The sequence below is a fragment of the Molossus molossus genome, unplaced genomic scaffold (assembly GCF_014108415.1).
Source record: "Molossus molossus isolate mMolMol1 unplaced genomic scaffold, mMolMol1.p scaffold_m16_p_1, whole genome shotgun sequence".
NCBI lineage: Eukaryota > Metazoa > Chordata > Mammalia > Chiroptera > Molossidae > Molossus > Molossus molossus.
Genome location: NW_023425344.1, coordinates 31,313,411 through 31,385,499, shown reverse-complemented (window position 1 = coordinate 31,385,499; position 72,089 = coordinate 31,313,411). Strand labels below are relative to the sequence as shown.

The following is a 72,089-nucleotide window of genomic DNA, read 5'->3' as shown; positions in this document are numbered from 1 at the left end:
CGAAATACGTAAAAGCCATCAAGTGGCATTCTAGAGGATGACCGCGGACAGCTGAGACTAGACCCTTGAGAAGTGTTTCCTATTATATCATCCAGGTGGCACTCAACTCATAAAGTTATGATAGTAAAAGTTCGCTTTTTTTTTTTCCAGCACTTTAGTTTCCAATGGTTCTCACATCAAGTCATTAACATGGGATCTGAAAAGCTGATTTTGCAAAATGATCATCCAAATAGCTTCTTAGTGAGATAAAAATTCAGTTTTCAATCAGATGACGATGCTGGCAGCCAAACAGGTCAAATATTCCATCAGTCATTATTTGTAAACTCAGACATTTATTACCTGAAGCATAGCCAGTTCCTCATCTGTTCTATACAGCAAAGCACATTCAAGCTTTAAAAAGTAAAACAAGAGAGCAAGTTTAAAGTTTGACGCCCATAAGATCTATTTTTGTTGCAGGAAAATGGATCAAGATACCAACCTCTCTTGTTCTCCCTGCTTTAGGAAATCTTAAGCAAGTCCACCCCTCCCTTTTCCAATCACCAAATGAGCCCTCATAATTCTTATATGATCACAGAGACGCATGGCCTGAAATAATATTCTAATTGCTTCAGAATCTTTCTAGACAGCATGTGGTCCTCGGGCCATTAGTATCATGCCTCTTGAGAGCATGTCAGAAATGAAGACCTCAGACCCCACCAGAGTCAATGAATCAGAATTCAACTTTTGACAAGATCCCTGTGGGACTCCTATGAACATCAAGGCTTGAGAAGTGCTAGTTTACAACGAGTAAAACAGAATTTTAAAAAGATTTACATAGTATATTCCTTATACCTACACATTACAGAATAAATCCATACCTGCTCAACGTGGATGTTTACTGAACTTCAATTCAAAGACATACCCTTTTTGTAAGCTAGTATAGATGTTCAGGATAAACAATGTGAATTAATCCAATGAGGAGAAGGGAAATAGACTCCTTTACCCTCCTTAACTGCTCCAGAGAGAGAAACAAAATGGTCATTGGACTTTTAGGGTGGCTAATAGTCCCAGTTTACCAGAGAGAGGGGGGTTTCTGGGACCACAGGATTTTGGTACCAAAATGAGGACAATCTGGGCAGTAAGAAACGGAGAGCTGTCTTTAGGAGATCTCTCTAACTATTTACTTCCTTATGAATCATTAGGAATGATTCTTTTAAATTGCTATGCCCATAATCTTTTTATTTTTATTTTACAGGTTATACTCAGTCCTGACATTACCAAAGAACAGAACATCTTATTCTAGAACCAATACCACCACTTATTGGATTTATTTCCAACTGGAGCCCAGGGGCGCATGGAAACAGGACACCCAGCCTCTGGTGGCATGGGACAGCTTGGGAAGAGGAAAGCAGGCCCCATTACTGGGACAGACTGCAAGAATTCCTGAGCGAGTGCAAGCACGCCGGAATGGGGTGGGGGGGCATGAAAACAAACTTTTGAAGCTTCTCGATGTATTTACAGCCAACTACAGTGTCTGTAACAATTTGCCTACCATTCCCTGTCCCCTCCTTAACAGTGTGCACAGAGCCCAGCCCTGGCTCCAGGGGGCCTCTACCCAAGCCTGATGGATCAGCTTGTCCGGGCAACTTCTAACTGGATGCAGTGATTCTCCGTCTGTGCGGGCACTGGAATTCAGGAGCACGCTCAGTGATCATTCCCACCCCGTTCACAGAGGAACTAAGAAACTGTTTGTAAAAGAGGGAAGGGGGAGATGCAGATATCCCGAAGAGAACAGCAGAGTCGGGTCGGAGGGGCAGGAGCAGGACAGAGAGACAGGGAGATATTCCTTGGTTCCTGGTCTCATTCCTATGACTGGTTCTAGTCAATTCGGGAGAATGCGGTTTTCCAGCCTATTTGCTTCCAGACACGTCTTGGGGGAGTTGGGGTTGAAGGAACCTACTGGGAAACGGTGCCAGACTCCTGCTTCCGCGGGCCCCTTCCACATCTGAACACCAGCAATGTCCTCACAGGTCCAATTATCTGGACTCCTGGTGAGTCGATCATTTTGCCCATGTCCCTTTTTAATTTTCAATCCTGCAGTTCCTTCTTAGTGTTCACAAGCTTGGGTGTTAGGGTCTCATCCTCTGGTCCAAATGTCACAGCACTGGGTCAGTGCTCTGAGGGATCGGGGGTTTCATAGGCTTACAAATCCCTCTGCACCACGTGCTCTCGCCTTAAAGCTCTCCAAGGAAAGAACCAATTAATCTACTTGAGACCTGAACCAGCAGGCGGTGAGGGACAGTGGCAGGACCACGGACCCAGGAGCCAACTCAGACATGTAAAGATCAGCTGTGGCCTGGCCAGTGTAGCTCAGTGGTTGAGCGTCAACCTGTGCACCAAGAGGTCACCAGATCAATTCCTGGTCAGGGCACATGCCCAGGTTGTGAGCCTGATCCCCAGTAAGAGACATGCAGGAGGAACCAATCGATGTTCTCTCTCCTCGGTGTCTCTGTCTCTCTTTCCCTTCCTCTCTCTCTAGAATCCTTTAAGAAAAAATATTTTTTTCCACTTTTTTCTTATTGATTTTAGAGAGAGAAAAAGGGAGAGGGAGAGAGAGATAGAAACATCAATGAGAGAGAACATCGATTGGCCGCCTCCTACATGCTCCCCACTGGGGATTTGGCCCACAACCTGGGCATGTGCCTTGAGCAGAAATCAAACTGGTGACTTCTTGGTGCATGGGTCGATGCTCAACCACTGAGCCACACCAGCCAGGCAATAAGAAAAAATTATTTTTTAAAAACTATTTTTTGAAAATAAATAAATAAATATCAGCTCTGAGTCAATGTGTGTGGCTTGGTAAGTTTTTTTAACTTCCCTGAACTATTTCCTTTGCCTGTAAAATATTAGGTCTAACCATATAAAAATGTTATTTCTGTCCATTAAAAGTGATACAGCGTAAGTAACTTCATATGAGTGAAGTTAGTAGTAGTATACCTGTCTCACAGACGAATGAGGATTTGAGTTTTTTCAAGTACCTGGCAAAAGTCCCTCCCAAGAGTAATAGCTATTAATCTTACTGTGTTGTGGCTATTGCCACCCAGCATGGTACCTTTGTGTCCTTCACCCTCAATGATGAGGAAGAGGAAGAGCTGATACAGCCTAAGTGCTCCAACCTCCCCAAGTTGCTGGGCTCCTAGCGTACTCATCCCAGAGCGACATGGTCCCCGAGCTGCACAGACACGTGGAAAGAGATGGCACCAGGAAAGCAGTGGCAAGTTGCTCCATAAACTGACAGCGACAGCAGCAGGGTGAGCCTCCCCAGCTCTTGGAGGACACCTGGAAGTAGAACCTCGAGTGGGGGCAAACGGGGCAACCCTTAAAGAAGGGCAGCAGATTACTCTATAGCTGCCATCAGGCTTCGGTTGAGCCAAGTCTCCAGACAGAAAAGGCTTCTCAAAATCCAGCCACAAACTGAGTGCAGCCCTTCACCAAGCACCCTCCTCACTGCAGCACATCTTCCTGTGGCCGCAGTGTGGAAGAGGCTGCCCGCTGCCTGGAAAAGACCACCGGCCATGTCTCTGCTCCGCACTGACAATCCCCTGTATCAGTGGTCAGGCTCCGACAGGTCGGGTCAGCCAGTCCTCAGACGGTTAGACCTCAAGCTGTCATTCCTAGGAAAGGCAATGTCACAGTGGGGTCCTCTCCTTGTTTTAAATATTCTAAAATTGTAAGTGCCCAGTGCCCTACTCTGAGCGGAAAGGTTCCAGCATCCCTTCTTCCTGGACCACTTTCCCTTAAATAAATACATCACCAGCTCCTCCTTTCCCCCTGGCCTCTGCTCAAATGCCCCTCTAACCGCACGGTACCAGGTTTCTGTCCAGGTTGCCTGGGACAGTCCAGTTGATGTAAGTTATCCCAGAATTACTAAGTATGCTTGTTTTTGTACTCAAAGTATTATCAGTAGACAATAAATTATGTAGTCATCCTACCTTCCAGGAAACACAGATAAAACCTGTCACTGTTTCCCTTACCCTGTGCTGTTATTCTTCATATTTCACATTTATGTGTCTCTTGCAGCCTATTTTCTCTGAGTAGCTGCTAGAGCAGACTTAAATGATTTTGATACATGTTATATCCCAGCATCTAGAACAATGACTTAGAATGCACTCAGAAAGTATTCCAAAAATGTTTATTGAATGAATTGTAAAGTGGAGACAAATATGTTTTCCAAACATTAATATTCATTTTAGTTATTCAGTGAAATAATAATAACGTTAATCAGCAAAGTCCCATGCCCAGTCTTTTCTTTTAATGCTTCAATATTCTAATAAAGCAGTGTGTTTTCACAACTTTGTTGTCTTGCTGTATTTCCACCACCGTCCCGCGGACCCACTGGCCTCCGCGTCCTTGGGAGAGCGCTTCGCCCACAGCATGGAGCAGGTTTCAAAGTGCTTGCCTTTGACAGGCCTCCTCGCAGCGTGGGGACCCCAGCTCCAGCACGTGGGCGGGGCTAAGGCAACCACGTCCATGGCTGGTCCAATCAGCTTACTGGGACTTCCAGCTAGAACAAGGTGGAGAAGTAGCTGTCCTGATTCCTGGGGATTTCTAGCTCTTGGCTCCTGTGGGGCCTGGCACGCTGCCCCGCCACGCGAACCTCTAGTGAGCGCACCTGTTTACTAAGCCTGGTTTGAACACTCTTATGTTGCTTACAGCCAACAACCCCTGCCCGAGTTACTGGGGAAAATTCGCCAAGGGGTTGCTCCTTCTTATTACTACAAAACCCCATCCAGGCATCAACTCCCTGGTGCTCACTTCTCTGGGACCCAAAATTCCAAGTGGGAAAATCTTGAACTCCCCAGCACTGATATGTACATAGACTGGCTTTAGGAAAACGGAGCATTTTAATTAAAAAATATTGATGGTTCAAATCCACTTTGTGACTTTGATTTGTTTCCCCATGCCCACAGGACATTGCCAACAAGGTGTGACTCTGTTACCTAAGCACGTATCTAAAATAGAACCTCATTACTCCTCATCCTCCTTCTTCTAATCATCTCCACTTCTGCCAGCTGCACTCTGAAATGCCGGCTCTCCAGCCTCTCCTTTTCCTTTGACTCCCTCTGCACGGTTACCAAATCCACAGTACCACCTGTACTCCCTTCTAACATGTCTCAGGTACGTCCTTGCTCCTCATCCTCAGAGTCTCCACTTAAGCCCAAGCCCTCTGTGTGAAAAGAAAACTGCACTCATCATCTAGTCGCCTGGGTTCATTCCAAACTTCCCAGTGAACTGCCTTTGGGTCTTATGTTTTTAAATGTAAAAAAAAAAAAAAAAAAAGCCAGAGAATATGAATGGATGGATGAACCATGAGCAGCCAACCCAACTAAAATAATCAGGTAGATTAATGATCATTTCTTTTTTATTTTTTTTTATTTTATTTATTATTATTTTTTTTTATTAATTAATTTTTGTTACAGATGTTTCTCCTTTTTCCCCCACTGATTCCCCCCTCTTCCTCCCTCCCCGCCCTGTCCCCAGCTTTGTTGTCCATGTCCATTGTTCATGCATACATGCATATAAGTTCTGTGGTTTATCTGTCCCCCACCACCCCCTCTTCTGGGGATTGTCAGTCTGTACCCCACTTCCACGTCTCTGGGACTACTCCATTCCTCAGACTGTTATGTTCATTATATTCCACAAATAAGTGAGATAATGATCATTTCTTATGCAATAAATTCACTCCGTTTAATAAAATTCTGTGTGCACTTTACCTCGCCAAAGTGTTTCCATATGGCTAGTTTTCCTTTCCACTCTACCTTTTCATTTACCTCTACCCTATTCCTATTTCCTATTTCTGAAATATCTTGTTTCAGCTTTCCCCACTTCTGACTTTTTCGCCCTGGTACCTGGTGAGCACATGAATAAGTTCCAATTTTAGAACATGGGACTGCTGGGCTTTCATGGGAAATGGAGAAGGACAAAGCCTCCTTTCAACAACCTAGGGAGTTCATCTGGCTTTTTTTTTGACAGTTGCTTTTATGTTTCATTTTTGTAGAGGACTAAATAGCATTCTCCTATCAACAAAGCACCCATGGCCCGCAGTGCAATCCTTGTTGAAAAGCAGATGGAGATAAATAACCTGGTTTGTACATCTCCATATTTTATGAATGGACTCTAGCCTCAGGGAACCATTTCAGACTTCAAGTCAGGGTCATAACTCAGTCAATGACTTCACTGCATATAGCTACTTAAAGGTCCAAGTTTCTTCAACTATATCAATGGTCTCTAACTATAACACATCCCAAATCTCCTTTTGAACCAAATATTTTAATTAGGCCTCTTACTATCTTTTTTTTAATTATTATTCTCACCCGAGGACATCTTTCCATTTTTTGTTCAGATAGAGTGGGAGGGAGAGAGAAACATCGACGTAAAAGGGACACATCGAGTGGTTGCCACCCACATGATCCAACCAGGACCGGGGACAAACTGCAACCGAGGTACATGCCCTTAGCAGGAACCAAACCCGGATCTCTCTGGACCACAGGCCATGCTCTAACCGCTGAGCCAAACCGGCCAGGGCATCTCTTACTATCTTGAAATGAAATGCACAGACACTATTGTTCATCTACACAGAGATAATGCATTTCTTCTCCACAATTCTAAATCCCAATAAACTGAAGTATCACAACTTGTATCAAAGTTTGGCACCAAACCTCACATGGCTACATCCTCTGATATGAACTAATGACAGTGATTTATTCTACTTATCCCATCTATTGTGAGTATTCGTTGCAGCAAAACCAACATGATTGTGGCACTTCCATAATCCACTGAAACTTACATTTTACTAAGTATATATACTTCATTGACTTTCTAAAATCTGAAAAAAACTGAAAACACTTCCAGCTAAGAGATTCAGAAAAGGGCTTTTGGAACTATGTAACCTACCTTCACACACAAAAAAACGCAATGTAACAGCCTAACCCTAGCATGAAGAAAAAAAATAAAAGAAAACCAATTTATAAGAAACCATACATTTCATTATGTAAGCCCTTGAATCTGACATACTAGAAGACATGCTGCAGTGGTCTGATGCTTAAAGCAAGACACAGAACCACCCATCACTGAGTCTTACAAGCACACCTGCAAACTGACACAGCTACATTATATCAACTGTGACCCACATAGTGACATAATTTTCTGAAATAATAAATAACTTTTGATAGATTTCAAAACAAACAAAAAAATACTAGACTCCTCTCAATTTACACATCAGCTATATTTCCTGGAAAATAAACTGTATTAAAACTGTACATCTCATTGTGGTTTCAATTTACATCTCTCTGATGATTAGTGACATTGAGCATTTTTTCATAGGTCTATAGGCCATCTGCATGTCCTCTTTGGAGAGGTGTCTATTCAGGCCCTTTGCCTATTTTTTTATTGGGTTGTTTGTCTTTCTGGTGTTGAGCTGTATACATTTTTTATATATATTGGAAATTAACCCCTTATCAGGAGCACTTAAAACTTCTGTGGTTTTGTGAACTAATGTCAACCCAATAAATTCAATTTAAAAAAATCAAAATAGCTCTGGCCAGTTTCACTCAGTGGTTAGAGCGTCGGCCTGCGGTCCAGAGAGACCCGGGTTTGGTTCCCCCTTAGGGAACGTACCTCGGTGGCAGTTTGTCCCCGGCCCTGGTTGGATTGTGCAGGTGGCGACCACTCGATGTGTTCCTTTCACGTCGATGTCTCTCTCTCTCTCTCTTTCTCTCTCTCTCTCTTTCTCTCTCTCTCTCTCTTTCTTTCCCTCACTCTATCTGAACAAAAAATGGAAAAATGTCCTCGGGTGAGGATAAAAAAAAAATTAAAATAAAACTGTACAAAAAGCACCTTGCATTCACATGTCAGATAAAGTTCGTGTAGAGGCTAAGATAATATATTCATTTGTCATGCAGGACTCTCCTACACTAGCAAGGAATGTAGAATCCCTGGATTCACCTTCATTAAATGATAACAGAGACCCCTACCCAAATATTTAACAACCAAAAAACATACTTCCACAATTTCCAGAATCCTCTTAGGAGCATAATTCCCTTCCTATGAACCCCTGAACTAATTCCTCTTCAGTTTCCTCCCAACCACACTAGACTTAGGAGGACTTGGAAAACAGACTCAATAGGGACTGACTCTTAACTGGGACCACTCTAGTCTTCTCAGATATCTCCATTTCCAGTAAGTCTCATTTACACAGGAGTCCTGATCTTGTGGTTGTTACCCACGTGCCATCTGTGGCCATGCAAATCACCTTTATTCCTTCCACAAGACATTTATTTCATTCCTTTTCAACTGTTCATTCGACCTATGTGATTGAGCATATGTCATGTTAAACAGCAGGGATTCAAAACTCATTAAGCTCCTGCTCTCGAATACCCGCAGTACAGTTTGACAAGCTCTATAATGGAGATAAGTGAAGTACAGAGGAATATAGAGGTAGTAGAAGTGATGCTTAGACTCAGACGTAGAAGGTTAGAGAGAGTGTCCATGAAAAAACTAATAGTAGTTGCTGCTGTTATAATTTCCAAGAATGATGAAGAAAAGACCTTATCCAATAAAGACAAGTAGAAATCAAAATTTTGCCTACACAATTAAAGACAAACAACTTACTCCTTTCTGAGTTTCATTCTCAGTGGAAGGAAAACTGAATAGTAGTCCATTCATTCAAAAACATGATTTTAGAACACCTATAAACACAGGTTTATTGAACATATGTAAGTACCTATAAAGTGTCATATAATTCTAAGTCACTATTTTTATTATTTTTTCCTAAGCTAGGCTGTAGATTACAAAATCTACTGAAGTATTAGAATTCTCAAGAATTCTTAATATTCTGAATATGCTACATGGTTTCCCCCTTTCTTCATAAAAAGGATAATATTTTTATAGCTATAGTTCAGAGCATGTGTATCGAAAAGCACTATTTGTCCAAAGACATGTTTTTACCACTTCTATTGACTGTCTACTTAGTTTATATATAAAACAAAGTGGAGGGCAAATAATAAACCAGTAATGGTGACTTACTGTTCAATACATACAATTAGTTCTTTAAATAAAAATGTTCCTGCAAAAAAATCTTTTTGCTATTTTACAAATATTATCATAACAGCAACATGAAAGTGAGAAATTGCATCTCATACTGAGAAGATATAAAAACATATTCCAACTTCATGGCCTATTAAATAGTTTAGACTGCTGCTTTGAATGCCCATTGATTATTGTATTTTCATTTTATTTTTAAATTATATTTTTCTTAATTTTTTAGAAATCAAAATTTGTGATTTTAAATTATGAAGTCTAATTGAAGCTAAGAACTTAGATATTTGGAGTAAAACTTGAAGTCAGGAATTCACTTTAGCCTGTATTGGTAACTTCCTACTGAATAGTCTCCATCTCAGATGCTTTATAAACAATAAATACATATCTTGTTTTATTACACTTCACTTTATTGCACTTCACAGATATTGCTTTTTTACAAATTGAAGGTAAGACCCTCTACCAACAAAAAGATTGTGACTCACTTTACTTCAATACTCACTTTATTGTGGTGGTCTAGAACTGAACCTGAAATATCTCCTGAAATAATGATAAAAGTAACATTCATTATTTTCTATGTGTCAAAATATGCTGCTCCCCATGTTACCTCTTTTAGCCCTTAAAATAAACCTATGAAATGTGTAATACTGTCCCCATTTTACATATGAGAAAACTGAGGTTCAGAGACACTAAATGCCTACTCAAAGTCCTTATGGAAGACCTGGGATTCAAATGTGGATCTGGTTGAATGTTGCCTTCTACATCATAGACGTCATGGTATCAGGACTGAAAGGCCACTCATGGATGTTCCTCTCCCTCACATATCTGCCATCTCCAGAAAGTGCAAAAGGTTCTTTATTCTATGACCTGTGCTCCCCACAGCCTCTGTGAAGTAAAAAGGTTTCACTCAAATAGCTCATGAACACCTTTTGGAAGCACCAGGTGGGAAAAAATAAAGTTCCGAATGGGGAGCTGGCAAACTCACTTGATACTGGTAGACCTTTCATGAGCTAGAGGTCAAAATGTGATTTTTATAAAATCAGAAATGAAATACTATACTATGACAAATGTTTCTCAATTGATGTAGTTGGCTTCATACACCATCATCTTCCAACAACTATAATTTTTCTTCCATTTCTGGGACATGTATAACTCTAAAGAACATGAAAACAGCAACTGACGAAACCCCTAATGTACGGGCCTAATTGTGAGGATGACCCATGGCAGTGCTCATGAAATGTCAGAACTAGAAAGAAACTGGGAGATAAAATCTAGTTTCACAGGTGACTTGGAGAGTTAGGGATATCGCCTAAACAGACTGGCTTCCAGTGGAGACATTGTTCTATTACCTCTATTCCATGCTACCAAGTCTCAATAATGCCTAAGAGATCACATTTACCCTCGTAGGAGAAGTTTTAAGTTCAATTGTTCATTGCTGAGCTCTGTACGTTGTTGAATATAGAGCCACCTGAGGCTATAAGTATTGTTATGGATCCTCTTTCCTATTAGTTTCCCCTGATAAATGCTGGTCACCTGTTTCACCATTATTTTCCCTTCTATTCAACACCTGTTGGGCTCCACAGCATCTGGCATTACAAACCTACCTGGGCATTGATCTTCCTCCTCTCTCGAATGTCAATGCAAAGCTTTTTATATGCTTTATTTGGAACAACAAGAATGAAAGTGAAGCCTGACGGAGGCCACGGAAAAGGTGAAGGCCAGGGAAGAGTGTCTGCATCCAGGCAGCCTCAAGAATTGGTAGGACCACCTGAGGAGAGGAGGGAGAGGAGAGGGACAAGAGAAGAAACCAGGGATGGACAGCATTAGGGTTGGAGAAAACGAACCGGGAAGAGTCATCAGTATCCAGAAGAGGGGGCAAGCTTATCCTCCATTCCCATGAGCACCTGTGTTCAACATGGGGGCGGGGCACCGTAGCAGAAGGTTCCTGGTAGGCTGGTAGGAGTCTTTTTGTTTTCTTTTTTTAATCCTCATCCAAAGGTATTTTTCCACTGATTTTCTTTTAGAGAGTGGAAGGGAAGGGGGGAGAGAGAGAGAGAGACATTGATGTGAGAGAGATGCATCCTGCCTGACCCCGACTGGGGCTGGGGATCAAACCTGCAACCCAGGTATATGCTCTTGACCAGGAATTGAACCCAAGACCCCTTGGTCCAAGGACCAGTGCTCTAACCGCTGACCCAAACCAGCCAGGGCTCGGGGTCATTTTCAGTGCAAGGCTAAAGTGAGGTGTGGGACAGGACAGGGTCAGGATTCTGAGTCATCATTTTCTGGGAACAGACCCCATCATGTGCCCAGCAAATGGGAGACAGTTTTCATCCATGGTTGGTAAAGAGGGAGCTAGCAAAAGAGTTAGGCCAGAACTAGGCGCTTGCCAGAGACCCACCAGAGCACGTGAGGGTTCAGGATCGAGCTCCATTCCCAGGAGGACCTGGCGCAGTGAACTAGAGACAGGTAGGTGCCCGGCTGCACAGAGGAGGCCGGCAACACAGACATCCAGGGAAGGCTGCGGCTCAGTGCCCAGTGACGGTCAGCACTAGTTTGACAGCTTTTGGCAGCAAAACTAGTCAACTTGTCTCCTACGGCCTGACGGACTAGCGTCTCCTACTTTAGTCTCAACTGTGCCAGGAAGTGAGTAGGACCTCTGTGCCCAACGCTGAGCTAGGGAAGGCTGACCCAGGTCACCCACTGACGTGCCCAGCCGGACACCCTGAGGGAAACCTCCCCAAGCCGTTCACTTTAGAATTACTACCTCCATTTGTGTAAATCTAAGCCCCTAGTCTTTGTTTTAATTTTTCAGTTACAGTTGACTTTCAGTATGATTTTGTATTAGTTTCAGGTATATAGTTTGCAGTGTTCCCCCTGATATTTCCAGTACCCACCTGGCACACCATACACAGTTATTACATCATTAATATTATTATTTTTATTATTGTTGCTAATCTTCACATAGTTATTGCATTATTTTTGTTGTCGTTGTTGCTAATCCTCACCCAAGGATATTTTCCATTGTTTTTTGTTTGTTTGTTTGTTTGTTTGTTTGTGTTTTTAGATAAAATGGAAGAGAGGGAGAAACATCGATGTGAGAGATACATCAATTGTTTGCCTCCAGCACGAACTTGCAAACCAGGTACGTGCCCTTGACTGGGAATTGAACCCGTGACCCTTTGGTCTGTGGGCTGATGCTCCAACCACTGAGCCAAACTGGCCAGGGCCGTACTTATCTCATTATTACTGACTACATCCCCTTGCTGTACTGTCCACCCCGGGACTACTCTGTAACTGCCCGTCTGTACCCGAAGTACCTGCAATGCTCGGCTGCTTCGGAGCGGCAGGCGTCTTACCACATCGGCTGCGGGTCACAAGCAAAGCTAACTTCCAAGTAGTGAGAACACTGTGCACCAGGGTTGTCTTCACTGTATTTCCTCATATTGCATAGATTATAACTTTCCTAAGGAAAAGACATTAATAAAAAATAAAATTAAAAAAGAATTTTATTAAGCTGTGGTACATATACACAATGGAGTACTATGCAGCGGTAAGAAAGAAAGATCTCTTATCCTTTGAGACGACATGGAGGGACCTGGAAAGTATTATCCTAAGTGAAAGAAGCCAAGCAGAAAAAGACAAATACCACATGATCTCACTTATATACAGAATATAATGAACATAACAGTCTGAGGAATACAGTAGGCCCAGACACATGGAAGTAGGGCACAGACTGACATCCCTCAGAAGAGGGGATGGGGGGTGGGGGGGTGGGAAGAGATAAACCACAGAACTTATATGCATGTATGCATGACCAATGGACATGGACAACTAAGCCGGGGACAGGGTGGCGGCAGGGTGGGGTGGGGGGTGCCAATGGGGTAAAAAGGTAAAATATCTGTAACAAAAAAATAAATAAAAATTCATAAAAATAAAAAAAAGAATTTTATTGATTTATTTTCGAGAGAGAGGATGAGAGAGGGAAATATTGATTTGCTGATCCACTTATTTATGCATTCAGTGGTTGATTCTTGTATGTGGCCTGACTGGGGATTGAACCCACAATCTTAGTGTATCGGGTGATGCTCTAACCTACTGAGCTACCCAGCCAAGGGTATGTGTTTGTAAACCTTCTCCCCTTTAAGTGGGGAGGCATGGAAACAAAAGGCAGGTTGCTGTAGTGAAGAAAAAAGGATTATCACTAAAGGATCACATGTACCAGAACTTTAAATAACAAATGCTGAAATTCTGTGTCCTGTGTTTGTTCCAATGTAGCACTGTTTTCCACACATTCTGGGAAGGTGACATTTACAGCTTCTGAGAGAACAGAAACCTTTTCTAACGCTAGTTTCACAAAACCAGTTGAAAACAAACATCATAAGCCATGTAACTGAAAAGATCATCATGTGATCTGGATTTTTTTTTTTTTTTTTCATCTCTCCTGGCTGTTTTGTTGCATGCCCTTCCTGGGAGGGTTATCCGTGAGGTTCTAGTCAGGAAATCCGAAACAAGGCTGCATTTTTCAGACAGGAAGCTTAATTGAGGGAATTGGCTACACAGGTGTTAAATGAGCTAAGACAGGAAACCAGGTGTGAGGAGGTAACTCAGAAATGAATAATTGAGCTGAGCGCTCATTGCTCTATTTTTGCATAACAAAGTACCTCAAACTTTTGTGGCTCAAAACAACAGCAATCGTTTTTTTATTGTTATCATTCTCAGTCCTGAGACTCGGTGGGCTCCGTCAGGTGGCTCTCACTTGGGTTCTCTCCTGCAGTTACGTCCCAGGTGGAGCTTGGAGTCACCTTGAACGCTTACTTGCACAGGAGTGTAATTGATGCTACCGGTCGGCTGGGACCTTAGTAGGGGTCAGAACACCCACACAGAACTTCTCCTTGCGGCCTGACCTTCACACAACACAAGCCTCAGACTTCTTACCTGATGGGTCAGGTTTCAACTGCAAGTAATCCAAGAGAAAAGTTAGAAAATCCAGCTCCCTTTATGACCTACCCAACAACACTTCATGTCACTTCTGCCATATTCTTTCTGTTGGTTGATTAGTTGGTAAGTTTGGTCTAGATACAGGGGAAGCGGACACAGGCCCCACCTCTTAGTGAATTTACAGACATGTTTAAAAGCCACCAGCCAGAGGAAGCACCTACCATTCTTATGTCTGGGATGATAGACATAGGTGATGTTAGAACAAGAACTGTGGGGTTGGAACCCCAAAGGCTGGTGCTGGAGGTATAGAGGAAGCTGTGTGGGAATCACTCGGGCAGATGAAATGAGAATCTGGGTTTTGTCAACCCAAGCCCAAAGATCGCACAAAGGCCGTGCTGGCCACTCCGTCACACACATTGCTCTGTCGTCTGCATCTTATATACAGATGCCTGATTTGACTGTGTACCGACTGTTAACACTAGTAAACAGACAAGTTGATCAATTACTGATTTTTGTTACGATAGTATTTTTCAATGAACAATAGTGGCTGCTTTTTAGAAACTAAGTCTTTAAGATTTTGATATGTAACAGTCTCTTTGATAAATCAGATCATTAAAAAAGCAATTGTTCCAAATAAAAATAACCTAAGAGCCATAATAACCAAATGCAATGTGTGGTCTTGGCTTAGACAAACCAACTGTAAAGGGCATTTCTTTAGCCAGTTGTGGAAATTTGCACATGATCTGGGTATTAGGTGAGATAAAAATGTACTGAACAGATGAGGAAAGATGAGGATCACTGACTAAGAAAAGCAGCTTACAAAACCGGATGCACAATATTACTATGTACTAAGGTATTAATGGTGGTGATCCCTGAGAGAGTGGGAATGTGATGTTTCTTTTTTAATTCTGCTTTTTTGTGTGTGTTCTGATTTTCTACATTACATGTATATTATTTCTGTAACTATAAAAAAAAGTTATTTTAGTAAAACCTTTTTTAAAATTATGACATATAGGTGGACTCACAAGCATACAGAACCTGACCCTCCAATATGCAATTTCAGAAATGCAATTTCAGCTGAGAAAAAATCACTTTAATGAACCTGAATCCAGACAGAAGCTGGAGACAGACATATGACCCTCTGTGGGAATCAACATACTTTCTCTTGGATCCACATAGATATTAATGACTCTAAACAAAGCACTAAAGAAAAGGAAATTGAAGAGTCTTTCTCTAAACTAATTTCTTTTCTCTGATCTCAGCCTATGAAAATGTCCAAGTCTCTCCATCCTAAATTAAACACGATGTCCCCATAGTTCTATCATTGACATTCTTCTTTTTCTTTTCACTTTATATATTCCTATAAAGTAGACAATCATCCACAGTAATGACTCCCAAATTTACTTCATTCCTGATGGTTTCTTTCCTGATAGCTACCCTATGCATGGATAGGTTGCCTGCTAAACATTTTCATCTGAATTTTCATGGGAACCTAGAATTCAACATACCCAGGACTAAATGCATGTTTATTTTTATAAAACATGTTATTATTATATATTTCTTATCTTTACCAGTTATATTGAAGTCAGACACATGATGGTCATCCCGAAGTTCCCTTGTTATCCCGCCACCCACACACATACCTAGTCAGTCACAGATGACCTGTTCATCTATTTATGTAGAAAGTCTATGTAGCTACTAAGTCTAATAAGTGGGTGTTCAAGGTTTCAGGATAAAAGATCAGTGTCCAAAAATCAATAGTATGTCTATATACTAGCAACCATTGGAAATTGTAATTAAAAATATAATTTAGGCCCTTGCCGGCTTGGGCTCAGTGGTAGAGCGTCAGCCTGCGGTCCGGAGAGACCCGGGTTCGGTTCCCGCTAAGGGCATGTACCTCTGTTGCAGTTTGTCCCTGGCCCTGGTTGGTCGTGCGGGTGGCAGCCACTCGATGTGTCCCTTTCATGTCGATGTTTCTCTCTCTCTTCCTCCCACTCTATCTGAACAAAGAAATAGGAAAATGTCCTTGGGTGAAGATAAAAAAATATATATATACATATATATATATATATAATTTAGAATAGCATAAAAATATAAACTACTTACAGATAAATTTGTTAAAATATGTATAAGACCTAACACTGAAAATTACAAAATATTGAAAAGAGAAATTAAAGAAGGTCTAACTAAATGATGATTTATGTCATGTTCATGAATAAGAAGACAATTTTAGTTAAGGTGGAATTTTTCCAAACTGGATGTATAGATTCAAAATAATTGCAATCAAAACCTCAGCAGCTTTTTTGTAGAAGTTGACAAGTGAGTCTAAAAATCACTTGGAAGTGCAAAGGAGCTAAGACAGCCAAAATAACACTCCACAAGGAGAACAAAGTGCTTCCACCTCACTACAGTATCACAAAACTACAGTACTCAAGACACAGTATCAGCTCCCAGACTTTAAAAAATTGACCCATGGAATAGAATAGGAATAGACCAGTACACATACAGCCAATTGATTTTCCACAAAGCTTTAAACACAATTTAGTGGATAGTCTCTTTAACAAATAGATATTCTTTTTAACAAATATATATTTAACAAGTGAACTTTAATTCGTACCTTGTACCGAATACAAATATTAAGTCAGAAATATACTATAGATACACATGTAGAATCTAAAACTATAAAATTTCTGAAACAAAACACGAGACTATCTCTGTGCCTTGTGTTAGGCCAAGATTTCTTAGATAAGATATCAAAGGCACAATCCATAAATAAAAAGTGAACTACATCAAAACAAAAACTTCTGCTCTCCCAAAAAAAATCTGTTAAAAGGACAATAAAAACCAAACCACAGGCTGGGAGAAATTATTTGAAAATCTCATGTCTGATAACGGACCTTTCTGCAAATACATAGAGAACTATTAGAATATAATAAGGGGTGGGGGACAACAACAATAACAAATGGGAAATGATTTAAACACTTTGCCAAGGAAGATTTATGGATGGCAGAAGAGCACATGTTCTACATCACCTATTATTACGGGAAGATAGGTTAGAACCACAATGTGATACTACACACCTATTAAATGTCTAAAATTAAAAAGACTGGCCTACCAAGGATTTGGGGGACATGGACCCACTGGAACTCTGATAGACTGCTAAAAGGGATGTAGATGGGCACCACTGCTTTGAAAAACGTTTGACAGTTTCTTAAATTAAACACCCATTTACTATGTAATCCAGCCATTCCAATCCCAGGTATTTACCCAAAAGAAATGAAAGCATATGTACGTAAAGAGGCGTGTTCGTGGATGTTACAGAAGCATTACGTGTAATAGCCAAAAATGCGAAACGAGCCAATGCCCGTCAACAGGTCCATGGACGTAAAGTTTGTGGTTCACCCGTACAATGTATTAGCGAAGGAATGAACTACTGATACAGCCAACAACTTGGGTGAATCTCATAATTATGCTGTTGAGAACATCTGGATGGTAAACATGAGTGAACCTCATTAAGGTCTCTAAATTTATTTTATTGTGGACACTATTACAGATGTCCCCCATTCCCCACACCCTTTACCCACCTCCACCCAGCCCTGCACCCCCTCCCCTGGCCTTCACCACACTTATCTGTGTCCACGGGCTATGCATGTATGTTCTTTGGATAATCTCCTCACTTTCATCCAGCCCCCCTCCCCACACCCCAGCCCTCTGACCGTTGTCAGTCTGTTCCATGCATCCGTGCCTCTGGTTCTGTTTCAGACATCACTTTATTTTGTTCATTAGATTCTACATATTAGTGAGATCATATGGCTTTTGTCTTTCTCTGACTGGCTTATTTTAGCATAATACTCTCCAGGACCATCCATGCTTTCACAAAAGGTAAGATTTCCTTCTTTTATATAGCCGCATAGTATTCCATTGTGTAAATGTACCATGACTTTTTTTTAATGTTATTGATTTTTTAGAGAGAGAGGAAAGGAGAGATCAAAACATCAATGTGAGAGAAAAACATTGATTGGCTGCCTCTTGCACACCCCCTACTGGGAATCAAGCCCACAACCCAGGCATGTGCCCTGACTGGGAATTGAAGAGGGACCTCTCAGTCCATGGGACGACACTCAATCCACTGAGCCACACTGGCTGGGCTACCACAGCTTTTTTATCCCCTCATCTACTGATGGGCACTTGGGGAGTTTCCAGATCTTGGCTATTAGAAATAATGCTGCTATGAACTGACTGGTGTTTTGGGATTCATAGGATATATTCCCAGAAGTGGGACCGCTGGGTCCAAAGGCAGTTCCATTTTTAATTTTTTGAGGAAACATCAGTCTGCATTCCCACCAACAGTGCACAAGTGTTCCCTTTTCTCCACATCCTCGCCCAGAGGCTAAGAGTAAAGACCCACTCGTCCTGCAGACACCCAGGACAAGCCTCACATGTAAGTTCCCTTGCTTATTAAAACTGCCCACCTACCAATCTGGAGCGTCTGCCTCTTTCTTTGGCCTTACCTTGCCCTCTGTCTACGGGGACCAGTTTCAGATTTCACCCAGGAAGTTCCTGAGGTTTTGAACCAACACATCTAAATAAATATGTCTGCATGGTGATGAGTCATAATTATGGGGTCATTGAGCTGAGGACCCCACCTGCCTCCAAGTCAGTGATAACTGTACTAAACTCTTTGACATCCCAAGCAAAAGAACATTCCAATTCTCATTGTTTGCTATCATTAATTTTCATAGATAAAAGCCTTTTGGGGAATTCTTAATAATATTTATTAGTGAGTAAGCACATTCAAATATGTGAACACAGCCTGTGGCATGTGTTTTGGTGGACAAAGGACTCTAACCCTGGATTTGAGCTCCATCCAGCTCAGCAACTTTTAAGTGTCCAAAATTACTCACAAACAGGATTTTGTCCCATGCAAAAATCTTGTGTGTACGATAAATAAATAAGATGTTAATACAGTGGTTGGCACATGGTAAGCATTTCATAAATGATAGCTGCTACTAGCTATTTTTATACAAACACTCAAATAGTTTTCAAAAGATTTTTTTATGTCCTAGCTCAAATTACAAGAAGTTTGGTTTATTTCTTTCTTGGACTTATAGCAAAATAGTCCTCAGACTGTGCTCTATATAATAATATCCTACTTAGAAGCCTTTATTGACTGCACTGAAATGGTAATTTGGGGCAGCATGTAAAGTCTCCCAAGCGGGTAAAAATATGATCATGATTTTTCTGTGCCATAAGAAAAGTTAAAATACTTTCTCATTTCTGAAATGGGCTGTTTCTTAAAAAAAACATGTGCACTTATAGAAAAAAATATACACATAAAGCATTCAAAAATGAGACTCCAGAAGGAAAAAAAATTTAACTTTTCATTAAAAGTGTTAGAGGTTTCTAAATTAACTTAAAAAGAATGGTTTCCCCTATATTGAGGACTTAACACCCCAGATTTGCTACAACGTATTGTCGGTGTTGTATAGAGGATTTCGTTGTGGATGGAAAGGGACAAGGCTGTACTGTGCTCCCTGGAGGAGGAATTCATGGTGTGGCCTCTTTCCATCTCTCCGGCCGACGCCATCCACCAGCTGATAGATTTACCAGCCTGCTTTTGAGATCTACTTGGAAGCAGGCCAGATTTCCCATGAAAATCAAAATGTCAGAAGTCCAGGTAATTTTCATTCTCGACGCTCCCCTAAAGTTGATTTTCTTTTTTATGATAATACCACAGAGGACATTGTAGGTCAGAAATCAAGCAATATGTCCACATAAAAGTTTTGGAATGACACTAACCTCCTCCTTCTGATTCATATCCATTTACTGCCTCAGGTTCTTTCAGTAAAGATTGCTCCACACGTTCCATTTGCAATCAGAATTTTTCAGATGACTCCTAAGAGGCTAAATAATTTTTTTTAATTCTTCATGGATGAATAATACATATTATATTATAAAATGTATAGCATTTTCTTACAGCTGGTCCAGTCATATTGAAATTTGTAGCCAGAGTTGTCACCATCTGGAAAATGATACCTGACTGGCCCTCACGTGTACACATAGTGTACATAATATCATTATGTTCATTTCTCTTAACTTTTAATTTATCAATTCAGTATTCTTTATTTGCTTTTTAAAAATTCTTCTACTTTGTGTTTGTTTGCTAAGGCTGCCATAACCAAGTACCACAAACTGGGCGGCATAAACAACAGAAATTAATTGTCACGAAGTCCTGGAACTAGAGTCCAAAGTCAAGAGGTCAGCAGAGTGGTTCTTCCTGGGCTGTGAGGGAGAATCCGTTCCATGCCTCTCCTCCAGCTCCCGGTGATTTGCTGGTAACCTCTGAGGGCCCTTGACTTGTATGAGAACCAGCCTGCTCTGTCTTCAGCATCGCATGATGTTCTCCCCTGTGTGTACCTCTGTGTCCACATTTCCCCTTTTTATAAGGACGTTTAAGGTGTGACCCTAATGGTGTTATCAGAGAATAACAGGGCTCCTCTCTCACTTCCCAAAGGGGTAGGACTGGGAGCAGAGCGAAAAGCCAGTGGTCGCCAGATAGCTCTCCCTCTCTCCCTCTCCCCTCCAGTCTGCAAATGTAGAAATCAATCCTGCCTGGGTATTTGTGATCAGAATATACGAGTCCTAACTTCAACCCAGCGTTATTTTTCCCTAGTGTTACGTTGATTAATATGTTTCATTCTACCTATTCCTTTTTCTCCTTTTTGACATATCCCTGTTCCCCACATCTTAGAACACCTGCTGCTACCCTCCGCATCCCTTCTGTCTCCTCATGATTTCATTCTTTCTGTATTTTGAAATGTGTCTCCCACTTGACCCTCCAGGCCACTAATGCTGATATTTATAGTGACTGTCTCCTTAATTCATTTGCTCATTTTTTATTATTACACTACAAATTTTTCTATTCTCTTTCTCTCTCCCTCTCTCTCTCTCTCTCTCCCCCCCCCCTTTTCCCTCCTTCCCTCCTTTCCTCTTCTTCCCTCCTTCCCTCTCATTCTCTTCTTGTTTTATCTCAAGGTGACTATTGAGTCCCCTTAAGATTATAATGATTTCTTTTCATACTTATGAGCTTATTCTCATGTCAAGCTATAGGGTCCCTGGGTGTGATAGGAGCCTACAAGCGGCAGGAAGTACTGCTGCTCACAAACAGGGATGTGAAACCTGGAGACACGTCAGCTCCTTCTGAAAACATCAGCAGAAATCCTGATGGCTGCTCTCTTGATGGAAAGAGGATCACAGTGACCCTCAAGCCTTCACAGTTAGCAGCAAGTCCTGCGTAGAATGGCACGGCTTTTCCTCTGGAACGATGCACAGACCCCAGCCGTACAATCTCTCTTCAGGAACAAAAGAGTTCAGACTCTCACTGCAGGTCAACGGCCCGTCCGAGAACAGAATCATCCTAAACTTCCAGCCCCTGGCAGCTTGGAGTCTCACATACACCCTGCAGCCGGAGCTGGTCTGGGCAAAACCAGTTGCTGGCTGGGTTTGTGATGGAGGTGGGCGTCAGGAGCAGGGACATGTCAGGCCACCATCTCATCAGGATTCTGCTAGCACTGAGGCAGATAGCAAAGATAAAAACCAGAGGAAACAGGCCACACAGACTGAAACAGCCCATATTATTTGTTTTATGCCTTATCACTTCCCACAAAAGATTTAATATGACTTACAGCAGAGCACTTGCAATAAAAAGCAAAATGTAAACAGAGATTAAAAATGAGAACCAAACAAAATATAATTTAGAAGAGGAGATCTGACAAGAAAAAAAAAGTACCTTTTTTATCCAGAGCTTGATTAATGGGCGGTTGCCAGGGACACTGATTCCTAGTGAGTAATAAAGCAGCATTAAGATATGGTCACACTATGTAAATTTGTCCCCTTCCCATTAAGGTAGATGAAATGAATTCCAAAACCCCTTGCTGTACGACTTTATCTTTTGAGTATTTTTTCCCTCCTCACGTATAAATTCAGTGAGTTGGATGTCAGTGAAATGAGCCGAGGTTTTAAAACCAAATTAAGTCAGACATAGGTCTATTTATGGAGCATGAAATATATAATTGTCTTGGAACTCTATAATTCTATAATGTCTGTAAGTTAGAAAATTATAAAAGAAACAGAAATATGAGAACTACATAAAATAGGAAAGAATTTGATAAATATTTTGGATAATATTAATGAATGAATGTGATTCTGTCTGCTTTAACTTCTTAGAAAAATATTTCTCCCTGCCTTCACTATATATTTTTTAAAATTTCCATCTGAAAAAGCATCTTACTAAACCTGCCTATTGAGTTCTATATCTCAGTCTGGCTTTACATGTAGCACATTCAGTAACAAGCCTTGTTAAAGCTAACCCACTTTTACCTTCTCCAAAAACTAGAATCTTAACTACAGTAATTATGGATGATCTACCTAGATCAAGCACCTACCTATGAAAATATCTAGAATAATGTTTAAATTCATATAATTTAAAGAAAAAATGATTTGAGAATTACTAATCACATAGTTGAAATAAAAAATTTATTACATATTAATATACAGTTAACTTGAAGATGATCATAAACAACTTTCTCTAAATAATTCTCCAATTTCATCCTGATATTAACCACAAGTTCCATCACAAGGTGATGCTCAATCCACTAAGCCACATTGGCCTGGCCCAAAAGTTCCTTCTCAACAAAAAAATTAATCTTCCTTATCCAGCTTGGCAAAGAGAATAGACTCTGTTTTGATTCAGTTTTAATATCTCTTCTTCCAAATTTTGCCAGGAATCTTGTTATTTGAGTCTGTGATACATTTTTTAAAAATATGTTTTTATTGATTTTTTTAAAGAGAGAGGAAGGGAGAGAGAGATAGAAACATCAATGTGAGAGAGAAACATCAATCAGCTGCCTCCTGCACACCCCACATTGGGGATCGAGCCTGCCACCCAGGCATGTGCCCCAACTGGGAATCAAACCAGGACCTCTCAGTCCATGGGATGATGCTCAATCCACTGAGCCACACTGGCTGGGTGAGCCTGTGATAATTATAACATATTATTCTGAAACTCTGCAAAAGCACAAGGTTCATAGAAATGACTAAATCTCTATTAATTTCTGTTGGTGGATGATGACTTCTTTCAATGTATTGTGTATTAAAGGTCATTTCTTTCTCCAAACTCAGCTCTAAGCTCTTTGTCTCCTTTGACCATGTAATTATCCTCCTACACCTCTCTTCTCTGCTCTGGATGGAGTCAAAAACTCCTCTGATAAGAGATACCTCTTTATTGGGGTCCAAGCAGGAAACAGCTCACCCAGTAAGCACAAAAATCCTTCAATGTCACTATCTATGAAATATGCTTACGTAGCCCCATGTGCTGCAAGATATCAGAGCTGTTATGATTAAATGATCTAATTCCCCAAAATCACATGGCCACATACAGAGCTGTAGACCAGAACATTATTTCATATTTATAGAATAATATTTAAAGTCCTTTCTCACAGGCTCCCTCATTTGGTGGCTGATAAAATCCTGTGAAGCAGATAAGACATAATTATCCTCATCTTATAGCTGAGGAATCTTAGAATTTTAAATCTGTAAGTCATAGCAAAAGTCATCATCCATGAAGTCAATTTATGTAGGTTCTTCATCTATTTGTCTTAGCTTTCTCCAATCTCATAAATCAGTTATGAGGATTAAATGAGATAATGTATAAAAAATGATGGTATGATACTGGCATTTTACTACTGGATCTCCAATTAATATCATTTATCTTCCTTTTACCCTCTCTCAGAGATCTGAGTCTGACCACTCAGCCAATAAGAAGCAGAATTCAGAAGAGAACCTAATTTCTTAACTTAAGTAGAAAAATATCTGTTCGGGGGGCCACAAGTTTCCTCCATCCTTATACTACACAGCTTGGCCATAAGGTAAACATTTCTCCCACAGCGACATAGGGGCAGATCCGGGTTTAACCCGTGTACAATTTGAAACTTCCCACTTTAAGAAAATAATACCAAACTGAAAATATAAGATTAGGTATAAAAGTGCTACTTATTTAGAATGAGAGAAGTCATAGGTTATAAATGTTAAAAAAAATGGACTAAAAAAGGAAAACATTACGAAGTCCAGAAAAATAATATAACATTTATCAACTACCTGAAAAAATCTCTATAATACATTTTTCTACATTTCATATAATAATTTCGAAATATTTTCCAAATAAAGACACGAGCAGAATAAGCCAGTCTTTTCTTTAGCATAGTTGACTGTTTCACTTTATTGAAGGCCATTTTACCTGCCAGTTGCTTGCAGCTGCCTCACTTCAGGAAGGCAGGGTGTACCAGATGCTCAGACGTGCCATCTGCTGTATGAGAAGCCATAAAATAGGCAATTTCACCGATTTGTCCTGTTGCTACAGATTTGTGTCCTATAAACACAGGAACTCTGATAAATTCTATTTCATGTAATTCTCTCCAAAGAATGCAGTGTTGCTGACTAGTAAAAATCTATGCTTTAAATAGGTATCAATATGAACTGAAACTTTCACTTATAATTATACATGTCTGAGTGTTGGGAAAGTTTTCCACCGACTAGCTCCTTACAGTCCAAGCTTTGTTTCATCCCTTTTCCTACCAACATACTTCTGGAGCTGCTTTATGTTGTTGAGGAGAAAAAACTTTTCCTCTAACCCTCTAGGTTCTTCTGGCTAGTCTAATAATTCAATTGATACAAGTCAAATTCACAGGAGAAAAAAAACAAATTTAATTTGTCTATACAGAGGCCTCATAGACATGGGACCTAAAGAAATGACCAAATAAGGCAGCTTTTATACTTCTTACATAAACAAACAATAAATTTGTAAAGACTGACAAGACCTTAGTGAAGAAAGTAAGCAGTGTTTGTTTACCCAGCCTTCTGGGCCCTGAATGTCCTATCTCTAGCGATAAGGATGTCTCCCTACCCCCCAGTTCAGGGAGGGTAACTTTCTATTTTGTTTTTTGTTTTTTATCCTCACCCAAGGACATTTTCCATTTTTTGTTCAGATAGAGTGGGGGGGGGGGTAGAGAGAGAGAGAGAGAGAGAAACATCGACGGGAAAGGGACACATCGAGTGGCCTCCACCCACGCAACCCAAACAGTGCCAGGGACAAACTGCAACCAAGGTACATGCCCTTAGCGGGAACTGAACCCAGGTCTTTCTGGACCTCAGGCCGATGCTCTAACCACTGAGCCAAACTGGCCAGGGCCAGGGAGGGTAACTTTCAAGTGAGAGATTTATTTCCTGCTTTATGGGAGACAGAGAGGAAGGCCACAGTGTCCTTGTACAGGCTGTTTCTCAAGTAACTTTGCTCCCCTACAAAATCATGGTACTGCACCTTTAGGTGAAGATTCTGGATGAGCATGTAGTGGGCAGAGGAGTGCTCCTGTAAGCTACATGTACACTAGAATAATTAGCAACAACTTAGGTATATACTGAAGTGACGAAAACTACACAAGTTATCTCATAAATCCCTAAGCCAGATCCCAAAAACCCTCCAGTGCCACATACCACGAGACGAAGCATGTCAAAGGAAAATCTGGAGTGGAGAAAGTGGTCTTCACTGATTGCTATTAAAATATCTTTTTTGCCCTGGCCGGTTTGGCTCAGCGGTTAGAGCGTTGGCCTGCGGTCCGGTGAGACCCGGGTTCGGTTCCCGCTAAGGGCATGTACTTCGGTTGCAGTTTGTCCCCGGCCCTGGTTGGTCATGTGGGTGTCAGCCACTCGATGTGTCCCTTTCATGTCGATGTTTCTCTCTCTCTCTCTCTCCCTCTCTCTCCTTCCCACTCTATCTGTACAAAAATTGGAAAAATGTCCTCGGGTGAGGATAAAAAAAAATCTTTTTTTTTTCAAATTTTATGAAACATATGATCATATGAACTCATTGTGAGGACTCCCGGGACCTGAGGTGGGGCTAGTGCAAGGGGGAGGCCCGAAGCATCCGCTTCTTTAGCTTCGCAGGAAACCCAGCTCTGGAGACACGCATCCCACAGCGGTGGCAGGGAGCCAATTTCGTCTGATGCCTCAGTTCTTGTTTGCAAGGAAGAAAATACGTTTGGGATTCTCAAGAAATTTAAATGGATAGTTAATTCCTTACAAAGACTTGTTTTTACTCTACTTTCAATTTAATTCTTTTCTTTAACCAGTCTTGTTGCTTTGAAGAAGGAGGAGCATCTAGGCTCTTAAAGAAAAGCAAAGGATTTATAACTTGGATGAAAAAAATGTCTGTATATTGGTTGTTTATTCTATGATATTGTGACATTTAAGAATATTTTTTTAACATTTTAGCCATACCCCCAACTTTGATTTTCCCATGTGGCATGACCGTTTCAGATATGCTTTAAGCCTGAAAACAATACAAGTTAAAGGCTTTTGTAGCAACTAGCTACAGATTTGTTTCTATTCTGTCTTGTTTGGGTTTCACCATGGATCTAAGCACGCACTGAGCTCATTCAATGCTTAGGCCCATTAATCTTCAGATCAAAGGAGAGGCCATCCTCTCCCTAATGGGTTTGCAGAGCAGGGGCAGTATCATAAAACAACTTGTGCTGCTCACAGATCAGTGTGTGCCATTTCCCTGACCCCTGGCCTAGTGTGGATGGCTCCTTAAATGCCCAAGGGAAGGGAAGGGAGAGGAGGCAAAGCATCTGCTTGTCATCTCCTCACTGTTGGTCATTAACGCTAACAGGCCTGGCCTTGGAGCGCTGTGAAATGAACCGGGCTTGTTTTTGGAATTCCCATGTCTTCCACTCCGTGTCTTGGGCTTGACCACTCAATTTCCTTTAGAGTCCAGAGTTCTCTTTCTGTATTGTCCTTCTCCCTTCTAATAGCCTGTTTTGCAAGAAGATATCTGATTTCAAAGAAAACAAAAGCAAAATGCCCACACTCTGGTGCAAATGAATGTGTCTTAGTGTCCCATTAACACAGTTGTTTACCAACACTGGCTGCACATTCAAATTACCCAGGGCCTTTTTTAAAAATGCCAATACCTGGGCCATAATCCAGGTTAACGAAAGCAGACATTCTGGAAGTTGGGCACAAGGATGGGGATTTTTCTAATATCTCCCCAGGTGAATCTATTTTGTTATTATATTTTCACAGAAAAAGGAAACAAAGAAAAAATCTGAAGCTCCATTTGTGGGCTCTCAGGCCACCGGAAGCAAGGGAGTTATTTTAGGGACCAGGTAACAGCTTTCCCTGCAGCCTTAAAATCCCTTCAGCATGATGGATATTTTCCACTGATAGACAGAGCCTGCTCTAAAAATGCTTCACCTTAGCAATCAAAATAGAATAAAACAAACCAATGGAAGTGCCAATATGTGACAACAGTTCAGTCCCACAACATCTATAAGAAATTGCTTTCGTATTTCATCTGCAGATTTTGTCAACTGTATTTTCTGCATGTCACAAATAGTGACAGTAAATGTCATTATAGGACAGAAATGTTATTTCTCTGTTCATGATGTTTATTAACAAACACTACGTGAGCACCCCTTGCGGACACCATGTACTGGGAACCATTAGGAGATTAGAAAATAATGACAGAGATAATCTCCCCTTAGCTATAAAATCCTATGATTCTAAGATAAATCTCTGCTTGGAATGCAGAACACTCGAGAAAGGGGATTTTGGAGAGGGGATTTTGCATGCATGAAGGACCAAACTGTCTCTTTTATGATCTGCCTGAAATTCTCATTTCTTCTAGCTGCGTCAGTGTAAGTTTCATGAACTTAACTTGAAAAGGGTGACGTTATACTAGAGCACTGGCTGCACCCTTGGCATATACTGTCACCAGTGCACCTAGAACAGATTTATCAGGGTTTAGGACTCTGAGGAGGAGTTCTGTAAGGGAAGAAGGGACCAGAGAAATCCAAGGTTCTCAAGGTAATAATGTGAACCCTGAGGACCAGGAAAGGACACAGACGCCAACAGAAAAGAGAAGAGCCGCAGGAGGATGCCGCCAGAGGGCAGGAGACTGGGGTCAGAAGAACATGGACATCACACCCTCCGCCTTCTTCCCCGGAGTCACCTTGAACAGGCCCAGCCCCCTCCCCCTTCCCGTGTATTCAGGATAATCACTGCTGGTTTGGACCCTTGGGCCTTAATTTAACCTTGACTGTTCATCAGTTTACACCTGGCTTCTTGCAGCCTGGCTCCCCCTGCTGCCTGCTCCTAGTTCCCGCCTACTTCGGCCTTTTACCAGCTGTCCCACCATGGCCTGACCCCAAATATAGGGTAAGATAATGCCCTTTTAAAAGAAAGTCGAAAAGAGTGAACCGTGGGTCACTAGGAGGCAAAGAAGTGAGATATGTGTAGGTAATAGTTGTAAGGAATCGGGGGCGTCCCCGAATAAAACAGAGAAGAGACTGGAGAGCCAATCAGCCGAATAAACAGGGATCAGGCTTTATTGGGTGCACTCCGGGCGGGTTCACAGACTCCGGGGGTCTAGTCCTAGAAGCCGCGCTCAATGTAGGGGCTCGTGTCTTTTATATCTGCCTGTTGTAGCTGGGATTTGTCCCTTAGGGTTTGGCCCTGCGGGGGCTATGCATGGAGCCTCTGGAATGTGAATCGATAAGAGCAAGATGGGAGTTAATCTATAGGCTTGAGGCAGGCCGTTCAGGGGGGGAGACAAGGCTGAGCAAGGAGACAATGGTCGAGCACTTTGCCTGGCGCCAGTCCCCAGGCCATCGGACAATAGTAATAGCAATAGCAATAGCAATAGCAATAGCAATAGCAATAGCAATAGCAATAGCAATAGTCGTACTAAGACACTGCATGTTTACTAGTGAATAGTAATAATGATAACGGTGATCACAAAGTGCTCCCATTTCCAGGAACATACTCTTCCCTCTCCCCTTCCCTTCCAAGGGATATTTCTATACTATTTTGTCTAGAAAGAGAGTTTTTAGAGCACATGTTAAAACCTCACATTAACCTCCTGTCTGGATTGAAAAGATTTGAGTAAGAGCTTCCTGCTATTAAGTGGGTGATACCGGAATCCAAAATAATACTTTTATCATGTTTATGTAGAAATTCAGACATTAATATAATCTGTAGAATTATGGAATACCTATATATCAGGTAATTTTATGATATTGCTTTTACCCGCTACCTCCGCCAATAAAAATGAGCATTTGTTAGAACCAATGCTTTCATATCTTGTGATATCATTATAATTAAACATTAAAAACCCTACTTATGTTCTGAAATATTCTCTACCCCAAACCAAAGCATTAAATCATGTCTGCTTTTAGTTCACTACATTTAATCTATATAAAATAAAATACTTAGAATGTTGCAAAGTAGGCCTGGATTGGTGAAACGAGCTGAAATTCCAGAATTTCCCAATCAGTGGTAAATTCTGCTGAGAGAGATTCTAAAATGAGGAATTGAACAATATACCCTGGATATTATGAAGGTGAAAATAAATACATCTCAAATGAGTCAAGCCCAAATTATTGGCTCTAATTTTCAAATCGAATCATAAATAGAAATGATTTTGTGACAATGTAATTGAGATTCAAGGTTGTTCTAGCTTTTGAAAATTATACCATAAATATCTTAGCTTTGTCTGCAGCAGTAGCTTGCTAAAATTAGTAACTAAATAAGAAGGTTTAAGCTTTTGAGGAAAAATGAATGGTGTGATCTTTCTTTTTTAATAGTTATTTGAATTAGCCATGGAAGATATTGAGACAGTAAGAATTTATTATGCGCAGGCAGCAAAGAAAATCAGCATGTATTGAAAAGTAATGCCTAGCATATCGTTCAAATAAATGTAGAACAGTAAAACCAAGTCCCAGATGTTTTAGTGCTGGTCTACTTACATGAACTTTCTATAAGTTAATTTAAATCATTAATTAAGACCAAAGGTATTCTATTATTTTTGTTTAAATATGGAGAAACTCAGTAAAATGGTAAGCCAAAAAGCAGTCCCTATGGTGCTCTCTATGACAGGATTTGACAAAAAATAACACACAGGATTAAGACAAGTTAATGAAGGTGGCTTTCAATCAGGCATAGGATTTGGTCCAGGAAAGAGAGTTGAAGGAAGAACATCAGAAGAGCTCATCTCATTCACTCATTCATTCATTCGCTCGCTCATTCGTTCACTCATTCATTCATTCACTCGCTCATTCATTCAGTGAATGGGCTTGAGTGCTTGTTATGATCCCAGCACAATGCTGAGTTCAGAAGACACAGTGGCGGCCACGACAGGCTTCACAGGCCTTGCCGTCGAGAGCGGAATCGTCAGCCTGGTGCACCGTAGCCCTGAGAGTGCCGGACAGCTTTTCAGTGGGTACATGGACATGGGTGGTCATAATATCAATTTCCAAATGTGCTACATACATACAATGAAATACTATTCAGCCTTTTTAAAAGAAGGAAATTCTACAGTGTACAACAACATGGATGGACCTTGAGGACATTATGCTAAGTGAACTCAACCAGACACAGAAATACAAGTATTAGGTGATTTCACTCAAAGTATCCAAAATAATCAGATTCAAAAAACCAAAGACTGGAATGGTGGCTCCCAGGGACTGTGGGGAGGGAAAATGGCGAGTTATTAACCAGTAGACATAAAGTTTCAGTTCAGTGAGATGAATAAGCTAGAGACCTGCTGTGCAACATTGTACCTACAGTCAACAACAATGTACACTTGAAATTTGTTAGGAGAATAGATGTCATGTTAATTGTTCTCGTCACAATAAAATTTAAAGTAGTAATAATAAGATAATATTAATTTCCAGATTCTAAACCCCCACATGCCTCCACATGTGCTCTACTAGAGCTGCTGAGAACATGACTGGGCCCGGCCATCGGGGTGGCTCTCCCCCACTTCCTACTTCCTAACCATCCCTCCCCCACCATCCAGAGACGGGTGTAACTTCCATCTCAAAGTGTACTATGTGGGAAGATTGTTAAGAGAACTGTGGGATATAACATATGAAGGGATGCAAATTCATTCACTTCTTTCTTTATTTTTTTTTACCAAACATTTAGGGAGTTCTTGTTATGTACCAGGCACTGTGCTAAGCACTAGGAAAGTACAATAGAATGCATTTACTCCCCTTGAAGAAAAGGCAATCTATGAGGACAGATAGATGCGTTACATTTATTAAAAGAAAATGCATGTGGCAAAAACAGAAAAATATTATTAGAGGCACTTCATAACGACAAGGAAATCACTGCGAATTCCTTGTTACATCTCCCAGGCATTACATTTTAGCAGAAATTGCAATGCTCTGTATCTCTACCACTGGATTTTGGTTTTAAGAAAGTAGTCGAGACATCTGGACTCCAGCATCTTCATTGCCTTCTGTCAGTTCATTTATATAATTAGATTCCCCAGCTAAGTGGAAGATATCATCAAATCAAATTAAGTCTATGAGGATAATCTCCCCCTTCTACTTCCCTCTCCCTCTCAGGATGACATATAAAAAAATTTCACTCAGTAGCTAATAAATATCAGAGCCTTCTACAGAGTTGCCTATTATACATTGGCTCTACTCACTTCTGCATCTGGGAGACACTACAGACGAATAAAAGATAAAGAAGTGGAGATCATGTCTACTGTCCTTAATGCAACCATCTTTATGCCTAGATGCCTGAAGCCCCAAAAAAACAACTCTTAATTCATTCAATGAATGTACACTAAATGTTTACTATATACCTGGCACTATTCTTGGCTCTAAAGATATAGAAGTGAAGCAAATAGATAAGAAGTCCTGGAGCATACATCCCATGGGGAAAGGTTAAACGCATATGTCCACATTAAATAGTAGAGAGATGAGTACTGTGGAGAAAGATTGGGAAAGGAGATGCTGGAGCTTTGAGGTAAGAGGAGAAAGGACATATTTGAAATCAAGGAAACTGGAGATGTGGATAAGAACTGCCAGGTGCTTAGTCCATTTGGGTCGCTCTAGCAAAACGTCATGGAGTGGGTGGCTTATCAACAACAACCATCTGTCTCTGCAGTCTGGAGACTGAAAACCCAAGGTCAAGGCACTGGCAGATTGTGTCTGCTGAGGGTCTTCTTTCTGGTTCTTAGACAGCTGCCCATGTGGAAGAGGCAAGAGAGTGTTCTGGGGTCTCTTATAAGGACACTAATCTCATTCATGAGAATTCTACTCTCCACCCGAGCCATCTCCCAAGGACCCCACTTCCTAATACCATCACATTGGGGTTAGGTTTCAATATATGAATTGGGGGGTGGGAATGCAAACATTCCTATATGCACTGAGTAACACAAAGGGGCCACCAGAGGGTCAGGATCACGAGTCTTCAGGGACATCAGTTCCTGGCTGCGTGCTTTTCTCCAGCAAGACCCAGTTCTTCAGGTAAAGACACAGCAGAGGCAGAGCTGGGTTTAACCAGGGCTGCAGGTTGACCAATAAATTAAATATAAAAAAGATAATAATAATAACTGGAGAGAGAAAAGGAATGAGGAGTGTGTGAAAGAGAGTGATTTTAATAATTACCATAGCACCGGGCTTGACATGGAGAGACATGATGACCTGAGGTGGGTGAGAGACGGTAAAAACTGTTAGTGTAGATGAGTCTGCTGTCCGACAGTGGCCACAGTGACTATGTCCAACTCCAGAAACACAATTTAGAAACTTAGGCCCACTTAAAAATTTCTATTTTAAAATACTTACTGTCTCACAGGAAGTTGCAAAAATAGCCCTGTGTCACCCAGCTTCTAGCAATGGTGACATCATTTATAACTATATTATAATATCTGTGAGCATCCGCAGGGTATCAGGTACCTCGGGATTAGATCACGTTCAGTGACACAGAGGAGAAGGCGTGGAAAGCGCAGCACGCAGGCAGTGGTGTTCCAAACGTGCCCTCTCCTCCCTGTGCACCCAGTGCCCAGTCCAAAGCCCGTGAAGAGACTTTGGGACAGACACACTCAGATTCAAGTCTAAGCTCCTTTCCTCGTTGGCTTTGGCATCTTGAGCAGGTTATATTGTGACATGAGGCCAAAAATTAAGGCTCAAAATTATGTGCTGCTTTTTTAAATGTATGTATCTGATAAAAATAGGCAGGCTTTCCAAAGGCTGGACAGCAAGTTCTCTTCCCCGTTCTGTTCCTGTGCATAAGGTCTCCCAGCTGAACAACCCTCCTTATCGAAGGGACGAGGCATGATCCCTGTTATTCCCGTTTGCCAGCTTAAGTTCCCTGCAAATTGTCAGATTATTCAAACCAGCCAAGTCACATCTTCCCATGGGAACAGGGGTCACGCCACCCTCCTGAGAGTACAAAGGCTGCCTCCCAATAGCTCCTGACTGTTTGTTCCGTTCCTAAGTGCAAACCTGTGTGTCCCTGCAAAGTGTACAGTGTCCTCCTCCCCTGGCTGTGAATACATGTGACAAATGAACTGCTGTTGATCTCCTCTGTTCACTGGCAGGTGTCCTGTGTTCAGCTGTCTCTGTAACTCTAGGGCAGGAACCCCTCCCTCACCGACGAGGTCGAGAGAGGTGGTCAAAATATATGCATTGTCTCTCTTATCTCTTAATCTGTAAATTGGGAATCAAAAGACAAATAAACTATCTTGCATAGTCTCTGGTCAACAAATGTTCCTTCTTCTCTGATGCAGTTCAGAAATGGAACCACCTTCTTCATACTGACTTACTTCTCCTTTCTCTGAACTCTTACAGCATTTATAATGCTATGACTCTAACGATACACGCATTATCTTTTCACGTGTATGGTCTTCACCGGCACTGCCCCGTAAGGGCAAAGGGTTATCTCGGACCTCTTTTCTATGCCTCAAAACACTGGACGTAGTTTTGTGACCAAAGTAGATGCTTGATAAATAAAAATGATAGCTAACTGAGTCAGGTCCTGAGCCAAGAGGCTTACAGTAACCATCACAATGTATGAGACATTGTTGTACTTACCCAAACATGATGGCTTACACCAACAATACTTGTTATTACGTTTCACTATTTTGTGGGTCAGAAATTCATGCAGGACCTGGCTGGCTGGGTAAAATTTCTAGATGATGTAGATGAAGGTCACTCGATGGTATTTGGCTGGCAGGTGAGCTGGGCTGAGGGGCCTAAGAAGGCCTCACTTTCATGTCTAGCACCTTGGTGCAGATGGTGTGAAGACTGGGCGCATCTGAGACTCTCAGCCACAGTCCTCAGTGCATCCAGGGTAATAAGACGTTTTACATGGAGGCACAGTGCTCCTAGAGCAAGTGTTCCTATGAGCAAGGTGACAGCTACATGATCTTTACTGACCTAGCCTTGGAAGTCACCTACTGTCACTTCATTGTAGTCTATGGGTCAAGTACTCACAAGTCCACCCATTTCAAGGAGAGGGGACATAGACGCAACATGCTGATGGGAGGTATGTCAGAAACATTGGCAGGTTTAAAGCCACGGCAGATACTACCCTACTCTAAAAAGAAGTAAACTTGGCCTGGCCAGTGTGGCTCAGCAGTTGGGCATTGACCCATGCACCAAGAGGTTGTCGGTTTGATTCCCAGTCTGGGCATGTGCCCAGAGTGTGGGCCCAATCCCCAGTGGGGGGCATGCAGGAGGTGGCCAAGTGATGTTCTCATTGATGTTTCTATCTCTCTCTCCCTCTCCCTCCATTTCTCTCTAAAACCAGTAAAGAAAAAAATTTTAATAAAATAAATAGAAATAAACTTGGACTTACAGAAGGATTGAGGAACTTTCCCTATGTTGTGCATTGGGGCAACTAGAGAGGATGTCCACTAATTCCACTCCAAAGTAGGGACCCTAGGGTATCTGCACGACTTGTTTAACTACGATACTCTGTTTTGAACTCTTCTAACGCTCCTCAGCACACTCGCAGTATGTAAAGAGAGAGCCGCCTCCTGTAGCCCATGTATTCCTGAGGGAGTCAGGCAAGGCTGAGCAGATACTTCGCAGTAGAGGGGAGACTGATCACTTTGCCCACACTAGCATATGGTTATGACACATTTATGGGAGTGGGTGTCATCACTCACTCACTTGGGAAGATGTATCCAAACTGTGTCACACCACCAGAGACTGTGAGGCATCCTAAAGGAAGACAGATTTAAAGGCACTGTGGCTGATGCAGTCACAGTTGAAAATTGCTTTGAATTTGCATATATGTGCCTTGTTGCAAAAGCAACTACTTTTCCCAAAACTGCTTAATTAACAAGTTGAATAGTAGTTCATTTGATGCACATCCCTATGGCCAAAGTGCGTGTGCATGTGTGTGCGTGCGTGCGTGTGCGTGCGTGTGTGTGTGCGTGTGTATGTGTGTGTGTGCATGTGTGTGTGTGTGTGTGTTTCTGGTGAGGGGTGAAGGTAGGAGCTGTTACAGAGAGTACTAGCACATGACGCTGAACATATTACTTTGTACAAAAATGATCTCATCTGTGGGGGATTCTGGCAACAGAAGTGACTCAGATGGAGAGCAGCGGCACAGCAGCGGCGAAGAATGGGGAAGACGGTGGCACCGGGACTTCCGCACGCAGGAGGAATGGACTGAAGAACTGAGGGCACAGCAACCAGGCCGTGTGATGTGGAAATGAGGCAGCAGAATGTCTTGCAGGCTGAGGCTGAAATCCCAGATCAGACACGTCACCGCTGATTGAAATTTGAACCAAATGGCAAATGTTTCCTTACATGGCAGGTGGAGACTCTAACACCAAAGCAAGGCGTTGCTGCAAAAATTATAGACGTCACAGAAAGTGCCTAGAAATGGGTCTGTTCTGTCTAGATACTTCATAAATGCTGTTTGATGATGATGACTATTAGGAGATTGTAATTCTCCTCTGATCAACTCTAAGTTCCATGAATGACAGAAACATGTATCAAATTCCATTCTATAAAGTATATCTAGCACAAGGGATAGCACATATTAAGAATTCCCTATCTATTAGACATATAATGCACATATGCCTGAGTAAATAATTGGGAGAGATGTGGACAAGAGCAAACAATAATGAGGCTAGAGAAAGCTGAGGCAGCATTTCCCAGTGGATAGGAGTATGGGCTTTGGAAAGAGACGTGCCTTTGAGTGGCAGCCGAGTCTCTCAGCAGCTGTGGGCCGCTGTGAAGACTGTAATACCCCAAATGGGTCGCTGTGACTCAGAGAAGCACATACAGTGCTCTGCACGGTGCATGCCCAGAATACACACTCCAGCACTGACCTGTTAGTTTAGTTAGTAATCTAGGTTAGTGGGCCCTTCCCCATTCCTTGGGTTTCACTAACTTTGAGTTCAGTGCATTTGTGCACACACCCAATTAGAAGAAGAGTTTTGGGAGCCTGTTAGCTCTCAGATCTACAAATCTCCTCCCCACACACACACACCCCACACACCCCCACCGCTGCTTTACAAGTTGTGGCTCTAGGCTCACGCTAATTCTATTGATTACTTTCAGGCCACAGCTAATGTTTCTTTAAGTCGGGGAGGATGCTTAGCACCACAGTAGAATGGATACAAAGCCTCAGCGACAATTATCAGAGCATGCTATTTTAATCCAAATAGAATGATTCACACTTTCCCGCCTCCCTCCGCAGTTGACATGTAAGCTTATTTGATTTAATTTTATGTTGTGTATCTCTGTAATGGCTTGTCTCTGTTAATTAAACCCTAAGTGCATTTCCCCCCAAACTAGTAACCAGCTGCAGCATTTCGGTTTTTCATCACAAAATGTTAGAGTCATAACTGATTCTGCAATTCAAAGAAATGGTTGCTTAGTCCTCTGAACTGTGAAATGAAATGTGTTTGTTGTATTTCTTATTACACTAAATGTGACTTTCCATTATCTTTCTCTCTTTAAAAAAAAATTTATTTTATTTTAATTTTTAAAATGTGCTTTTACTGACTTTAGAGAGAGGATGGGAGAGGGAGAGTGACAAATATTGATTGGTTGCCTTCCACTCAGGAAACCAGCAACCTGGGTGTGTGTCCTGCCTGGGAATCAAACTAGTGACCTTTTGGTGCACAGGACGATGCTCAACCAACTGAGTCACACAGGCCAGGACCGTGATCTTTCTTTCTATTTATTTATTTATTTAGTTTGTTAGTTAGTTTGTTTTTAATCCTTACCCGAGGACATTTCTCCACTTTTTGTTCAGATGGAATGGGAGGGAGAGAAAGGAAAAGAGAGAGAGAAACATCGACGTGACAGGGACGCATCGAGTGGCTGCCTCCCGCATGACCCAACCAGGGCCGGGGACAAACTGCAACCGAGGTACGTGCCCTTAGCGGGAACCGAACCCGGCTCCCTCTGGACCACAGGCCGACGCTCTAACCGCTGAGCCAAACCGGCCAGGGCTTATCTTTCTTTTTAGATTACAAAAGCAATGCATGCTCTGTGTACACATTGACTGCTGAGCAAAGCGAGACATTCTCTCAAAGGACTGTATTTCTTCAGTGCACTCTATAGATTTTAAGCGTTTCATTCAAATGTTAAGTCTGATTCAATCAATACTCATAGTGAAGAGAAATGTTTCCTCCCATAATGAAAGAAAAAAACCCACAATTATCTTAAAGGAATATTGTAGAAAAACTCCTGTTTAAGAATTTTCTTAGAGTAAGTACATGAATAGGAAACTTACAAAAGACAAATGCAAGAAAAACCCTACAAGAGACAACGTCCACCTTTTACTGCGGTGCTGTGGTGGGGGAGGGGAGATCCCTTCTCCTGCTCCCCCTGGTTCTCGCGCTGGGGGTCCCCAAGTGCGCTGGCAGCAGTAGATTAACAGGGGAAGAGCATACAAATTTATTTATTATAAATTTTGTGTGACAAGGGAAACTTCATTAGGAAATGAAGACGCAAAGAAATGGTTAACCTGAATTTTTTACACTGGGTTTGATGATGAAAGTTGTGGGAAAATGTGACGGGACAAAGGGGTACGAACCAAGGTAATAAATGGGGAGAAACTGAGCGAGGCTGCCGTTCAGATTCCTATGAGTGTCCCTCGCCCTCGGAGACCAGGATGTCCACTTTCTCTTGTACAGGGAGGGCACCTCTCACAAGAGGGCCTTCTAGCCTGCTCAGGGACAAGGGGGATGTCACACAGTCCTTCCAGAACCTTTAGTTTTCTCAAATTCCTTCAGCCTAAATATCAGTATGCTATATTTTGGGATAGCATATCAAACCTTGTCACTACCAAATAAATACCAAGAATATGACCACCATCTAGCTAGTGCCTGCTGTATACAAGTTCTGTTCTAGGAGACTTGTGTATATTCATTCACTTAATTCTCACAACCGTCCTACAAATAGATACCAGTGGGATTCAAACACAGGTAAACTAGAGACCATGCTACAGTCTAAAAGCACTGCACTCAGAAGAAATGCAAATGAAGCAACATGAAATACTATATTTCATCTATCAGATTGACCAAACGTTCTTGCCTATGATGTTACTCAAGGTTGATAAAAAATGTAAAACAAGCCCTGGCCGGTTTGGCTCAGCGGTTAGAGCGTTGGCCTGCGGTCCAGAGAGACCCGGGTTCGGTTCCCGCTAAAGGCACGTACCTCGGTTGCAGTTTGTCCCCGGCCCTGGCCGGTTGTGCGGGTGGCAGCCACTCGATGTGTTCCTTTCACATCGATGTCTCTCTCTCTCTCTCTCTCTCTCTCTCTCTCTCTCTGTTCCTCTCTCTCCTCCCACTCTGCCTGAACAAAAAATGGAAAAATGTCCTCGGGTGAGAATAAAAAAAAAAAAAAATGTAAAACAAGCTTCTCCACAAAGTGACGTGAACATGCCAATTGGCACATCAGTTCTATAAACTAATTAAGAGCCTCAATAAATTCAGACCCTTTAATCCATATACTGCACTTCTAGATATCTATCCTTAAGAAAATTGTAAGAGATGAACTGAAAATTCTGTGGTGATCCTGGAGGGCGTGGAGTCAGACCACTGAGATCGAATTCTCATCCTACCGGCTGCCAGGTACGTGGTCCCAGGAAGTTAGCTGGCTTCTCTGTGCCACAATTTCCTCGGCTATAGAATGAACATCATAATAGTACCAAAGGCCTGCTGGAAAGTTTCATATCCTTTATATACGTAAAGTGGCTGGAAAAGTGTCTGGCACACGATTCGTCCTCCACAAATGCTAGCTCGTATGAACCAAGGTATGTACTGCAGAATTATTTGTAACAACAACAAAAATTAGGTGAGCACCTAAATGCCCTGAAATGTATAAATAGTTAAATATGCTAGCTTATTTTTAAATGTTATATTCTATACGATGCAGTACTATATAGCCCTTTAAAAAATATTTCTATTTACTGATTAATAAGAAAATGCTTATAAAATAGTGTTACATGCAAAAAGAAGAAACATAATTTTATACAGAGTAAATTTTCAATTACATACAGAGATATGTTTGTGTATGGATATACACCAAAAAAATTGGGAAAAAAAATACAGCACAACTTTTAAATACTGGAGATGCGCTGTGGTGAAACATGGATAAAGGCCTGTTTCTGTCTTCTTCCATAGGTCCACCAATATTCTTGATGCTGTGCACGCAATCAAGAGCTCATTTCTCCACCTACAAGTCATGAAGTGAGTTCACACACACCTTTGAGCTAAACTCAAACTCTCCACCACAGACCTGGTCTTCAGCGTCTCCGCGGGGCACCCTCCTCTTCACCGAAGGGATGGAGAAGCTGGGCATTGCCTTTGAGGGAGGCAGGGCGATGGGGCATTTTACACGGAGCCAGCTTCTAAACCCCTCGAGCAACCATTTCACCTTGAGAATGATTCAGGCACAGAATCTGGGTGAGAGGGGAGAGCACCATTCCCTGTGTGGTTTGGGAAGCCATTAGGTTTGTACCACAAACAAAAAGAGGGGAAAGAGCAGAAAAATGACCAAAATTGGCACTGCATTGATAAGGAAAGACAGGCAATGTGTTACTGGAGCTCGATTTAACTTAAAACCAAGTAAAGCCAAAAGACAGATGTCCGTGAGGGGCAGCGTCATTCACAAACATCCACTTTATAACCCAGATTTCAGGACACGTCATGGAATTTTACTATCTTCCTATGACACACGCACTTGACTTTTGACAGTATTGCAGCATTGATCACGAGAAGGTTGTCATTCCCTGGCTGAAATACTTACTAAGTTGTAAACTTTCTCTTCAATCTTTTGCAGATATTTTGGCTCCAACCCAGCCACCTGTGTTTTATAATATAACAGCATTTTGTAAATATCTCCCACAGTTGTATAAGACGGCGGCAGAATGCAAATGTGAAAAGGCAGAGAAGCCTGCAGCATGTAACTAGGTCGTCAGGAACAACAACAAAAAACTGTTGGCAAGTTGTAGAAGAAATCCATTTTGCAATCAATCTGGATCTTATCTAGGTTTCGCTTGCTGTACAAATACGAATGAAATAGAAACCAAAGAGGTGGCTGGGGTTGTTTGCTCAGTAATCAATCACCGGAGGCTTTGTGGGTGAGCATGTGGTATTGGCCCCGACTTACTAGAAAAGGAACTCCAATAAGTCAACACACATGCCTTTTTTATCTACAGATGACAAAAAAAGAAAATAGTGCTCTCATTTACTTAATGTACCGGTCGATCCAATACCAAATAAATAGTTGGGCAGTTGGGTCCTCTTGGTCTTCAGAGAGACAAAGACATGAAGGCTGATTTCTCAGTCTTGTCCACCGGGATGGAGAAAAGACATTCCTGACAGAGAAGGAAGCCCTGTGTGGGTTTGGTGAACACAGAGAAAGGCAAGGGATGTCTCCTCACCCAGACCTACAGCTGAAGCTAGAATGGATGACCAAAGGAAGGGGACAGCTGCCCACATGGCCAAGTAGTTGGTGGCAAAGTGATCCTGTATTACCTTGGTAAATCCATCTCCACCCACCATCTGCGCACCAGCTCTGTGGACTAAAAAACCTGATTTTTAAAAAATATCACATACAAGGTTTTCTTTCAATAACAGTGATATGTTAAAGAAAATAAAATTAACTGTAATTTCCAACACAGAGAAAAACTCTACTCCCTGCTTGGCTTTGTCTGTGTACAAGTCTTTTACAGACAACACACAACCTCACCGGGCTAGGAAGCCTCCCGGCTTATCCCACAAAGTCAGTGACACTTCAGCATGGTCCTTTGACACTTAAGGGTCTGGCCTTTGGAATGAGACAAACCCTGGATTAAAATCTAGTTGTTGGAGCAAAATTCTTAAACTCTTCTTGGTTTACTTTTCTCAATGATAAAATGTAGAAAATAAGATCTTCTCAGAGCTCAAGATTCTGTGGAGATTTGGTGCAACAATGTATTTACAGCACTACATTGGGAATAGATCATATATTAAGCTCTAAATTAATAAGTTATTTTTATTTCCTATGTGTTTTAAAGTGAGCGATGTATACAACATGAGTGTTAATTTGTGCCAAGTTAATGCTGGGAAACTTGGATTCTGGTACTTCCCGTGTATGTCCATCCTGACCAAGGTCTGCAGACACATATTCCTCAGCATTTCCAGGCCCATTAGTTGACAAATAGAGAAAAATCAGTCCGAAATCAGTTGCGACTATTGGAAACTAATTTACAAACAATGCATCATTTTACATAGAGATGCCTAACAAACGCATCTTTATTTGCAGACGCCCTATTTAGAATGACCTCTGGAGAGGCAGGGTGCATAGATGACCAGAGTACCTGGGTTTGTGCACCAGTCTACATCCTACCAGCTCTGTGTCCCTAGGCCAATCACTTAACTTCACCTGGTCTCGGTTTACTAATCTGTGAAATTATAGGTAAAGCTTCAAACACGGTCTAGCACTAGGTAATCTGTACGTAAGGTCAGAATCATACATAGTACTGGGGGTTGATACTCAGAGAAGCATAATTTAAAGATTGTCCTGGTGCCCCCATGAGACTGAGATCCAGGTCCCCAGCGATGGCTTTCCATAATCCCACTCCGCCCCCCAGAGCCTGTCCACGATCGTCCCTCTCTGATGGCTACGCAAGCGACGGCAGCAATTCCAGATAGCAAACAGATGTGATGATATTTGGTGAAGGACGGGGGCACTTCTTCTCGTGAGTATATTTTCATGAGCCAAAAAAACCTTTGCGAAAAACCCTCAACCAACTGCCCCTCAGCTACCATTGGCCAGGGCGAGTTCACATGCCTGTGCCTAACCTTGTCATTGGCAAAAGGGATGGCACCACCAGGAGTGGCCTAGACTAATAAAGGCTCATCCTCGGGCACATGGGGGAGTGGAAAACTTGAACGATTTGGGGTGTCAGTGTCTTTCAAGAAAAAGAAGTAGGGGTTGGGGTAAGGAGGCAAGGAGAATGGCTACGATAGGCAGCCCACCAAATCTGACAGCAGATTATTTCTCAGGAACACCTACCACATGTGTCGCAGACAATTCACTCCAGTCCGGGTTTGTCCCCCTCACTCCTATGCAAATGCTCTTGCTTTGAGTCACGCTCTATCCTCATACCGACCGCTCAGTCGCAACAGACTCAATGAAACGCTCTTGCCCTGATCCGTCACAAGGCTAGCACCCTTTTCTCATCGGGTCACCTCACCTCCTGTCTCATGAAGGGCTACCCCGACCAGCCAGGGCATTCTTACCACGTCTTCCCGTTGTGTAACCTAAATAACATTTAAGACGCTCAGAAATGGTTTATTGAATTATTTATTGTCTGTCTTTCCCAGCTGGAGGGCAAGCTTCATAGGGACAGACTTTGTGTACCTTATTCAACACTGTGTCCTGACATCTAGAATAGTGCCCAGCACATAGTAGCTACTCAATATTTCTGGAGTGAAAAGTAAATGATACACTAAAAGATAAATATTTTTACCCCCAACACACAGATGTTAAAAATGAGAATCAAAAAGATTTTTTAAATGTTGCCCAAGGTCACTGAGCTTACTGCAGGCAAATCCATATTTTAAGACCATGAGTGTTGAATTTAGACAGTGTTCTGCACCACTGAGACTTTAAAGAACTTGTTTAGAACCAATACCAACATTTTTTCTAACCACTATATCGTTTTTCATTTTATTTTATTTTTCTTTATTGATTTTAGAGAGAGAAGAAAGGAGAGGGAGAGATAGAAACATCGATGAGAGAGAACATTCATCGGCTGCCTCCTGCATGCCCCCACTGGGAATCGTGCCCACATCCTGGGCATGTGCCCTGACTGGGAATTGAACCGGTGACCTCTTGGTGCATGGGTCGGCGCTCAACTACTGAGCCACACTGGCCAGGCTAATTACTATATCGTTTTTTAATGTGACTGAAGTTTGAATATTGCTCAGTTGGTAGCAATGGTTAATTCTATAACCAGATCAGAGTTAGGCAATGGAATGTTAAGGTTCATGAACCTGCTGGGATGAGAATTCCAGGACTTGTGACTTCAATCCTACATTGTCACTGAGCAAATAGAGATTAAATGGAATAGTATTCTATGTTAAGGATCACATATGTGAAAATGTATAAAAACAATATAAAAGCACCATGAAAGTTTAGTATGCTTTTTAAACAGAAGTTCCAGCTTAAACCCAAATTATTAGAATGTGTTTCTTTTTTTATGCTTGTCTTTTTTATAAATCATATTTATTTTTAAAAGCATATTCTTTATTGCCGTATGTCAATAAGGCTTCTTTCCATTGCTGGAGGGCTAGTTACAAAAGTCTACTCCATCAAAACACATATTTACTGAGCACAGTTACTTCAGCTGAGGTCTGGGGCCAAAAAGCCTGCTCTAATTTATGATTCTTTAAAGTCTTAAAAAGAAACTCCAGTTGAACTCAGTACAAATCTGAGCATCTAGAAGCTCATCCAGTGCTGCCTCCAAGATCAGAAAGAACCTCTGGGAAAACTATAATTCACTAGCAGCCCTGACATGTCAGAAGGAAGCTAATGTCAGGACATCCTGCTAATCAACGGTCCTCTGGGTTTCCTTGGATCATTTTTTAAAATATTACTGTCAGTCAGTCAGCTGGGCCCCAGAGAGCCACATTACTGAACTGGCACCGCTCCCAGTTATTGATTCAAATGTGGGTTTCACGGACAGCAAAAGGCTTAGGATGCTGTGAAGGTCTAGTTCAAAAGGAAAGGAAGATCAACATATTATTTGCTACAGTGCTTTATTCATTGTCCCTGGGGTATCTCTAAACATTTGACATGGTAGATCTGAGTTTTCTAAAAAATTATATCTCCTCTTGTGTGCCATCAGGTTCTAATCAATACCTAAAAGAAAAATGCTTTCCCCTGGGACAGTTTGCAGGCTATTAGCTGCAGTTCTCATAAATGGCCACTCGGGGGCAAGCTGCTGTACCTGGGTCCTGGGAATGCTTTTGAAAGCAAAGCCCTGTGATCGGATCATTTCCCTTCACTATGAAAAAACAAATCTAGAAATGTAACTGCAATGTTTAAGGCGGTGTATATGTACATATACATGTATATTTATACATAGGAGCCTTTCAGCTAGCAGAATTCCCCCATGGTCCTCCTACCCCATAGGTTTCAAATACTTCTCTCGTTTGACTTGCCTTTTCTTCTGATCCAGAAACTAGAGTGATTCCAGGGAGCTCAAAACAAAGGAAGAGCCCACCTCTGGAAGCCCATGGCTACAGTTTACACGTGTATGGAGTCAGGAACGTTCAAAGGCTGGGATCTTTCAGGACGTCGGGTTGGAAAAGATATTAGTGACTCAAGAACTCCTTCACACCCAATATTTCAGCCATGTGATTGTTTCTTCAAGTTTGCTTTGAAGCATGTTTTCATTTTCCTTTTGTTGTTAACATTAAACGGGAAATGTCTGGCACATCTGGATAAACTGCACAATACAGCTCCCACTCCGACTCTCTCCAGGCCCCTGCCTCCCTCTGAAATTACCTTGACATGGGAACCTCTTCATTCTTGCCATTAGAGGCAGTTAAAGTAGAAATGCTCATTTATTTTTGTCGTCACTCTGAAAATTGAAAAAGGAACCAAATTACCCAAGGAACATTGTAAGATAAAAAGGCACAGCATAAATTTTCCTGTCCAGATAAAACTTTGAACTGCTTTTTTTCACTTGCCTTCAGAAAACTGGCCAAAGGTTATACTTTGTCACAACAGGTCATGGGTGCCAGAAAGGCACCCTTGAACCATAAACACAACCACACACACACACACACAAACACACGTTATTAGCGGGGTGGCTTCTGCATCCCCACCTGTTACCGGTGGAAATGGAGTCCTTACAATGTCACAAGGAAAGGAATTTCCTGAGACTCACATGGGAGGATGAGGGATCTTTATGTCCATGGAATTAAACCCTGAGTTTCCAATGTCCCACTGCCCTTCATTCCACCATGGACAAAGTCTTGCCTTCAGCAGGGCTAGGATTAAGGCCACTGCCCAGAGTCTCCAGTCCATATGAAGGCACAGTCCAGTCCCGCCTCCTGCGTGTGGAGTAAGGCCACATGGCAGGGAGTTCCGGTCACAGCACAAGAGAACAAGAGTGAAGCCAGAGCAAGCACACTCTTTGGGGATTATAAGCAGGAGCTTAACCAATTACCCCTCTGGGATTCCACACGCTTGCAGTGGCTCTACCCCCCTAGCCAATTGTATTTTTCCCAGGTTAGACTGACAGGCAAGTGTCTTCCCTAGAGCATCCTGACTTCACTGTGCACACACCCATCCCCCCTTTGTTTGATCTCTTTCCCCAGAGATTTGCAGGGAATGGACCGGTGGTGCCCTGGGGAGCGTGGAGCTTTGGTTCCTGGTGAAGCTGCCCAGATGACCAGGCTTATACTGTCTGGTCTCCCCTTTGCTCTTTTCCTGTTATTAATATTAATAAACTAGCAAGTTATAATGATCACACACACACACACACGAATGTCATTCATGGAAAGCTTAAGAAGAAAACCAAAAGCCAGTATAGCTCAGGCCCTGGTTGATACCATGGTCTTATAACAGGGATCATCAGAATCATCACTAGAATTTGGAGACTAGGCTCGCATTATAAACGAAAGGTCCATGGTCAGGCAAGCCGATGGCATTTTCTTCTGGGCCAGTCACCAGCCAGTTTCAGAGGCGCTGTGAACAGCCACTGGAAGTTGTAACATTGTAACAAGCATTCACAGCTGGTCTGGAAAGAAGGGCCTACACTCCCCCCACCCCCCACCCCCCTAACCCCCCGTCAGGAAACACATTTGCTCCTGGTCCAGAAAAGGATACTTGAGGAGAGAAACCAGTGTAAGAACTTGGTAGCTCTTTCTTCACCAAGATCAGTCTGTCCTGTCTGAGCCCAGACAAGCTCCCTTGTTAGTCTACAAGATTTCCTTAAAATGCATATAATAAAATAAAATAAATAAAAGACAAAACCAGTCACCCCTGCAGGATAGTGTCAACTCTAGGGAACCAAGGAGAATTTCACCGTGAGAGGGAACCTTCATTCACGCCAAGCTGGTCCTAAAACTTGACGGTAGTAGCCAAGAACTCGCAGCTTTTACACAACTCTTCGGGAGGTTAATTAGCACAATTCCTTTCTCTGCTGCTGTTAAAAGCTTAGGCTCTGGAGTAAGATGGTTTAACAGGAGCTGTAGAATGAGATCTATTGCATTCTAAACTTTGCCACTTGACCTGTGACTTAACCTGTCTAATGTTTCTCATCTCAGATGGAAACAACAACAGTTTTTACTTCACAGGTTTGCTGGGAGGATTAAATAAGATAAACTGTGTCAGAGGCCTGGCACACAAAAAGCCCTCAGTAAATGTCATCTATGACGATCATTATCATCATCATTAATAATATTATCATTCTCTCTGTTACAATGAAGTAACACTCCATAGTAAAGGTCAGTATAGTGTCCCATGTACATGAGGACTTCAGTGAATGTTGGTGTATTTCTCTCCTTTATCTTCAGCCTCTCTCCTATGAACTGGCTTTTCCAGCAGCATGTAATCATGTTATATTATGTGCTTTGTTTTACAAAGGCCCCTCATTTCACACCTTTTAGTTAAGTGCTTTTTCCCTCCTTGTATGAAAAATGTCTTGAAATAGTTGTCGGCACATGTCATCCAACTTCCAAATTCCATTCTCATTTCAACCAACCTCACCATGGCTCTGGCCTTTCAAATTACCTCTATTTTTGCCAACTTCATTGGACACTTTTTAATCCTCATATAACTAGTACATTTAGCCACAGTCAATTTAGTTTACTACCTACTTATTGAAGCATGCTGGGTTTGGTTGTTTTCTCACCTTTATATGACATATACCACTGTGTGTGTGTGTGTGTGTGTGTGTGTGTGTGTGTGTGTGTGTATTAGATTTCCTTTCTGTTTAATCCCAGGCTTCTTTGGTTCTCATTTGCATTCTCACCTTCAGTGATCATGTTTCATCCGTGGCTCTGCATATCTCCAACTAAAATCTCTTGGTGTATATAAGTAACAATCTCCTTGACTTCGCCCCTTGATGCTTTCCAGGCATCTACAGTCACCATATCTATAATGAAATCCTCCTATTTATGTACAAGCACCCAAATATTCTGCCCCTCGAGTCACTGCGGTTCCAGAGATCATACCTCCACCTACTCGCTTAGTTAAGTGAGTGTCATTTGAGATACCTCTCATTGTCCAATCCTATGAATCGTCCCTCTAAAATAGTGGTTCTCAACTAGGTGAGATTTTACCCCACAACACATATTTAACAAGGAATACCTGCTTCATCTGAGGACATCTTTTGTTTTCACGATGCAGGGATGTGGGAGCAGGGAGTACTACTAGCTGAGGAACAGGCCAGAGATGCTGCTAAATATCCTACAATAAACAGGAAAGCCACCTGGCTGGTGTGGCTGAGTTGGCTGAGCGTCATCCCATGCACCAAGAGGTCGCTGGTTCCATTCCCAGTCCGGGCACATGCCTGGGATGCGGGCTCGATCCCCAGTAGGGGGCATGCATGAGGCAGCCGATCGACATTTCTCTCTCATCAATGATTCTAACTCTCCCTCTCCCTTCCTCTCTCTATAAAATACAAGAAAAAAAAAGGAGGAAAGCCCACAACAAAGAATTATCTAGCCCAAACTATCAACAGTTAAGGTTAAAAACTCTGCTCTTAAACATGCTGTGCAAGTGTTCAATTCTCTCATCCTCCGGTTGCCTGCATCTTGCTCCAGCTCATGACCCTCTCTGGCTTATACCGCCGGCGCCTCCGTGCGTGGTCTGTCACCTCCTGCGCTTTGCCCCACCCTCTCATCTTTCTCTCCACAAAGTGGCCAGAGTGATCTTTGTAAAATGTAGATCTGATCCCTATTGAGTCCCTCCCACCACCATAATGCCTTTCCGTGGTTTCCCCTCAGCCCCACTTCTAATCACGTCCTGGGCCCTTGCCACCTTTCCAAGTTCACCTCTCACATCACTGTCCCCTCACTGAGTCTGTCTGAAGCAGACTGTGCCTCCTTTTCTTCCTCAACACACCAGGTTCTCTGCTCCCTTGGGGCCTTGGCCTAGAATTTTCTGCGTCCTGTTCTTTGCCTGTCCAAGCCCTACTCAACTTTCACATGCTCATATAAATATCATTTTACTTTTTTTATATATGTTTTTATTGGTTTTTTTTTTTTTTTTTTAGAAAAAAAGGGAGAGAGACCGAAACATCGATGTGAGAGAGAAATATCGATCGGCTGCTTCCTGCGTGCCCCACACAGGAGATGGAGCCTGCAGCCCAGGCACGTGCCCTGACTAGGAATTGAACCAGGACCTCTCAGTCCATGGGAGGAGATCAATCCACTGAGCCACACCACCTGGGCTATATCACTTCACTTTAAAAGCTCTGATTCTTTCTGATGGCATTCTTTCTTTCCATTCATCATACTTGAGACAATTTGTAATTTTGTGTGTGTGTGTCTTTATTGCTTAGTGTCTTTCTCCCCAAATAGACTGTAAGTGCATTAAGGTCAAGAAGCAGGAGAGTGAGAGGCAATATAAAAACTCTAGGAAACAAGGACATGTGGTCTGAATAATTCAACCAGAGAATGGAGGGATTAAAGTAATCTTCACTTATGTCCTTCACACTTTTGTTTAGGGTTCATGCTATTTTCAGAGAGTCCCTAAGCTTCAGCCTGGGCAAGTGGAACATATTCCAGTGACTTATGACAGAGGAGGTTCAAGGGGTGTGTCTGACGTCACCCACATCTTTCACCTCATTTTAAGGAGCCTTAGCTTCACTCTCCTACCACAGTGAGGGGTACCTGTAGGGTGATAGTGATATGACGTGTTCAAGCACATAAAAACAGTTCTGTTGCTTTCCCTTTAAATGAAATACCATGAAATATTAATTTGTATACTTTTCCAAAAGTACATTGTATGTGAATTTTTATGGAGATAGTGATAGGAATGCTTACAACCTTGAGAAGAGTTAAAATTGTGTAATAGGAAAGCAAAGAGAAAGAAAGGTTTAAGGGTTTTATTGGGGGAAAATTGTTGAACTTCAAAAATAGGCTCTTGAAATCCTCATCAGAAGCACTAGTTTTGAAAGTCAAAGATGTTGATTTGCAAGGGTATTATTTTGTTGAGACAAAAAATAAAAGACTCTTGAGCTTCCAAAGGGAAGACCTTGGGGGAAGTGACGTATAGTTGATGCCATAACAATATACTATCCTGGAAAGATTTCAAATCACCCAACCTCTGGGAAGACTGAATGAGTCTTTCCAGACTGAGAAAGGATTGAAAGACCCCAGTAGAGGCCAGTAGTCTTTAAACCTGACCAGACCTGGGGAACCGGGTAGAGAAAAATAGTCTCTATGGAGACAGAACCGAGCCTAATTGATCTCCAGCCCCGGGAGCTGCTTGAGAAAACAAAGAAGCCATCCATAACGGTGGCCGCTGGGCACATGTGGCTACTTAAATTTAAATTCGTTAAAATTAAATAAAAGTCAGAGTTCGTGTCCTCAGTCTCACCAGCTACAGGTCAAGGACTCAGTAGCCACATGGAGCTAGGGGCCACCGAAGTGGGCAGCACAGAAACACTTGCATGATTGCACAAATTCGTACTGGACCACACCGTCTCATATCCATTGTCATGCCTGGTGCTCTCTTAACATGTAACATCAGTGACAAGAGCAGGCACATACCTCATGTCTAAATATTTAGAATGTATGTAGGTCAAGCTAACAGATTGTTCAAGTTCTGTTTTATCTTCTTTTTTGACACATATAATTACTTGGAAGTCCAAGTGCAAATTTAGCATTCTCAAACTCCAGGTTCTACAAGGATTGAAATGTGATGGCAAAGAGATAGCCAGGCCCTGGCCCTCAGCCACAGCCCAGTGGCATACAGCTATGAGGAGTCTTCCACATACTCATGAACATCCTAGCCTGCAAGCAGGAGCCCAGGGGTGCAGACACCCCTGCAGCATAACCCATTGAAAGGAGGGAGAATTCAGAAAAGAGTCCTACATGAGCCCTGGAAGCAGGATAAGGGTCCTTTGGATCCCAGGACCCCAAGTACACAGAATATAATCTACACAGAAGAGGTGAGGATCAGGCTCCTGGTGGTCATGTCCCCACGAACCCTTTATTCCATGAAGGGTCGCAGACAGAAAGGGCCAGAACAGAGCTTTCTACAGGATGAGACCCAAGACAAGTTCCCCTCTTCTCTCAATTAATAGTACTTCTAGCGATGTCAGATGATCCCACTCACAAGTCAATACCCGTGGGACATATATACAATGGAATACTACTCAGCCATAAGAAAAGTCGAATTACTGCCATTTGGGACAACATGGATGGAACTCGAGAATATTATACTACATGAAATAAGTCAGGCAGAAAAGCTATAAACCATATGATTTCACTCATATGTGGGATATAAAACTGAAACTCGTAAACACAAACTGCTAATTAAACTTCTAAACCTATTACATTCCCCTAATACAATTACTCCCTCTTTTTCCAAATTCCGAAACATTATCCCCCTCCTCATTCTCAGCTTGCCTCATATTTCACTGAGAATGTAGATACCACATAAGGCAAATTTCATTAAAATTTCCAACAAATCTACCTGTTACCTGTATCTCTACCACTCTGTCCTGTCTTTTGTTATAGTAAACAAACTCTTCTTGCCAAAGCCAAGGCCATTATTCTGACTCTCATGCTTCCTTGCCTTCTCAAAAACCCTGTTCCTATAATTACTACCTCTTTCTGCTGGGTCATTTGCAAACACGCTTTAGGTTAAAGGAAAGTATCCCCCTTCCTTTAAAAGGGGCAGGGGGCACCCTCACCTAAACTTATATTTCTCTTATAGCAAAATGTTCATGACATTTCTCAACAGTTGTTATCACCTCTTTCTCACATTCCATCTCTCTTCCACTGACTCTTATAAAAATTCACAATGTTCTTCATCTTACTAAATCCAATGGCTACCTCTAGGCTTTTAGGTGTTTGAATTCTCAGGAGTACTTGGCACAGTTGATTCTCTTATTCTTAAAGTATGTTCCTCTTTTAAGGTCTAGATCATCACATTCTTCTGGTTTCCTCATCTCCCTGGATGCCCTTCTCAGTTTCTTCTGCAAGATCCTCCTCCTCTGCTCAACTTCTAAATGTTGGAAGGATTTTGTTCCCAAGCTGTCTTCTCCAATCTATCTACAGTCTTCCTTCCACCTGAGATGTTGTCTCCAAAGCTTTGTATATCATTCTGGTGTCACCCCAGATGTCTTCTCACAACAAGGTTTTCCTTAACTACCCAAGCTAAAGTCATTCCTTAGTTACTCTCTAATAACTCACCCTGTTAGTGTGTTTATAGAGCTCATTACAACTTCATACTTTGTTCATTTTTGTCTCATTAACAATGAGAATTGAACTTGATTGTTCTTGTTCTCTGCAATATCTCCTTTAAGTCCCAAAAAGTGCCTGGCACTAGTAGATGCTAAATAAACATTTGTTGCACTATTAAATTAGAAAGTTTAAGAGAATATTTTCTTGCTAATGGCCGGTTTGGCTCAGCGGTTGGAGCATTGACCTGCAGACCAGAGAGTCCTGGGTTTGGTTCCCGCTAGGGGTACATACCAAAAAAAAAGAGAGAGAGAGAATATTTTAATGTCATCTTTGTTGAAAAGCCCTTTAGTGGTCCTTCTTGTCATCTGGTAAGGGTGTTCACTGGTAAGGATAGTCATTGAACAATTGCAGGCATACCCCTCATGGAATACCTGGCAGAAGTGATGTCCACCTGTAGCTGAGACTTTGCTAAACTTAATCTCAACTGCCTCAGGTGAACACACTCCCCTTTGCAATGACCCAAGAGAATAATAAAGCACCCAAAATAGGAAATGGAGTCCTTGATATCAAAAACAATGGTGATGATATGAAAGAAAAAAACTCTAACATCTATACTTGGAGAGATTAGGCCAAGGCAAATGTGACTACATCATGCCTGCTGCTTTACACTTCTATACACATCCCAACTCAAGATCTAATACCCTGTGAAATATGTTAGTTTCATTTGATAACTGCCAGTGACTATGTATATTTTATACATATCCATCGGGTCTAAACCAACTATAACAGAATAAAAGAAAGTCAGAAGGATGTTTTAATAAAATTTAGAGACTGATTACATTAGAGTCTCCTTATATAAGTAATATTATAATTAATGGTAGCTTAGTGGATACATTTGAGTTGTGTGAAGAATTTAGTAAGCTTTTCTCTAGGATTGGAAATACATTTAAAACATCAGTTTTTCTTTTGTCGAGTGTGTGGAGAGAGCCCTGAACAACCCAAAGTACTTTGTGTTCTCTGTCAAGGAAAAGGACAAGGATATCCTGCTTCCTGAAGCACAACTTCTCAAATGCCAATGTGAAAATCTTCTAAAACTTCGAGGCTAGTGCATGACAAGGCCCCCAGCCAAAGCCCAGCAAAGCAATCAGCTATGACTGTGCCCTTTGTCACAGCATTGAGAATGTGCCAAATATGGAAAGTTCCTCTCTGAGAATAAATTCTCCCAGGGCATGTCAGTACTACAAATTCAAAAGAGTACGTTACCAAATGAAAGTGCAATCATAGTCTCCTAGATGCAGAACCAAATGCAAAATAGAGGCTACTGTGTCCCTCAACCCAACCCTAGAGGAACACAGAAGCAAGGGGAGCATGGGTTATAGGAATGAATGCACACCTGAGACACATTCTCATAAGAAAATCCTGGGAGACCAAAAGCTTTTTCTAACTGGAGTAGGTATAGGAGAAAGATGACTGACTATGGCCTTAGGACAAAAGCTTAAACCAGCGATAGAAGAAGAAAACATTCTAGGTTGGCTCTTGCCTCTCCCCACATTAGTCTGGTATGGGCACAGCCTAGCCTTTCACTATAGAAATGGGCAACATGAGTACAGCATATTTATTTGATACATTTTACAATATAAAAATGTATCAAGAGATCTCCAAGACCAGCATAAATCGAAGGCAAGACCCTCCACAAGCAATAAGAATATGACTTGCTTTATTGTGACACTTTATTATGATGGTCTAAAACCAAATTCACAATATCTCTGAGATTCCTGGACCCTTCACAGACTTCTTATGGTCAAGAAGAAAACCAAGAAAAGGCAGGGGCCTGGTATCTTATTGATTTTCAAGATTCCAAAATGATGACTGAGTGAATGGAAGCTACACAGACCATCTCCCAGGACCAAACTGGAATTACAACAAAAATAAAGAAAATTGTCAGGAAAAAAACAACAGAAAAGCAGCTGGAGAGGACCCGTATAATGAGGGACAGTAAAAGGACACTGAATCAAGCCTCGTAGGAATTGCAGAGGTATAAGAGGGCGGGCTAGGAGCCCATGAACAACAGCTATTTTAGCTGTAAGCAACTCTCTCTTGTTTAAAATCCCAAGCCAGCTCCACAGCACAGAGGGCTGGGACAGAGTACTAAATTAGCTACAGCCACTCACCTTGGGCTCCAGCAGAGGGAAGCCAGACTAGACTGGAACTGTGTGGAGACTCAGGAGCTTAGAGAGCTGGGAGAGCTGGGAGGGCAATGGGAGTTTTGTGCTGAATCACCTCCTAACAGGACAGTAGGCATATTATTCAAAGAGCCCCTTATCAGAGCTCCAGGAAGAACCAATAGCCCCTCCCTCAGGAATTTAACACCACTCAGCCAGGTCAGAGAAATACAAATTGAGGCTCATTAAAAGCCAGCAAAGATCTGCCCCACCTGCTGGAAATCCTCTGATCCTGAATACCTGAGGGAGTTTTTCATTAAGTTGAGGGCTACAACCCGAGGCTCATCAAGGAACTGAGACAGCCTCCAGGCAAAAAGCTAGAGGATAACTGAACCTTTCCTGGGCTTGCAAATCTACCCAGGAAAGTAAGACTTGACATTGGTGTTTAAAATGGTTTCTCCCACATTCATCCAAACCCAGTAAAGGGAGCCACAACCAGTGGAACACCAACAACAACAGGAAAAATTTGGCACGCTCAAAACCAACTGAGACAGCCAAAATGGTAAAACAAAGAAACAAATCCCAAATAATAGAAAAAGAAAACTCTACTAAAGAAGAGATAAATGAAATGCAGTTAAGCAAGTTATCAAGACTTGGAGTTCAGAGTGATGATAATGAGGAAGTTCAACAGCATGAGTAAAGATATAGAAACATTGAAAACCAAATAATTGGAAATGAAGAATGACATAGCAGATATAAAGAACACATTAGCCCTGACCAGATTGGTTCAGCTGTTAGAATGCCGGCTTGTGGTCTAGAGAGACCTAGGTTAGGTTCCCGCTAAGGGCATGTACCTTGGTTGCAGTTTGTCCCCAGCCCTGGTTGGGTCATGTGGGAGGCAGCCACTCGATGTGTCCCTTTCACATTGATGTTTCTCTCTCTCTCGCTCTCTCTCTCTCTCTTTCTCTTCCTCTCTCTTTCTCCCACTCTATCTGAACAAAAAAATGGAAAAAATGTCCTTGGGTGAGGATAAAAAAAAAAAGAAAAAGGAAAAGAATACATTAGAAAAAATAACAATCAGAGTAGAGAAAACCAAGGAATGGATCAGTGAATTACAAGACAGGCGTAGTAAAAACCACCCAATCCGAGAACCAAAAAGAAAAAAAATAAAATAAAAAACAGAAAGACAGCTTAAGAGAACTGTGGTACAATATGAAACATAACAACATCCACATCATAGGAGTTCCAGAAGAAGAAGAAAATGAGCAATGGTTAGAGAATGTATTTGAAGAAATAGTGACAGAATACTTCCCTAACTTGGTGAAGGAAAAAGGCATACAAGTTGAAGAAGCACAGAGAGCCCAAAGTAAGAATAACCCAAACAGGTTCACACCAAGACACATAATGATTAAAATGCCAAAAATTAAAGACAAAGAGAGAATCCTAAACTCAGCAAGAAAAAGCCATAGGTTACCCTCAAAGGAACCCCCTAAGGCTATCAGCTGACTTCTCAACAGAAACACTGTAGGCCAGAAGGGAATGGCATGAAGTAATCAAGGTCATGAAAACAAGGATCTGAATCAGGACTACTCTATCCAGCAAGGCTATCATTCAAAACAGAAGGTGAAATAGAGAGCTTCCCAGATTAGGGAATATATTAGCACCAAACCAGCACTGCAAGAAATGTTAAAAGAACTACTGTAATTAGTAAAAGAAATAAGAAGAAAAATATAAAGGCAATAAATAAGTACATATCAATAATCACCTTAAATGTAAATGGATTGAATGCTCCAATCAAAAGACAGAGTAACTGATTGGATAAGAAACATGACTCATATATGTGCTTTGCAAAAGACCACCTCATAGAAAAAGGCTCACATAGGTTGAAGGTAAAAGGATGGAAAAAATTATTCCAGCAACTGGAAAGGAAAAAAGGTCTGGGGTAGCACTACTCATATCTGATAAAACAGAGTTCAAAATGAAGTCCATGCCCTGGCAAGTTTGGCTCAGCAGTTAGAATGTCAGCCTGCAGTCCACAGATACCCAGGTTCAGTTCCCACTAAGGGCATGTACCTTGGCTGCAGTTTGTCCCTGGTCCTGGTTGGGTCATGTTTGTGGCAGTCACTTGATGTGTCCCTTTCACATCGATGTTTCTCTCTCTTCCTCTCTCTCCTTCCCACTCTATCTGAATAACAAATGGAAAATGTCCTCGGGTGAGGATTAAAAAAAAAAAAAATGAAGTCCATAACTAGAGACAAAGAAGGCCACTACTAATATTGAAAGGATCTATATAACAGAAAAATATAACCTTGGTAAACACATATGCAAGCAATATAGGAGCATCAAAATGTATTTTAAAACTTCTGGAGCACTTCAAATGTGAAACAGACAGCAATACAATCATAGCAGGGGACTTCAACACTTCACTGTCATCACTGGATAGATCCTCTAGACAAAACATTAACAAGGAAACAGAAACTCTAAATGATGCACTACAGCAAACGGATTTAATAGATGTCTACAGGGAATTACACCCCAAAACTGCAGAATTCACATTCTTCTCAGGTGTACATGAGACATTCTGAAAGATAGACCACATGTTAGGACACAAACTAAGTCTCCACAAGTTCAAGATTGAAATCATATCAAGCATCTTCTCAGATCACTATGGCAGGAAATTAGAAATCAATTACAACAAAAACATGCAGAAACATTTAAACACATGGAGGCTAACTAGCACATTATTAATCAATGAATGGGTTACCAAGGAGATCAAGGAGGAAATTAAAACCTTCCTGAAAACCAATGAAAATGAACACACAACAAGACAAAATCTATGGGACACAGAGAAAGCAGTCCTGAGAGGTAAATTCATAGCACTACAGGCCTACCTCAAGAAACAAGAAAAATTTCTAATTGACTATCTAACCTCACAACTTAAAGAACTAGAAAGCAAACAGAAAGAAAAACCCAGAATAAGTAGAAGGAAAGAAATAGTAAATGTCAGAGCAGAAATAAATGACATATAAACTAAAAAAAAATTCTAAATATCAATGAAACAAAGAGCTGGTTCTTTGAAAAGATAAACAAGATTGATGGACCATCACAGACTCACCAAGAAACAAAGATAGAGGACCTAAAAGAACAAAATCAGAAACAAAAGGGAGAAGTAACAACTGACACCACAGAAATACAAAGGATTGTTAACAAATACTATGAACAATTATACAGCAATAAATTGCACAGTCTAGGTGAAATGGACAAATTTCTAGAAACACATAGTCTCCCAAAACTGAACCGGGAAGAGATAGAAAACTTGAACAGACCAATAACATCTAAGGAAATTGAAGATGTAGTCAAGACTCTTCCAGCAAACAAAAGTCTGGGCCCAGACAGATTCATGGAGGAGTTTTACCAAACATTCAAAGAAGAACTAACACTCTCCTCAAACTATTGCAAAAAATTCAAGAACAAGGAGGACTTCCAAACTTGATTTATGTGGCCAGCATAAGTCTAATTCCAAAACCAGATAAAGACACTACAAAGAAAGAAAACTGTAAGACAATATCCCTGATGAATATTTATACAAAATTCTTAACAAAATATTAGCAATATTAAAAAATGTATTCACCATGACCAATTGGAATTCATCCCAGGGATGCAAAGATGATACAATATTCACAAATCAATAAACGTGATATACCATACAAACAAAATGAAAGATAAAAACCATATGATCATATCAATAGACACTGAAAAAGCATTCGACAAAATCCAGCACCCATATTTGATGAAAATGCTCAGCCATTTGGGAATAGAGGGATCATATCTCGACATAATAAAGGCTATATATGAAAAACCTATAGCCAACATCACACTCAATGGGCAAAAACTAAAAGCATTTTCCTTAAGAACAGGAACCAGACAGGGATGCCCATTTTTGCCACTCTTATTTAACACACTACTGGAAGTCTTAGCCACAGCAATTAGACATGAAGAATAAATAAAAAGGATTCAAATTGGAAAGGAGGAAGTGAAACTGTCATTATTCACAGATGACAAGATATTATACATAGTAAACCCTAAAGACTCCATAAAAAACCTACTAGATTTAATAAATGAATTTGGCAAAGTAGCAGGATACAAAACTAACATCTAGAAAATGATGGCATTCTTATACACCAATAACGAACTCACAGAAAGAGAAACAAACAAACAAAAAAATCCCATTTACCATTGCAACAAACAAATTAAGATACTTAGGAATAAACTAAACCAAAAAAGTAAAGGACCTATTTGCAGAAAACTACAGAACATTGAAAAAAGAAATAGAGGAAGATATAAAAACTAGAAGCATGTACCTTGTTCATGGACTGGAAGAATTAACATCATTAAAATGTCCATACTACCCAAAGCAATTTGTAGATTGAATGCAATCCCCATCAAAATACCAATGTCATATTTCACAAAACTAGAACAAATACTTCAAAAGTTTATATGGAACCAAAAGAGACCTCGAATAGTCACAGCAATCTTGAAAAAGAAGAACAAAGTAATAGGGATCACAATACCGGATATCAGGTTATACTACAAAGCCACTGTAATCAATAGAGCCTGGTACTGTCACAAGAACAGGCATATAGACCAATCGAAGAGAACAGAGAACCCAGAAATCGACCCAAGACATTATGCTCAATTAATATCTGACAAAGGTGGCAAGAGCATACAATGAAGTAAAGACAGACTCTTTAATAAATAGTGTTGGAAAAATTGGACAGCTTATATGCAAAAAAATGAAGCTAGATCACCAACTTACACCATACACAAGAATAAACTCAAAATGGATAAAATACTTAAATGTGACTCGTGAATCCATAAAAATCCTAGAAGAAAATGTAGGCAACAAAATTTCAGACATTACATGCAGCAGAATTTTCACTAATACAACTCCTAAGGCAAGAGAAACAAAGGAAAAAATTAATACGTAGGACTACATCAAACTAAAAAGCTTCTGCACAGCAAAAGAAACAAGCATCGCAATGGAAAGGAAATCCACTATATGGGAGAGCATAATTGCCAATGATACATCAGATAAGAGGTTAATTTCCAAAATATATAGAGTATTCATACAACTCATCAAAAGGAAGACAAAGAACCCAATTAAAAATGGGCAGATGAACTAAATACACACCTCTCCAAACAGGACATACAAATGGCTAAGAGACATATGAAGAAATGCTCACCATCACTAATCATCAGAGAGATGCAAATTAAAACAACAATGAGGTATCACCTCACACCTGTCAGAATGGCCACCATCAACAAATCATCAAACAACAAGTGTTGGCGAGGGTGTGGAGAAAAGGGGACTCTAGTACACTGCTGGTAGGAACGCAAACTAGTGCAGCCACTATGGAAAACAATATGGTGTTACCTCAAAAAATTAAAAATTGAACTTCCATTTGACCCAGTGATCCCACTTCTAAGAATATATCCAAAGAAGCCTGAAATACCAATCAGAAAGAATATGTGTACCCCCATGTTCGTAGCAGCACTATTTACAGTAGCTAAGATCTGGAAACAGCCCAAGTGTCCATCAGTAGATGAGTGGATAAAAAAGCAGTGGTACATATACACAATGGAGTACTATGCAGCTGTAAGAAAGAAAGACGACATGGAGAGTATTATGTTAAGCAAAATAAGCCAGTCAGAGGAAGATAAATACCACATGATCTCACTTACCTATGTAATATATTGAACAAAATAAGCTGATGAACAAAATAGACCCAGAGGCAAAAAAAGAGTATGGTTCAGACTCACAAACCTCAGAGGAAGGGGATGGGGAGTAGGAATGAGATAAACCAAAGAACTTATGTGCATATATGTGTAACCAATGGACATAGACATAGACAACAATGCTGGGGGGCAGGGGGCAGGATTGGGAGGAGGATGTCTGGGGGGGAAGGAGAAACATTTGTAACAAAAATAAATAAATAAAATAAAATAAAATAAAATAAAATAAAATAAAATAAGAAAACAAAAAATATATCAAGTAAACATGTTGTACGTCTTAAATTAACAGAATGTAATATGTTAAGTATATTTCAACAAAAATATATATTTAATTTAAAACATTTTGAAAATTGATAAAGAGAAGCAGCTGTGGGCGAACGCATGTCTTTAGATTGGAGTCAGCCCTCGAGGAGCTTGGGGGAAAGGAGGTTGGAGAGCTTGGGGTACAGCTTTGGCCAGGTAGCTCACGTATTTTCATCTACACTTCACCCTGGCAGAGATTTTGCAATGCCTTCATCAGGGTATCTTGAACTAAAGTCATAGGTTATTAAACAGGAGAGAGAAGAAAAAATCCGCACCGAAGTACATTATTACTAAAATGTAGGGTATCAGCCCTGGCCAGCATGGCTTAGTGGTTGGAGTGTCATACTGTACCCTGAAAGGTGGCAGTCTTGCTTACAGGTCAGGGCACATAACCAGGTTGTGGATTTGATTCCTGTTTGGGGCATGTTTGGGAGGAGACTGATTAAAGTTTTTCTTTCACATCAATGTCTCTCTCTCTGTCTCTCATATTAATTTTTTTTAAAAATTTAAGTAAGATATTGAAGTCATAGTAAAAGAAAATAATATAGCCCGGCCAGTGCGGCTCAGTGGTTGACCCGTGTACCTAGAGGTCACAGTTCAATTCCCAGTCAGGGCACATGCCCAGGTTGTGGGCCTGATCCCCAGGGGGGGCCATGCAGGAGGTGGCCAATTGATAATCTCTCTCCTCGATGTTTCTATTTCTTTTTTCCTTCCTCTCTCTCTAAAATAAATAAAGAAAACATATTTTTTAAAGAAACCTTTTTAAAAAAGAAAAGAATATAAACTTGCAAAGAGAAAGAATGGGTCCCCTACCATCTTATTTTTCAACCACAATACAATGCAAAAGTCAGTGCAATCATATATATTGAAGATAATAAAGGAAATAATTTTCCACTTGGGCCCTGGCCGGTTTATCTCAGTGGTTAGAGTGTCGGCCTATGGACTGGAGAGTCCTGAGTTCAGTTTCCTCTAAGGGCATGTACCTTGGTAGCAGTTTGTCTCTGGCCCTGTTTGGGGTCACGTGTGTGGCAACCACTCAGTGTGTCTCTCTCACATCGAAGTTTCTCCCTCTCCCCGCCCGCCTTGGGTGAGCATAAAAAATAATAACAATAATAATAATAATTTTCCACTTGGAATTTTCTATCCAACCAAATTATAAATCAAACCTGAGAGCATAATGAAGATATTCTTGGGCACTGAAGGCTTCAGATGGGTTACTACATTCAGACCTGCAGGAGAAACGCTCTTGAAGGAAATGAACTTGAGGGAAAATCCCAGGATATGCTGCTTCAGGGAATACAGAAAAAGGTTATAGAAATCTTCTGGTAATTATCTAAGAGTAATAGTCTTCCCCCAAAATTCATGTCCACCCAGAAACTCACAATCTGATGTTATTTGGAAATAGGATCCTTGCAGGTATAAACAGTTAATATGAGAATAGTCACACTGGAATAGAGTAAACCTTAAATCCAACATCACAGCTAAAATCCAAAGAATGCCAAAGACTACCATCAACCACCAGAAGCTGGGAGACAGGCAAGGGAGGGCTGTTTACTCGAGCCTTCAGAGAGAGCATGGCCCTGATGACATCTTGATTTCAGACTTCTGGCCTCTTCAACTGTGAAAGAATATACTTCTATTGTATTAAAAGACCCAGATTGTGGTAATTTGTTGCAACAACCTTGGGAAACTAATAGAGTAATATTTGTCTTGAAAAGCAAAAAAAAAATTGTCGCTCCAAGATGGTTAGCATTTTGTTTACTTAAATATGTTTGCTTTGAAAAAGCCCAAAGGAACCCAGCTCACTTTGGAAGTTAGTATAACTTTGCTACCAAAATCAGATAGTACAGAAGAAAAGAACATTAGGTTCAATCAACATATTGCAAAGAGTTTTATATCATAGTAATAAGTATTGACATAAGTTTTATCATGCTTCAGGCACTCAACTAAGCTTTGAGTGGATATAATTCTAAGACAACTCTTTGACTATTATCTTCATTTTACTTATGTGGGTGACGTGTCTTAATCAAGTTCATACAGCTAGCAAACTGAATGCAAAAGTTCACATTATGCTCAGATGAAGTTAATCACAGAAATGCAAAGATAATATGCATCATCAAACTCATCAATGCCACTTATCTCATTAGTAGAGCGAAGGGGAAAAAAAACATTGTATTATTTAAGTGATTCAAAGAAAATTTAACAAAGGTCAAGACCTTTATAGTTTTTCAAAAATGTTAGCAAACTAACATAAAGGGGAGCTTCCTTGTATCAGTAAACATTATATATCAAAACCTTGCAGCAAACACTCTACTTCGTGGTAAAACATAGATGGCACGTACTTCAAAATGTAAACAATATTCAGTATCATTATGACAAGTCACATGGTACTAGAAGACTTACCAAAACTAAAAGGAAAGAGAAAACACAAGTCAAAGAGAAAAATGATAATTATTTGCACATGAAATGATGATCTCTTAATAAAAACACGAAATTACCACCTAGTGAGTTCATTAGAAATAAGAAAGTTCAGAAATTTAAATGAACATTAACAACTAAAAAAAAATCAATAGCATTGATTTACCCCAGCAATAACTGACTAAAAAATTAATTTGAAAAATAAAAACAACTATAAAATATCTAAAATTTAACCCAGAACACAGAGTAATTCTGTGGAAAAAACATAACTCTGATAAAGGTCATGCTAGATGATGTATAAAATTAAATAGATATTTTATACTCTTAGATAGATGATGTAACATTACTGAGATAGTCTTTTTCCCTAATTATTCTATATATTCATTGTAATATCAATCACATTTCCAGTTAAATTTTTTAAATAATTATTTAAATTTATTCTATTAATTAACTGAAGGAAGCCAATCATAAAAATGATGAAGAAAAATAAGGGCAAGCTGCCAGTTATTAATACATATGTGTCCCAAGAACAGTCACACAGACCAATGGAACACACTAGAGAGCTTAAGGATAAACCATGTACATGGGGCACTTTTATGTAGGATAAAGGTAGCATCACAAATACATGGGGAAACAATGAATTATTTAGTACAATGGTTTGGGAAAAGTGAATCCCTGTTTAACCCTATATACCACAGTAGACTACAAAAGGATAACATTATAAGGTTAGTAGAATAAAATGTAGATCAGGTACAGACCTAAGGAGGAAGAAGGACTGTTTTAAGAAAATTCCAAAAGCACCAACAAGGAGTAAAAATAATTAAGTTGTTTATATAAAAATGAAGAATTTCTGGTCAATAAAAGATATTATTTTTTATAAATAAGTTAATACATAAATAAAGTTATTATACAGCTGACAGAACAGAAGGAGGTATTTGCCAAGTACAAAAACAACAGAGGGTTAATGTTTAGAATATAAAAGAGACTCTTACAAAGCTATAATGAAAGACAAGCTAACTAGAAAAAGGAGCAAAAAATATGAATAGCCAAAGAAGAAATCCTAGATGCTAACAGATGATAAGTCAGAACAACTTCTAATTTCAGAAATGCAAATTAAAACAAGTTATTATAGATTGCAAAAATTAGAAAGCTAAAGAATTCAAACCATTGGCAGATAAATTGGTAGATATAAATCTTTGTCCATTGCTGGTGAAAATATAGACTAGTGCAGCCTTTCTTGAGAGCAATTTGGCACTAATCAAAATAAATATATGTACGCATGATCCAGAAATTCTGCAGCTGGTGGTAGATCTAATGAAGCTCTCACAAGGTTCCTGAAGACCTGAACAGAGTTGTTTGTCAAAGCCCTAGCAATGATGCCAATTTCCTATAGGTCTTGCGGTCAACAGGGAAGACAGCTGGGTTTGAGCAGCTTTGGCAGAACCCTACGCAAAGCTTGATTCACCCAGGACGGAAGCCCAGCCATCACAAAAGATGGCTTGTTTGGGCCAGGGCAGAACAGGTATGAAAGGAAAAGAGCCAGAGATAGACCTCATACAGCACTGAAATTACAACGTCATCACTCAAGCCCTCCCCAAAACTTATACGTATGTCCCACAAAGAGTCAGTTTTTGGTCACCTTCTATAAAGAGAGTGTTTACTATAAGTTACTGCTAGATAGGCAGCAAAAGAAGGGCATCTGACCAGTTAAGGTGAGAGATAATTTTCTCTTTCCCCCCCCCTCCTTCTACCCCAATGGAGCAGAAGAACTGAACTTTGAAGGGAACTAGAGAGTAAATAACTCAGAGCTATGTCATACCCACCACCCTCTAAGCAATGAGAGCCAAGAGTAAATCCTTTCTAGGGAGGGAAGAAAATGAAGCAGCTGAAAGTGTCTTTATAGTGCTTTTCAGTTCAACATTGTCCTTTCTCTATAGACCCTGCTATGGTCTGAACATTGTGTACACCCCCCCGCCCCCAAAAAATTAATATGCTAAAGTCCTAACCCCACAGGTAACGGCAGTAGGAAGTGAGGCCTTTGGAAGGTGATTAGGTCACCAGGTCCGAACCTCATGAATACAATCAGTGCTTTTATAAAAGAGGCCCCTGGGAGCTAGCTTGTCCCTTCTGCCATGTGAAGATACAACTAAAAGTCTGGCCCTACCTAACCATGCTTGCACCCTGATTTTAGTGTCCAGAAGTGTGAAAAATAAATTCTTGTTGTTTATAAGCTACCCAGTCTGTAGTACTGTGTTATAGCAGCAAAAAAAGACTAAGGCAGACCCCAAAGGAAAAAGGAAGTCAGGGCCAAAAGATAAGTTGAAGTCGGCTCACCAGATGCTAGAAATAGCCAGAGAAGCAGAACAGAAACTATTTAATGTTGTTTTTCCTTCTGACCAACATTTCTAATGACACTCCTCACCCTGCAACCTGAGGATCAGCGTCATTGTGTAGCAGGTGCCTACCAAAGTCGGCCTGTCCAATAATGTGTCCAACCATAGCAGCAGAAGATGGGAATGAAGATGCCTCACCAGAACACAGAATTCAGCGTTAACTCATGTCATGCTGATTGCTGAAAGGACTAAAGGACTAGCAAGAAGAGGAAAATTACAAGTATGACTATAAGGTTCTCAAATGTCTTCCACTTGCCAAGTCCAAGAAGACACAATTATTGATCCCCAGAGCTTGAATTAGAAATCAATGATTTCAAAATGATAGAGAAAATAAGGGAGTTTTAAAAAAATAAGAAAAAAAAAAAAAAAAAAAAACCTTTCCCAAAAGTACAAGTAATTAAATAATTTTAAAATGTGTATTTTCATTATCTCTATGTGGTCAAAGACAAAATGAATTGTGACCAAATAGGGTCAGTCTTATTTCTTCAGAACAGTCTTAACATTTCACCAAAGCCATGAGTCATTGTTTTGAAGTTGTTTTGTTTAATTAATTATTTGGATCCAGCTGGTGTGGCTCAGTGGTTGAGTGTCGACCCATGCACCAAGAGGTAACTGGTTCGATTCCCATTCAGGGCACATGCCCAGGTTGTGGGCCAAACCCCAGTGGAGGGCATGCAGGAGGCCACCAATCAATGTTCTCTCTCATTGATGTTTCTGGCTCTCTCCTTCTCCCTTCTTCTCTCTCTAAAATCAATAAAGAAACACAAAAGTTTAATAAATAAAATAAAGAATTATTTTGACAACTAGACTGTGGCAAAATTGAACAGAATGTATATTTTAACCCTAATTTGTTCTTGGTTGTAGAGATCCAGCCATGGGCTGTCAAATAGCTTGATTTGAGACCTGCTCTTAAAATATCACTTCCTATTACCTTAACTGTATGTTAAATGTTCCAGCTTAGATGCCCTTGGGAACTGATTACTAATGTAGCTATTACTGAAGGCAATAGAACACCCTAATATCTTCAAATGTTAAGTTTTTCCCTAAAGTAAGACAAGCACATGCAAAGGTCATGATCTGGGTCTGAGGCATTAGACACAGTAGATAGAGAAGTGGGGAGAGATGTCCTGGATATGCACAGTGAATAGTTCATCAGTTCATGGTGCAGTTGCTTCTCCTGTGAACAATGAAGATTGGACAATGGAACAGCAAGCATCAGGGCAGTTTACTCCTTTTGCCTTCAGTATCCTACACACAAGGGAAATTCTTCTTTTTAAAGTCTAAGTCCTCAAAAGCAGGACTGGTTGTAAAATTCTATTTCACTTCTTAGTCTTACTAACGAAGTGGTTGTCATTTTATTTATCACACTGATTCACAGGTTTTTATTGGGAAAAGAAAATGACATTTAAGAGATTAATTGAGTTCAGGGCGAAAGCTATCTTACATGTGATGTTTTCGAAAGTCTAAATATAAATTAAAATGTCTGTCAAAGCATGTTTCTGAATTTTTATAAGACTCTAATTATACACATATTTAATAACCCCATTAGTCAGGATGCTTTAGAAAACATTGAAGACTTAGATTATTATGATTAGCATAGTAATTAAGTCATTCATCAGGGAAAACGATGAATAATTCATTCTAATTAAGTAACTGATAGAGCAGTAAATCACCCATCAGTGCCACAGACAGTAAGTTATGGACTGTAGTAAATCATCAGGAAAACTAACTTCTGGGTACAAGATAATAAATTAAATATTATGAAATATTTGTTTCATTAATAGAAAAATCAAAAATTCTTTCTTGGACTTTGCATTTTCGACAGTGGATTTGCCCCAAGTGTGTGACACACTTCACTGCTGTTGCCTAACTTGAAAACTAGAAAAAGGACATGATACGGGATACGCGATACGGGAGGATGAGGTGCCTCTCTTTTAGGTGATAAATGTTGCCATTGTGGTGCTTTTCTCTGGCTATGCCAGGTGATTGCACAGGGAAGAAACAGCTCATGGAGAAAACAGGTGGATCAAACCAACTCCCGCAGCCCACTAATGCTGATGTAAATGATTCTTTGAAAGAACAAAAGATCCTGTCCCCACACCTGTTTGACACTAGGTACGATGAATGCCAGTCTTCCCAGGGAAAATGCAGAGCCAGCTAACAAAGCCTGTTGAGATCCTGGCCTCAGGACAATCTATTATTAAATATTCTTCGGCTTCTTCTGGTTTAGCCAGAAGGAAAGCAGCCCAAGAGCTACGTTTATTTTCCAGAAGAGAGATGAAGATCAATTGAAATGATCAATATTACAATATAAGGAAAATCTAGTAAATGAAACCCTATCTGATTTATGAAAGTATTAATTTGAAGTTTAAGATGAAATAGCCTTTAAATCAAAGTGTGCTTCTCTTTTTTTTTCGTGTTATCTGTAAGATTAGAGATAGCTAAGTAGACGCCAGGATTTGGAAAGACCAAGAAGAGCCTGATTTTAGTGTGCAAATAACTAAACATCAAATATTAGGGACTATACAGAAATTCAACTGAGCATGAGAACTTTGAAATTGTTTTTTGAGCAGAATAGAGGACACTCTGAATAAGAACGCATTTTACTCTAATACAAACTGCCTGACTGACCCTCAAATTAACTCTCTGGTTATATATATCCCTGACTTCAGAAATGCTACTGTAGAAACACTGACTGGGTTTCAGAGTAGCAATGATTGCTGACTAGTAATCCCCAGGAGATTCGCGCATTAGTCAAGAAAACAATCAGAAATTTCTACACCGCCATTCTTCAGGACAGACCACAGACCTAGGCGCCACTCCGAGTATTTCCGCCCACCCCCCTGCCTTCCTGGCCCCCTGGCACCATGGATTCCATCTGCGAACATCTTCCCACACTGTCTACACTCAGGATCCTCACTGACATTCCTTTGGTTCATGCACTAATCGTGGCTCACCTGATTGACAAAAGTCTCTGGGTTTTGTGCTCTCCTAAAATGCCCCACTCCAACACAAATCTACTCATAACAATCTATTCTTGAAAACACTTCAGTAATTCCTCATGTCTTTGCTACATTTGGTACCTATGAGCTTTTCCAGCATCTGCCTTACCAACCCCGTAACCGACCACAATCCTTGCAGACCTCAGAATGTATCAAGCTCTCCTTTCACCTCTATAGCTTCTATTCCAAGGCCAATGGCATTGGATTATAAATTCATACTTTAAAAAGGTCACAAGAAACCATGGTACCAGGTCTGCCTGGTTCTGTTTGCCCATTCTCCTAATTTCCTGTTATTTCCAGTGCTATTTATTAACAGGACTGAGTATCATCCCTCTGGTTAAAGGTAAGAAAACAGCATCTACCCAGACCTGCCCAGAACCCAAACCAGAGTAGGATAAGACACGTAGCAGTAAGGGCAAACCATAGGGGCAGACCGCAGCAGTCAGGGTGGCCGTAGCAGTAAGGGCGGACCATAGGGCAGACCGCAGCAGTCAGGGTGGCCGTAGCAGTAAGGGCGGACCATAGAGGGATCCCTGAAACCAGCAGCTAGAACTCTCTAGAAATAACTGAACAATTGTCATGAAGAAAAAGCCAATACTTTTTATTATTTTATTCTGGAACAAAATTAAGAACCCACAGGACTTTCATTTCTTACATTTTTGTAATTTATTAGGGTATTTAGGAGAGACCTTTCCCTAACCTATTAATAAATACCCAGAGAAGAGGAAGCTAGCATTATTGTCTCCAACCCCCACAAAAAGAAATTTTTAACCAAGGACTTTAGATACTGAATAGTTCTATTTCTGCATTAGAGTGATTTAAGTGATATATTTCCCAGAAATAGGCCTGCAACATTGGCCTAGCTTGTTCAAAAGGGAGCATCAATATTAAGGAAGTAATGTTAATGTGTGTGTATGTGCGTGTGTGATAACACTATCGTGTTTATTCATCAAAAAGAGTCTTTATGTGTTACAGATACCACTGAAGTGCTTACAGATAAAAGTGTAGATGCCTGGGGTTGACGTGAAACTACTAGAATGGAGGAGGGGTAAACATCAGTATAACAAGGTTGGCCATGAGCTGGACTATTGTTAAACCAAATGATTAGTACATGAGACTTAATTATATAATTCTCTCTTCTTTTGTACGTGTTTTTAAAATCAAAACAAAAACTTTCTTCAAAAGAAAGCATGTTTATAGCTTGTGGATCCCACTTGCTACTGTAAACAGGGAAGAACTACAAAGAACACCCGGGGTTTCAGGCCTCTCGGGGAGATCATCCTGGGGGTTCCAGTAGCATCACTCTGCTTTCTCTACTTGCGGTCATCTCCTCTCCTCCCCTCCCCCTCCCTAATTCCTATTTATTTCTCAAGTCTTAGTTTAGTCATGCCCCTCCTTAGAAAGCCTTATCCTAATGACTTCTTCCTCCCCAAATCAGAGTAAAGGTCCCCATTATAGGCTCTCAGAACACCCCATGTTTCCTTTATTAGGGCTCTGAAATGGATGCATTTGCTTCCTTGTCTGTCTGCTCCACTAGAGTCTACAATAGAATCCAAGCTTTTTGAAGATAAGAAACACGATTTATTTATCTTAAGAAAATGTCTTATAACACACACATTGGCTTCAGCTATAGACCATGTCAAAAAATCCTGACAGTTTGCGTTTAATCTTTGGCCCGATGACCTTGCTTACTTTGGCCAAGTGGAGAGGCCAAGAATGAAAAAGTCTTCTTTCAAATCCAGCAAATCCTTCATCCTCAAGGTGTCCTTTAAATTATGCTGGAAAACGGAGCTGTTCCTTTTTAAACTCGCTCTCTTGGAATCTGGGAATAGGCAGTGATATGCAGAAAGGAGGAACTGTCAGCGTTCTGCCTGAAAAGCTCAGCTCGGTCCCTGGGCCCACCAGACATTTTTCCTATGTTCCATACCACTGCAGGAAGAGTGCTGATAAACTGTCTTCTCTTACACAACGAGGGTGTCTTCTCTTCAGCTTCCAATGACACTTCTTACTCGAATCCTTTACCGCTAGGCTACTGAAGGACCTTCCAGCAATTGCTAACATGATCCTCACAGCCCCTTGAAAGTTTCATTAACATCTCCTCGAGTCTACCCACCATCCAGTCCATATGTTTTACCACTGTTTGATGGTATCACCCCATTTTCAAATACCAAAGTCTGTTCTTGTTCTCTAGTATGCCATAACAACTCATCCCAAAACCCGGTGGCTTCAACAATCATTTTCTATCATCTCGTGGTTTCTTGAAGTCAGGAATTAGAGAAAGGCTTAACCGGGCAGTTCTGGTTCAAGATATCTCAAGTGATTTCAGCCAAATGATGGCTGGAGCTGGAACAGTAAGAGGATGGAGCATCTGGGGGCTGGCCAGACATCTCTCTCAGGGCCTTGCTGTGTGTTCTCTCTGCATGGGAGAGTCTGGGCTTCTGCGTCACTGGTGGTCTCGGAGCAGCCTAACTGTTCACGCGGTGACTGGAAGCTCTAGGAGCAAGCGTTGGAGCAGCTGCGGGGGAGGCAGCACTGCCTTCAGTGACCCATCTGCGAAGTGGAGTCCTTGTCACTTCCTTGCATTCCATCGGTCCTTCCCTCACCACACTGCGGGGAGACACCAATTCCTACTGAGGAAGAGCAACACGCCCGAATAAAAAAGAACAAATACTTTCATAATAAGATTGAGAAATAGTGTATTTTTCTTTTGAGCCAATGATTGTTTGGGGGGGGGTGTTTTTTTCCTAATGTAGGTAAGTTTAAGCATTTTAGTTTGACAGACACTTTCCAGAGACTTCCATATTTGCTCCCTAGCTCATCTCTCCAAACTCATCTCCTGCATTATCATTTGCATCTTGGCAACATTCCCAAACCAGCCATGCTGCTTCATACATCAGCATTTTTTATTTTCACTGGGACTTCTATCTGGAATGTGTTTCTAGCATTCTCCTCAACCTATCTCCTACTCATTCAAAACACGCCTCAAGGATCAGCTCACAGGAGAAGCGACTCTTCTCCGATCACACACTGCCCTTCTCCTGGGACCTGCAGAACCCGAGTATCTCTGAACCAAACACCTAAATTAGTCTTTTGAAATGATCTATTTATGTGCCTGTCCTGCCCATCAGCCTAAAAGTCCCTTGAGATCACACAACATTGTGTCGTCTTTATATACCCAGCTTCTACCACAGCCCTTGACACAGAGCATGCAATCAATAAATATTGAACAGAACTCAACTAAACTAATTTTAGGAACAGCATGCTCAGTTTATTCAATCGTAATCACCCCCAGAATGAACCCTGTGGGTCAACAAAACAGCCAGCTTCCGACACAGAAAACTTGAGATGCAGAAAAAGAACCATTGGCAAACTTCTGTTAAAAGTCCCTTCTTATCTTTCTTTAATTAAAAAATTTAAATGTCAATTAGTACATTGTGCATGGATTTACTAATAACAATTATTATAATAATTGTTAACCCATTCCTTGATAATATTATAATTCATGGCTTAGCAAAGAGGTTTTTAAACTTTGCTTACTGGGTTTAGGATGGGGATCATTTTATGGGGTATGTTTGTCCCTATTTTGAGGAGTGATTGTTTTTTTTCCCCCTAAATAAAGCATGAGCAGAAAAATCGATGCACGAAACAGATAAAAGTGAGTGATCGAGACGAGGGCAGACTGAGTGGTAAGGGAAACAGACAGTACCTTAGAAGCCCTACTGCTCCCGGAACCTCACCATGACAACCATCTGCGGGCAGCAAGCTCTGTTCTTGGGTGCAGGTGTTCTATACTGGATGCACAGGGATTCTCTTCCCTGTTCCTCTGTCATGATAACTTATTTCGATTTTCTTTCTTTCCTTTTTCTTTTTGGAGTTGGACAAGTAGATTGGGAAACTGTCAGCTTCATCTGTATTCAAAAGTATCAGGTTCCCATTGCTGTGAGGATTCTGAGGTTGCTAGAGACTATTGAACAGGTGGAAAGAAGAAAAAGGTCTCTGGAGGGCATTCTGTAAGTGATATATAACTACCTGCTTACCATGCCTTTTATATCTTCATTATTACTTAACACGTATTGTCTGAAAAGTGCTGACGATGTGTTGGTCGGTTTTTAGTGCGCATGGAAGCATCTGGGATCTTGTTAAAATGAAGACTCTGACTCAGTAAGTCAAGAGCAAGGTCAGATATTCTACATTTCTAACAAGTTCCCAGGTGATGTTGATGCTGCTGGTCCACTGATTATACTTTGAGAAGCAC

At 41.0% G+C, this 72,089-nt stretch overlaps 1 long non-coding RNA gene across 1 annotated transcript; it reads right to left on the bottom strand.

The window, feature by feature from the left end:
- Positions 1 to 19,817: 19,817 nt before the first annotated feature.
- Positions 19,818 to 53,984, bottom strand: LOC118639172. The gene is made up of 4 exons (XR_004961155.1): positions 53,935 to 53,984; positions 24,311 to 24,442; positions 21,806 to 21,855; positions 19,818 to 19,920 (listed from the first exon to the last, which is right to left on the bottom strand). It is a non-coding gene; the product is annotated as an uncharacterized LOC118639172 (long non-coding RNA).
- Positions 53,985 to 72,089: the final 18,105 nt, after the last annotated feature.